Source organism: Cryptomeria japonica, chromosome 10 (genome assembly GCF_030272615.1).
Source record: "Cryptomeria japonica chromosome 10, Sugi_1.0, whole genome shotgun sequence".
Lineage (NCBI taxonomy): Eukaryota > Viridiplantae > Streptophyta > Pinopsida > Cupressales > Cupressaceae > Cryptomeria > Cryptomeria japonica.
Window position 1 is genome coordinate 23060713 of NC_081414.1, and position 72089 is coordinate 23132801.

Sequence of the window (72089 nt, forward strand, 5' to 3'; positions counted from 1 at the left end):
TAAGATCAGAGTGCAGAGAGAGAAAATAGTAGTCAACAGTCAACAACGATGGCATTGGTGCAAAGATTTGATCGCATTCGCCGATATCAGAGGCCAATAGATGCAAGAGAGCCAATGAGTACCAAAAAACCTCCTTGTACTTTGTTGCATTAAATGTTGTCATAAATGCATGCTAGGTAGAGCAATAAATGCACATTAGGTATGTCACAAAAAATGTCAAGCGGGTCAAAAGATGGGAAGGTGCATTTGTGTTGGTGTTAGGCACGTCTGGGTAGGTTAGGCACGTCTACATAGAATGTAACTGCGTCTATAATTTCAAAAGCATCTATGTCAGATGCGAGTGCTTCTATGAAGTGCAGGTGTGTCTATGAAGGGCAGGTGTGTCTAGCAGAACAGAGGCATGTCTGTGTGTTTCAGGCACGTCTGTGAAATGCAGAAACATTTGTGTATTATTTAAGCATGTTTGTGTCATGAATATGTGTTTATGTCTTCAAGGTTGAATCGACAGTTCTGAGATAAACATACGCTGTCGATTGGATAAGTTGCTGAGAGGATACACTCAAACAGGTCTTCTAGAGAAGACTAGGATAGAAGATAGGGCTAGGATTGATAATTTTGTGATAGAACATATGCTGCCAATCAGGAAACTAATCAAGTGGATACACTCAAGAAGAGGCCCTAGGATAGGATAGAGCGAGACACTTTGTGATGAATAGGGAGTACCATAGAAATTGACAATTCTTTGATATAACATACGTTGTCAATTGGATAAGATGAAATTGACAATTCTATGATAGAACCTACGTTGTCAGTTGGATAACCTACTCAAGAGGATACACTCAAGTAGGTTCCCTAAAAGATAAAAGCAGCACTTTGTGATGAATAGAGAGCACTACTAGGATAGAGTTCCATATGATAGTTATAGTCACTAAGATAAAAAACAACACTTTGTGATGAACAATGAGTACCACTATGATAGAGTTCCATATGATAGATATAAGCACTAGGATAAAAAGAAGCACTTTGTAGTGAACAGTGAGTACCACTAGGATAGAGTGCCATATGATAGATATAAGCACTAAGATAAAAGAGAAGCACTTTGTGATGAATAGGGAGTACTACTAGGATTGAAACAGTTGATTTTATTGACTACAGGAGGACCTACCTATACTGGAGTCACGGGAGAGATTCCCTTTGACTTAGAGTTTTCGAGTAGAGCTGGCATTTGAGGATAGAGAAATAGTTGAGGCCATGGGCTTGCAATATATTATGTATATGCTTGAGTTTCATGCAAACATGGGTTTGCTGACTGCATTAGCTGAGAGATGGCACTCAGAGACATGTACATTTCATTTGCCAATGGGTGAGATGAAAGTCACCTTAGAGGATGTATATAGGATACAAAGGATACCAATCATTGGGGGGTTAGTGCCTTACGATGGAGAGGGAGACAGGAATACACTAAGACAAGAGTTTCAGGATCAAGGACTAGAGATGAGGGCGGGACATGTGGCTTGGGAAAATTTAGAGGCAGAGGACACGGGTGTAGTTATGTGCATCTATATGTGCTGGTAAATAGATTTGTCTCTCACAATTTATTTAACTTTTATACTCTTTAGCCCAAGAAATGAAAGACGAATTTCACCATACAGTTGGAAACTCATCGTATTGATTAACCTCTATATTAAGGTATAACTCCCTTTAATATATATTTAATCAACTCCAAATTACATACAACCAATATTATACTTTTCACCAAAAAGTACAAAAAGGTAATTGTATTCACCATTCAATATCAAATGAACACAAGCATTGATTCAAATATAATTCTTTGTGTAAAGCCGACAGACTTCACATGTACGCTAAAACAAATTGAAAACCTTAAAACATGAATCTCATTGATATTTTCTACACATATAGAAAGCTATGACAGATTCTTTCTTGAAATAGATTCTCACATAAATCAAATTTCAAACACCAAACACATAGATTTGAAGCCAAAGATAAACTGTCATTTGGTTTTCATTCATAAATGATCATTAACTTCCAACACATGCTTAAAGTATCCAGCCAAAATTAAAGAGAAATTTTTTCAAAAACTTAGCGGACCCACATAAAGTCATTACAAAGCTTATAAATAGGCCCTCAGACCAATAGTTCAACCAAAGGTAAAATTAACTCAAAATGAGTTAATGAGAAATTGTCCTAACTGCATAACTGAAAATAAAAAGAAAGCTAGACACGTTGGCATACAACTGCCAGCTGTGCTAGTCATGTGGTCGATTTTGTTTCAATCGGATTCCTTGGATTGCTATTCTGGGTGGACACCATAACCACTTTCACTGCACTCCACTCTCGATGAACCCTCGAGAATTCTTGGATTACCGCTACATGTGGCAGGCTGATATGAATTACCCTTTGCTTCCAGAGTTCTTTCTTTCTTTTCACTAGCTGCACTTTATTTCTATGAGAGTCCAAGTGATCTAGACATACTATAAGCATCGACTCCACTTTAGCAATCTTTGTAAAATCTTCCACGACTAAGGAATATTCCACCTTAATCTATTTAATGCAACTACTGAATAGATTGACTATTTCTGTTGTATCTTCCAGAGTCTGGCCATCCCCTTTAAGCAACTGAACATCTACACAGCGTAGATCCTTTTGCATGGTTGTTCTCAGGGTTGTTAGTTCACCTCACAGACTGACTGACTCACTGTGACATTGCTCTTTGATTTGGTTATGCCACTCTATACTTTCTTTGCATATGAACATTATATCTTCATCTAATCTTGGCTCTTGTCTTTCAGTAAGAAAATTCATTAAGCCATAGTGTTGAATATCGCGCATTTGGCTTGAAATCACTGCCCATTTAGTCTTTTCATTTTGTCATGCGATTAAGTCAGTGTCAAATTCTTTAGTAACATCATTGGCATCTTTGAAAATTTGAACTAAATTTGATATATAATTAGTTCCTTGACGCACAATTGATGTAAGCCACTCAGAGAAAATCTCTGTGATCATCTCGTTCCTTTGAACTTCATCCAAGAACTTCTGATTATCAGGGGATTTTAGATTAAAGGGAATAGAGCTTTGTGACAATGACAACAGACTATTCTACAGAGCATGGATGTATTGAGCCATTTGCATTAAACTTTGTTTCAACTCTTCTTTATCCTTTTCATCCTTCCAATTGTAGGAGATAATCCTTTTGGATGAAGTTTCTAAATGTTTCACATCATCCTCTCTAGTTCCTACCCTAGATCAACTCACTCAATAGTATAATCGGCCTCTAAGGCAATGGCAGCATCCTTATCGGATGTAGGCCTAACAATATCTACAGTCCAATGTTTTGTGCCCTCATCAAAACCGATCATGGTTTCCACTTTTACTCGCTTAGGCTTTATGGCTCTTCCTAGACATTTACTCACGACATCTTCCATTGACACAGAACTAGGCACAGCATTCCTCTTCTTGGTAATTGAATCACTCAACCATTTAGGAGCCATAGTTAGATCTTTGGATTGCATGGGCGGAGGCCCTCCTAAAGTCAGCAACATAGCATTATCTGTAATAGACAGAATATCAAGCACCTATGAATCTTGGACATTAGCATTAGCATCGATTACAACCTTGTTAGCATTAGAAACACGGGTTGTCATATTTCCTTATACTTCCTTAGCATCCAAATCAAGAATAAGATGAGCGGCGGGTGGCTGAAAATTCTTCTTGTATCTTGATCTAGTAACTCAGCCACCAATGGAATGTGCAGCTTCAAAGTCAAGTTTTTCCTCTTTAATTTTAGCTTGCTTCTTTCCTGCAACAGAAATAGGAATATTAGTTAAAACAGTGGTTTTGCTTACAATCTCCTTTTTTCCACCCTTATTTCTTGAACTGGTTGCCTTTCCCGGATGAAATCTATAGTTCCTTAGCCAATTCAACGTTTTGTGAATTATACTGAAGGTGCATGCTTGTACATTATCCTCCATCCTTCTACTCCAATCAACCTCTGGAAGAGATTCATTATGTACCCATTTCATGAATTCTAGATCTAGTACATCTTCATTATCAATAGTCACACCAAAGGTTTCCATTTACAACTTCATGTCGAGAATTTGCTTCAAAGTTAACCTAGACCAATTTCTTTTTCTTACTTCAAATTCATCTGAGCAATCTTCCCAGTATTCTTCCAACTATGGCACATGTTGATCAGGAATTGTCATTTTCACATAATGAGCAATAAAACCTTTGTTGTCAAAATTATCTCTCTTCACGAAAGTTTTCAAATGAAATGTTTGAAATTACAATTCAAGATTCAGTGCATCAGAAACAGACTTGCAACTGTAATGGCCTAAATCAATAGGAAATATTCCACTTGTGCCAGAATCTTCACCAGAATCATTTACAACATAGGCTAACTACCTAGAAACTTCAATCAAAACACAGCAATCTGAAACATATCTAGGTAACCTAAAGGGATCACCTTTAAAGCCTCCAACCCTTATATAAGTCAAGTGATTAAACTGAATAAAGAAGCTACCATAGTTGCCGATTAGTTCAACAACTTCAACCGACATTCTTCTGTGCAAATTACTTTGTAACTCAAAAGTTAACCTCCAGGCAAATATATCATTCCAGCGAAGGTAATAGTCAACATGTCTTTTTTGGGTCAAATTGGGGTGGTATTCTTAGATTTTTATACCTTGAACCCATTTTGTATGGAATAGTCCAGGCCACTCTCTCACACAGGCTAACATGTAGAACAGATATGAAGACATGTAAAAATTTCAAACTGCAGCGCGATTTCTCAAACATTCATGCAACCTTTCTACAATTATTATGCTGCAATCAATGAACCAGTTTTGTCGAGAGTGACTTAGATGAAGAAATACATCCAGTCCTCCCAATAAAAGGAGTGTGAATTTCCCCTAATTCTACTCAACATTATCACCAAATCCCTGATTTTAGGATTCAAATGCTCTCGGGTTAATGGCCTTGGCAGCCTTGAGCCACCCTTTTGATACTTTAGAAGCCAATTTCATGCAATAATGGTTCTATAATACTAATTCTTCTCAGAATAAATCCCATAAGACTTTCCAATAGTCCAATCCTAATAGGGTTCCCGATGTGGGATACCCATGGCTGTCATTACTGTCTCTCTATCAATAGACAATAGAATTTCACCATTATTTCGCCTAATGCACTTGTTAACCTTGTCATAGTGATTCATGCACTCTAAAACCAACTCAAGACGAGGGGCAGTTGTGTGAAATGTCACCGCTTCCAATAAACCACTTTGTGCAATATCTTTTAGCATAGAATCAACAACTGGGTTCCTCACTCTTTTTAAGAAAACATTTAAATCTAATTGAACTAGAGTTGTATCAGCTAGCTCTGGTAAGGAACTCACAAGAGAAGAAGAGCTCTCTAATTTAGGCAAAGTCGGCCTCATGCTTAACCCATAACTTTTCCCAATCAACTCAGAAAAAGAAGAAAATAGGTAAAATAGAAACAAGCAGCTAAACAATATACCTAGATCTTTTAAAAATTGTAGCAATTAGGAAAGTCGTTGAACATACCTTCCTATGTCATCTGCAAAGCCCCTGTCGCAGTCTATTTTTCTTTCGCTCCAAAAACTTTCCTTAAAACTTATGTTTCACAAATGACAATCTCAACAAGACAACTGCTCAATTTAAAACATCCAAGAAAATCTTACTCATGATTTCCATAAGTTATCATCATTACTCTTCACTCGTGCGACATTACTCTGAAATGATCACAAATGATCATGCATTTAATAACAAGTTACTTCATATCTGAAAACATGGATTCCCACACCATACTTGCTATAAATGACAACTTTTAAATTATTAAGAAAGAATATTCCCTTTTCCTGCCGTCACTAGCCATTCCTTAAAACGCGCCGCCACCTTATGAAAAGTCATATGATTTCCAAGAAATCAAACATTGAACTTTGAACCTTGAAGAACAACAGCAACACAAAAACATATACACGACAAATATTGAACTTTGAACCTTGAACCCAAAAGGTTCAAGTTCAAGGTTCAACCAATGCTAAACACCAAAAAACACTGAAATAGACTTATAAAGCCGTGTGGGGAAATAAACTTTAACATGACGCTCATTGAACTTTGAACCTTGAACCCCAAAGGTTCAAGTTCAGCACAGTGAAACTTAAATAAAGAAGACTGTGAAGACTGAATTGCACAGAAAATTCAAGAAACACAACCTGACCAAAGGACCAGTTAGGGACATGACTCAATAAGGTGATATAAAAATGGAAATTTATATGTACCACCAACAGTGGCTCTGCATGGGGACTAGAACTATAAAGTACCAAGAAATGAAACCCAGAATCCCTGGTTTCACAAATGACTTATAAGTAAGGCCCGACTCACACCAAAACTCACACACCTAAGCTAAACACAACAAAAATTGTATGCACAAACTACAGGGGACTCCTGCTTACAATTGATAGAATTTTAAGTCCTGCCCGTTATAGGACAGGGGTAGTTCAAAGCCATCTTCATAAGCAAGTTTAAAAGAATTGGGACCTTTTACCTCATGAATTACATAAGGTCCTTTCCACAGTGACTCTAATTTTCTATGGGCACCTTTGGGCTCCCTCCTTTTATCCCATAATAACACCAGATCACCTTTCATGAACTTCCTGGGTCTTGCCTTCTAATCAAAAATCTTTTTCACCCTCATCAGATGTTCCATAATCCTGTCGACTAGCTTTTCCCTTTCTTCCTCGATCTTAATTAAGTACATAATTCTCTTCTCAAAAGACCTTTGAAAGAATGTGTCTTCTACTACAGTCTGCAATTTGGAAGCTACTAATTCTAGAAAAAGAGTGATTTGGGCACCAATGCCATATACCAACTCAAAAGGAGACATCCCTATAGCTCGCTTAGGTGAGGTTCGATCTGCCCACAGTGTTTCATACAACTTCTTATGCCAATCTCTGAAATCTTTGCTAACCAACTTCCTCATGATGTTAATCAAGTTTTTGTTACTTGATTTGGCTTGGTCATTACCCTGTGGATAATAATCAGAAGCATGCGCCAAAGAAATTCCATGATCATAGCAAAATAAAACTAATTCAGATGAAGAGAAATTTGATGCATTATCTGTGACTATTTTTTGAGGAACCCCGAACGTGACAAGAATATTGTCCTTAAGGAACGCACACACAACCTCTAAAGTGGTCTTTTTCACAGGGATAACTTCCACCCACTTAGTGAAATAATTTGTTGTTGTTAATATGTGAGTGTGTCCTGCGCTGGAGGTTAGGTTCAAAGGACCAATGAAATATAATCCCCATTGTTTAAAGGGTTCCTCAATTACTATAGGTCTTAAAGGCAAGGCAGCCAACTGGGGTTTACCTGTACACAATTTGCACTTTTCACACTTCGTCACCCAAGCATACACATCTCTGAACATTCCTGGCCAATAGTAACAGTTCCTCAAGATTTTATATGCAGTCACCGTAGAAGAGAAATGACCACCCCACGCCTCATCATGATAAGTTTTTAGTAAAGCTTCTTGACGCGGCTATCTACACACCTGAGAAAGGTACCATCCAAACCCTTCTTGTATAGTATATCATCAAAGATAATGTACTTTGCATCTTTTAGCTTCAAATTTTGTTTCTCCCTAGGAAAAGATGATCTGGACAGTCTCCATAAGTGAGATAATAGGCAACATCGATGAACCAAGAATCCTAATGACTAACAAATAAAGTTAAGGGAAGATTCTCCTCCTTTTCAAACTTGCTCTGTGCCATTAGTTTACAAAGGCCTTGTCCTCTGACCAGCTTAGTGGGCTTAATGTCTAAATTGAACTCTTGAATCTTAGAGACCCAAGATGCTCTATTATTGATACCAACATCCTGCTGTGTTAAAATACTTTTCACTGTAGAGTTCAGAACAAAGATAGTTGCATGTGAATGAAGTATATAGTACCTGAATTGTTTTACAACTTTCACTACTGCATAAGCCTTCTTTTCTATCTGTGAGTACTTTAACTCGTTCTTCTTCAGAGGTACACTCATGAAGGAGATTGGGACTTCCCCATTATCTTCACCTTTCTGCACTAAAATTCCAGACATAGTATGCTCTGACATATAGCAATAAATAATAAAATCTTTACTAAAATCCGGATTAACCAGAGTAGGTGCATGTGAATTGCTCTTTTTATTTCTTCAAAATCCCTTTTACCTTCCTCATTCCACTTAAAAACTACTTTCTCAATCATCATATTTACAATATATTTAGTAGTCTCAGCAAAATCGAGAATAAAACGTCTTAGAAAGTTCACCTATCCAAAGAAGGACCTCACTCCATTTCTGTTGGAAGAAAGGGTGAGTTGTTGTATTGCTTTTACTCTCTCTGGATCCACCTTTACTCCCTCCTCTGAAACTATATGCCCAAGAATTTTTCCTTCTGTGATGCCAAAAACAAACTTTTTAGGATTTAATGAAACTCTATGCTCTTTGCATCTCATCAAAACTTTCCTCAAATCTTGCAGATGATGTTTTCTTTTTCTAGAGAACATAGTCAAATCGTCTAAATTTATTACAATGATCTTATCCCTCAAATTCCCAAAGGAAAGATCCATCACCCTCTGAAACGTTGCCCCTGCAGTAATCAATCTGAAAGGCATCCAATTATATGCAAAGGTGCCCCAGGGAGTTATAAAGGCTGTCCTATGTTGATCTTGCTTCGAGACACTGATCTAGTTATATCTAGAGAAGCCATCCAACATGGACATCATCTCTGATCCTGAAACAGTTTGTAAAATATGATCCATTGTTGGCAGAGGATAATTATCCTTCAGGCTTGCTAGGTTCAAGTTCTTGAAATCAACACATTCATATCTCACCATTTTTCTTCCGAACTAGGACAATATTAGCAATCCAAGTAGAATGATGTATAGGATAAATAATTTGGGCCTTCAACATCTTGTCTACCTCATGAAATATTGCTTCTGCTACCTTTGGATTAAAGCTCCTTAACTTTAGTTGGAAAGGATTGACACCAGATTTCAAAGGAATGTGATGTTGGAACTTACCATCTCTGAAATTCTTTAAATCATCGTAGCACCATGTGAAAACATCTTTGAACTCAATCAATGGGCTGATGAACCTCCTCTTCTCCTCTTCAGAACAACATTTTCCCAAATTAACAAATTTAGGATCCTCCTCAATACCAATGTTGATTCGCTCATACTCACCAGAGTTTTGAATTACAGGAGTCTTTTTCTCCCCTTGTTTAACATACCCATCCTTTCTATCAAAAAGACGTTCAAGAGAAACCAAGCCTTTTGGGATTTTATTTCCTTTCAACTGTAACACCCCATCATGCAGTTCCTCTAATGAATCGGGAGAAAACTCTTTACAACTTACTTATGATCCTTCATAAAACAAGGATGTGAAAATCTCAGCACACCGTAAAAAATTCTGAATCTGCTTATTATTTTCAAACACCTACCAGGATTTTGAATTGTCAGGCACGCTCGATCTATAAACCAATTCTACCCTATAGGTATCAGTTGTGAAATCAAGATGAGGCACTAATAAAGTTGTAGATACTGCCAAAGAATCAGCCTTTGAGTTGAACTCCCTTGGTACTGCTTCGATTGAGAAAGCATCGAATGCTTCAATCTCATCCCAAACATGGTTTTTGTAATGTCTCGGTCTCTCATTTTTAACAACGAATAAACCTCTCACTTTCTTCACAATAAGTTTAGCATCACCTTTAACTTTCAACATTTTGATGTACAATTTCTTCACTTTAGCAAGACCTAATAATAGAGCTTCATATTTAGTAGTATTATCAGTGTTTTGAAACTCCAATTTGAAAGCATAAGGAATAACTTTACCTTCAGGAGGTATTAATACTACCCTAGCCCTTGAACTAGAAGATGAACAATTCCCATCAAATTCCATAGACCACAATTCATCAGATATACCTGAATCAAAGGAACTATTAGATGAATCAGAACTTGAAGAAGCAACTTCTTGAACAACTTTTGAAACACTTCCAGGACGAGTTGGAATTTCCTTACCTTTTACAGTGCTATGGACAGGTATTACAACATCTTGAGGCTTCAAATTTTGTTGAGTTCTAGTAAGAATTGCATATGAGGAATCCTCCAAAGTCACCAACATGTTTTCTCCCCTTTCTGAGTCAAATACATATTCCATATAATGAATTTCAGAGTCGTCAGGCATACTTTGGGAACCTCCTTCATCAACTTCTAAGATTGTTTCTCCTTTACTAATCATTTGAGAAAAATGAACCATCTCTGGACATGAAGAACCATCATGTTCATCAATTAAATGAAACACACATGTGTTTGTCTTAGGAGGTGGCGCTTCAATAGCAAGTCTTTGTTGCATAGGAGGTAATTGTAATTGTCTTCCTTCATTTCCTCCTTGTTGATTGGGATATTTTCTAGGAATGTCTTGGTACGGTTGAGAATATGAAGTACTTGCTTTAGGAGCCTGTCTTTTTAGGGCAATCACATCATTCATTAACCATTTAATCATAGGGTCAGATGAAGTAGAGGCACTTGTAACTTGAGAAGCAGAAGTTTGCACTTCTCTTTTCCACTTGCTTGTCGTGATTAAATCATCTTCTAGACTCACAACTGAAACTTTTATAGCATCAAGGGTTTGTAACTGCTCACACCTCATCAAGAAACTTATTTCTGCAGGCATGGAGTTCATGAAGAAACATTTCATTTTTTCATCAGAGGGTTTTTGTGTTGTTGGAATCTTATGGAAAAGTTTATCAAAACGGGAAACAAAGTCCCTCATAGGCTCTGTTATTTATTTCTTCAATTGAGCCAACTAAGCAATGAGTGAATGCTCATCCTCAGCCAATTTGAATCTTGCCTCAAAAATATCTGTTAAAACCTACCAATTTGTAATAACTCCATCAGGCAGATGGTAGAACCAATCAATGGCAATGTCAGTAAAATTTTGAACAAATAACCTCACTGCCACATCTTCATGTTGTACTGCCAACACTCCACATGCAACTTTGAAAGCATTTAAGTGTTCAATGGTGGTTACTTTTCCATCACCACTGAACTTAGGCAGATGATCTTTTTCTTTCTAAGGGAGGTTATGAATTGCCCCCAAAGCTAAAGGTCTGATAGCAGCACCCCAAGGATTATTTTCCATTGCTCTAGTAGTATTCAAAGGGGTAAGGTTTTTAACAATTGGAGGTACAACACCGTGTAAACTTAAGGCTTGACAGATAGGTGAAGCAGTTGCTCTTGGTGGAGATACGAATCTACTTCTAGCCCTTCTAGGTGTAGCCTAAGAAACAAAATCAAGGTCTAAGAGTTCTTGGAAGGTGTGATCAACAGTTTCCTCCCTCTGTTGTGACCAGGTATAAGGCTTAGGCTCCAGTGTGAAAAGAAATCAGGGTAACAAGCATTTGGGATTCTGTGGTTCATTATAAGGGATTCTAATAAAAAAGACTCTAGGAACAATGACCCTCTCAAAAACAAACACAGGATGATCTGCTTGCCTTTCTACTTGGTCGAGGAATGCACTTATTCTATTGTATTCAACTTGACTTCTTCAATGTCTCCAGGCTAGAGTATCCAACTCAGAGATAATGTTACTTTTGCTCTTCTTGCACCTAGCTTAGATTTGGTTGTAAAATAGGTAAAAACCCTTCATGAGGTAGCACCATTTATAAAGAACAAAGCATCACCATAAAGGCAGTTGTATTTTTAAAAACCAATTATCTCATTCGTCCCCAGAAGAGTCGCCAAAAAAAACTGTTGGTAAACAGATTTGTCTCTCACAATTTATTTAACTTTTATACTCTTTAGCCCAAGAAATGAAAGAAAAATTTCACCATACAGTTGGAAAATCATCGTATTGATTAACCTCTGAATTAAGGTGAATCTCCCTTTAACAGATATTCAATCAACTCCAAATTACATACAACCAATATTATACTTTTCACCAGAAAGTACAAAAAGGTAATTGTATTCACCAGTCAATACCAAATGAACACAAGCATTGATTCATATATAATTCTTTGTGTAAAGCTGACAGACTTCACATGTACACTAAAACAAAATGAAAACCTTAAAAGATGAATCTCACTGATATTTTTTGCACATATAGAAAGCTATGACAGATTCTTTCTTGAAATAGATTCTCACAAAAATCAAATTTCAAACACCAAACACACAGATTTGAAGCCAAAGATAAACTGTCATTTGATTTTCATTCATAAATGATCATCAACTTCCAACACATATATAAAGTATTCAGCCAAAATTAAAGAGAAAGTTTTTCAAAAACTTAGCGAACCCGCATAAAGTCATTACAAAGCTTATAAATAGGCCCTCAGACCAATAGTTCAACCAAAGGTAAAATAACATGAAATGAGTTAATGAGAAACTGTCCTAATTGTATAACTAAAAATAAAAAGAAAGCTAGACACGCTGGCATACAACTACCAGTAGTGCTAGTCATGTGGTCGATTATGTTTTAGTCATATTGTCAGGATTGCTATTATGGGCGGACACCATAACCACTTTCGCTACACTCCACTCCCGATGAACCCTTGAGAATTCCTGGATTACCTCTACATGTGGCAGGCTGATATGAATTACCCTTTGCTTTCAAAGTTCCTTCTTTCTTTTCACCAGCTGCACTTTATCTCTGTGAGAGTCCAAGTGATCTAGACATACTGTAAGCGTCGACTCCACATTAGCAATCTTCGTAAAATCTTCCACGGCTAAGGACTTTTCCACCTTAATCTGTTTAATGTGACTACTGAATAGATTGACCATTTTTGTTGTATCTTCCAGAGTCTGGCCATCCCCTTTAAGCAACTGAACATCTACACATCACAGATCCTTTTGCATGGTTGTTCTCAGGGTTGTTAGCTCACCTCATAGACTAACCGACTCACTATAACCTTGCTCAATGATTTGGTTACGCCACTCTATACTTTCTTTGCATAGGAACATTATATCTTCATCTAATCCTGGTACTTGTCTTTCGGAAAGAAAATTCATCAAGCCATAGCACTGAATATCGCGCATTTGCCTTGAAATCACCGCACATTTAGTCTTTTCGTTCTGCCCTACGATTAAGTCAGTGTCCAATTCCTTGGTAACATCATTGGCATGTTTGAAAATTTGAACTAAATCCGATATATAATTAGTTCCTTGATGCAAAACTGATGTAAGCCACTCAGAGAAAATCTTTGTGATCATCTTGTTCCTTTGAACTTCATCCAAGAACTTCTGATTATCAGGAGATTTTAGATTAAAGGGAACAGAGCTTTGGGACAATGGCAGTGGACTATTCTGCAGAGCATGGATGTATTGAGCCATTTGCATTAAACTCTGTATCAACTCTACTTTATCCTTTTCATCCTTCCAACTGCAGGAGATAATCCTTTTGATTGAAGTTTCTAAATGTTTCACATCAACCGCTCTAGTTCCTACCCCTAGATCAACTCGCTCAATAGTATAATTAGCCTCTAAGGCAGTGGCAACATCCTTATCGGATGCAGGCCTAGCAATATCCGCAGTCCAATTTTTTGTACCCTCATCAAAACCGATCATGGTTTCCACTTTTAGTCACTTAGCCTTTATGGCTCTTCCTAGACATTTACTCATGGCATATTCCATTGACACAAAAATAGGCACAACATTCCTCTTCTTGGTAATTGAATCACTCAACCATTTAGGAGCCACAGTTAGATATTTGGATTGAATGGGCGAAGGCCCTCCTGAAGTCAGCAGCATAGCATTATCTGTATTAGAGAGAACATCAAGCACCTGTGAATCCTGGACATTAGCATCAACATCGGTTACAACCTTGTTAGCATCAGAAACAACGGTTATCATATTGCCTTGTACTTCATCACCGTCCAAATCAAGAATGAGATGAGTGGCAGGTGGCTGAAAATTCTTCTTGTATCTTGATCCAGTAACTCGGCCATCAATGGAATGTGCAGCTTCAAAGTCAAGTTTTTCCCCTTTAATCTTAGCTTGCTTCTTTCCTGCAACATAAATAGGAATAATAGTTAAAATAGTGGTTTTGCTTACAATCTCCATTTTTCCACCCTTATTTCTTGAACTGGTTGCCTTTCCCAGATGAAATCTGCAGTTCCTTAGCCAATTCTTCATTCGGAAAATTATACTGAAGGTTTGTGCCTATACATTATCCTCCATCCTTCTACTCCAATCAACCTTTGGAAGAGGTTCATTGTGTACCCATTTCATGAATTATGGATCTAGTACATCTTCATTATCAATAGTCACACTAGAGGTATCCATTTGCAACTCCATGTCAAGAATCTGCTTCAGAGTTAACCTGGACCAATTTCTTTTTCTTACTTTAAATTCATCTGAGCAGTCTTCCCAATAATCTTCAAACTGTGGCACATGTTGATCAAGCATTGTCATTTTCACATAATGAGCAATAAATCCTTTGCTGTCAAAATTATCTCTCTTCATGAAAGTTTTCAAATGAAATGTTTGAAATTACAATTCAAGATTCAGTGCATCAGAAACAGACTTGCAACTGTAATGGCCTAAATCAATAGGAAAAATTCCACTTGTGCCAAAATCTTCACCAGAGTCCTTTACAACATAGGCTAACAACCTGGAAACTTCAATCAAAACAAAGCAATCTGAAACATATCTAGGTAACCTAAAGGGTTCACCTTTAAAGCCTCCAACCCTTATATAAGTGAAGTGATTAAACTAAATAAAGAAGCTACCATAGTTGTCGATTAGTTCAACAGCTTCAACCGACATTCTCCTATGCAAATTACCTTGTAACTCAAAAGTTAACCTCCAGGCAAATATATCATTTCAGCGAAGGTAATTATCAACATGTCCTTTTTGTGTCAAATGGGCTGGTATTCATAGATTTTTATACCCTGAACCCATTTTGTATGGAACAGTCCAGGCCACTCTCTCACACAGGCTAACATGTAGAACATATATGAAGACATAAAAATTTGAAACCCCAGCGCGATTACTCAAACCCTCATGCAACCTTTCTGCAATTACTATACCCCAATCAATGAACCATTTTTTGTCGAGAGCGACTTGGATGAAGAAATACATCTAGTCCTCCCAGTAAAAGGATTGTGAATTTCCCCTAATTCTGCTCAACATTATTACCAAATCCCTAATTTCAAAAATCAAATGCTCTCGGGTTAATGGCCTTGGCAGCCTTGAGCCGCCCTTTTGATACTTCAGAAGCCAATTTCGTGCAATAATGGTTCTATAATACTTATTCTTCTCGGAATAAATCCCATAAAACTTTCCAATAGTCCAATCTCCATAGGGTTCCCGATGTGGAATACCCATGGCTGCCATTATTGTCTCTCTATCAATAGACAACATAATTTCACCATTATTTCTCCTAATGCACTTGTTAACCTTGTCATAGTGATTCATGCACTCTAAAACCAACTCAGGACAAGGGGCAGCTGTGGGAAATGTCGTCGCTTCTAATAAACCACTTTTTGCAATATCTTTTAGCATAGAATCAACAGCTGGGTTCGTCACTCTTTTTAATAAAACATCTAAATCTAATTTAACTAGAGTCGTATCAGCTAGCTTTGGTAAGGAACTCAGAAAAAGCATAAAACAGGTAAAACAGAAACAAGCAGCTAAACAATATACCCAGATCTTTTAAAAACTGTAGCAATTAGGAAAGTCGTTGAACATACCTTCCTCTGTCATCTGTAAAACCCCTATCGCAGTCTATTTTTCTTTCGCTCCAAAAAAATTCCTTAAAACTTATGTTTCACAAATGACAATCTCGACAAGACAACTGCTTAATTTAAAACGGTTGAGAAAATATTACTCATGATTTCCATAAGTTATCATCATTACTCTTCACTCATGTGACATTACTCTGAAATGATTGCAAATGATCATGCATTTAATAACAAGTCACTTCATATCTAAAAATATGGATTCCCACGCCATACTTGCTATAAATGACAACTTTTTAATCATTAAGAAAGAATATTCCCTTTTCCTATCGCCGTTAGCCATTCCTTAAAATCCGCACTGCCACCTTATGAAAAGTGATATGATTTCCAAGAAATCAAACATTGAACTTTGAACCTTGAAGAACAACACCAACGCAAAAACATATACATGACAAATATTGAACTTTGAACCTTGAACCCAAAAAGCTCAAGTTCAAGGTTCAACCAATGCTAAACACCAACAAACACTAAAACAAACTTATAAAGTTATGCGATGAAATAAACTTTAACATGACACCCATTGAACTTTGAACCTTTAAGTTCAAGGTTCAAGTTCAGCACAGTGAAACTTAAATAAAGAAGACTGCGAAGACTGAATTGCACAGAAAATTTGAGAAACACAACCTGACCAAAGGACCAGTTAGGGACATGACTCAATAAGGCAATATAAAAATTAAAATTTATATGTACCGCCAATAGTATGATATGATTACTTCAAAGCCAAGGATTGGGAGGCTAGAGTATTAGTGTTGGGTTATTGATGAGATAGACGGTGTGGTATGGAGGCCTTACTGGGATTGTGAGTAGTGGGAGGATGATGCAGTGCAGCTTCCATATGTTTTCAGGAGTAGGTATCTGATAGGGAGGACACCATATATTATTGAGAGCCAGTTGATTGATAGGGTATGCAAGTAGTTTGGTAGGATACAATGAATGCCTCGATGGTCAGGGATGTATGCACGGACAGTGAGGGATTAGGTTCATTTAGGGCCATTATTGTCTTATGATCAGGCAGTGACATAGATGTTGGAGATGGTTCCCATGCCTTGGGACATTTGGATAGATGTGGAGGACGTAGGGATGGATGTAGAGTATACTACATATTGGACAGAGCATCTATTTCCATGCCTAACAGATCCGGGGGAGCCGATAGAGGGAGACGGTGGAGGTGATGGAGATGATAGTGGAGATGGCAGAGGTAGAGGTTGATGATGGAGGTGGGGCGTAGTGGTAGAGAGGAAAGTGGCTCAGAGGAGAGAGGGCAGAGAGGAGAGATAGATGTATGTAGTGAGGGGTAGAGGTGGATTGCCATTACAGGTGCCAGAAGCACAGGTTCCCAGACAGGTACAGGGACGGGGACAGAGACAAGAGCAGCCACAAGAACAGGGTGAGGAGGATGAGCTACTATCCTTGAGGGAGATCTTCCAAGGACATGCACATGAGATCCAATATCTGGATAGGGATATAGATCTAGATAGGGATACGACTAGGCTTAGGAGACAGGTGAGGGAAATTGAGCGTCAGAGGGATCAGGTGATTCAGTGCTACATAGAGGCTGAGACAGCACTGAGGGCAGGCAGATAGGCAGTAGAGAACACAGGAGCCAGTTATGCCTATGTTTTGTGGGCATGGGAGGAGATAGCCTACTAGAGAGACATGTACTATGGAGTGGTGCCACTAGATCAGTAGGCTAGGAGCTTTCGGAGACCATTGTGGATGATGACAACCACTAGAGGGAGAGACAAGCAACAAACATCTAGTGGTCAGGTCATGGGTCCTCCACCACCACCAGATAGAGGGGGTAGGAGAGATGATCCTAGGGTGGGTCCTTCTAGGGCTCAGACTCTATCAAGGGCAACTGGCTTCAAGGGAGAGAGTTCATCATAGCCTTAGAGGGCTCCCTATGTACCAATTTTTGTATCATTTTTGTATGATGATGAAGACACCTTCGGGTGATTTTGTAGCCATATGTATTTTGACATCATTGTATCTTGACAAATAATTTTTGAGATATATATATGAGATGATTCATCCTTGTGGTAGCTATATGCATGTGTACCTATGTGATGTTGCTTCTATGTGATGCATGTTTCTATATGATGCTTATGATATGAATGCAAATATGTACATGGTGAAATGTAATATTTTTGTTCTTTTATGTTTTTTGATATGTCATGCATGAAATGCAGATGAATATGATAATGCAAATGATTATTTACATGATGAGAATGTAAAATGTGTTAACATGTGTTGTGTGTAGGATAGGGTGCAATTGTGATATTTATATGTATGAAATACTTATATGTGGTAATGTAGGTGCAAACTATATGAAATGCAAATATTTTTGGCGTGTCATTATACTCAGTCATGTGATAATGGGCTACACGGACTCAAGAAGGACAATGGAGGTAAATCAAGAAAGGGGGATGAAAGATAGAAGATATGGAAGTGAAAGAGCTTCTTGTGTGTTATCATCATTGAGCTTTATTATGGCAAATAGGCTGTGACAATCCAGACATATGATCGACCCAGAAAGTCATTGTACATGTTTGCATGGAGATCAGACAGTCACAAACAAGGAATGCCCTAGTTCACACTAGACTCTCAGTGTCCTCATATCCTTGGACAAGTCATAGCATTATTAAGAGAAAATCCACAGATAACAAAACAATAGGTGAATATATCCCATCATCATCTTTCTAGTCAAAGGCATACTGGAGATATAATCTCTAGTTAGAGACATCCCGGAAAAGCTAAAAGACATGTCACCAAAAGATAAAATCAAAAGAAAACCAAGACTCAACACCAACATCCACCGTAGTCCTCAAGTTTAGTGTCTCTTGTCACTTGTATAAGTCTATTTGATTGTGGTCACAATGTTTTCATTCACAAAAGGATAGATAGCACTGAACCATATTGTTGTCTAAGTCTATTGAAAGATTTGTTTTTCTGAAGCCAATTATTGTTGCATTGTCTCATCTGAAACTGACTGAATCCATGAAACTGGTACTTTATTGCAGAGATGATGGAACTTTATTGTGGATTTGCGATGCAAGTGTTTCTTTATTGTGGATTGTGTGCGGATAGACTAAAGAAAACTAGAAGAAATTGTACTCCTCAGAATGTGTGATTCTCTTAGTTTCACGCCCATCACTAGACTTAGGATTTGCCTTAGCCACAGATAGGAGCTGATTTATTATGGATGGCAGGGGGTGAAAAGGAGGGATTATTGTGAATGGTTAACCAATCTTAGGTAGATCAATACAAGCCATGATGGGAATGGGTAAGTTTATTATGGATGGATAGGTTGTGAGTGTTTGCAAAGTGAAGGATGAGATTGGATCCTAAAGGAGGGAGGAGCAATGTCTCTACACATGGCACCAGTAACTCATTTTTCACCATGGTATTTGCCCAGGGCACCACCGAAGTGGTTTTTGCCATTGGATGAATTTATTTCTCTTTAATTTTTTTGATTTTTTAATTTTTTTTGTGTCACAAGGCACCTGTTTGAAAGGTTTTCACCAAGTAACAATTTTTTATTTTATGATTTTTTTTTTTGTATTTTTGAATTAGGATACTCTGAAGAGCTATGTGTAAAATCTGCAAAGGTACATGTTGTTGAGTGGATCCTCCAAAGGTTCTCCATCTGGTGTCAAAAGCTAATATGCACTGATCTATAGACTATGGCGATGTAAGGACCAAGCCAATTTGGTTCAAACGTTCCCTTCTTCTCTCTGTCTTGTTGATTCTTAGGATTTTCTCTAAGAACTAGGTCACCCACCTCAAATGTGTGAGGCTTTACCTTATGATTGTAGTTGCATTTTTCCTTGACTGAATGATGTGTAGCTCGAATGACTGTCTTCCTTGATAAAGGAAATGAGATAGAATTACTAGTGTGTGGACTAGACAGTCCCATATGCGTGTCACCTAAATAAGTTTGGGCATCCCTGATAACAAAGTCCTTCAAGGAAGCTCTATTAAAGGTCCATGATGTATCACCAGAAGGGAATGGATGTGTGAAACAAGTGGATGAGTTATGAAGGTTTATGATTGTGAAAATAAGTGAAAGTATCATGACATGATGGACTCTTGGGATCAACAAGTATGCTTTTTGACTTGAAATTGTAAAACTTTTGCCCCCAGTTATTTTGGTATTAGGGGAGATCATATCTTGCTCTTTTTTCTTCATAGTATTTTTATTATTGACCTTGATTTTGTCAAAGTCCAATAGATTTTGATTTTGATTTGGACTAAAGGACTTTTCTTTATTTTTGACTTTTAGATTTTTCTTTTCAAGGCTTGATTTTTGATCCCCAATTAGTAAGGGCTTTTCTGATTCTTGTTGATCCAAGTCTAGGAGTAGAGTGGAAATGGAATGAGTGGATGAAATGGTAAGGCTATGTGAGTTCTCAAGAGGGCTGGCGATACGCTCAATAGATTCTTCGTTGGAACAAATCTTAGGATTATTGATATCAAAAGATGCTTGCACCACTAGAGGAGATTTGCATTCAAACTTTGTAGCCACAACACTAGGTGCTTCATACCCAATTCCTTGGCATTGCAAATTATTCATAGGTTGTTCCTATCAACTAAATACCTTAGGAGATAGTGGGAGTTGATCAACATGAAACATATACTCACCACATCCCATGTCTTTAACCTTGAACTTTTCTTTGATCTCTACTTATTTTGATGTAGAATTTTTCAAGGATTCTGGATCAACATATGATGATAAGGGAACAACCTCGCGATTGTTTGAGATTGTTATTTCTGATCTAGGTCACAGATTGTTGCAATATATGAATGGGTTTGTATTGTCTTTAATGGTCACTTCAACTCCAATGTGTGGGAACTTGATACATCGATGATATGTAGATGTGACTGCGCTCATCTCATGAATCCATGGACGTCCTAGAAATATGTTGTATGTGGGCTCTAGATCAAGGACTTGAAAAACCACACCCTTTGTAACCAGCCCTACTCTGAGAGGTAAGGTGACTGTGCCTTTGGATGGACTCTCTTCATCATTATATGCCTTGATGGTAATTTTATTTGTAGCATTCACAGCTTTATCTTAATATCCCAATTGCTTAATAGTGTTCAATGTACAAATGTTTAGACCTACTCCTCCATCTATCAAGACTTGTTTTATTCAATGTTTGTGTAGGAAGGCTTCAATGTGTAAAGGTGCATCATGTGGCTAGCTTATGGAGGTGTCGTCAGCTTCAGTTAATGTAAGGGAATGCAGAATGGAAAGGTATCCCACCATGGCTTGAAACTAGTCCACGTTCAGATCAGTGAGGATAGAGGTTTCTCTTAAGAATTTGTCAAGTATGGCTTTATGTGAAGGATAGATACGCAATAGTTCTAGGATTGAGATGAGCATGGGTGTCTTCCCTAACTATTTTACTAGGTCATACTCAAGTTTGGTCGATGAGGGAGTAGTGGTTTTAGCTAGAGCACCTTGTAGGGTGACCTTACCTCGACGAGTTGTGACATTACATTCAGAGGTAGATTCAGAAGAAGGTCCAATGCCTTTTGGGACAACTTTGGCTCTTTGAGTATAACTTTCAGACGTTTTGTCCTTTATGATAATAGTAGAAACATAGTTGTCCATCAAAATGTGATTAACAATTGAATCATAATTATAGGATGCTCTGGTCTAGTTGGCTTGCTCATCTGTGGCTTTGTCTTTTCCCTTGTCATGTTTAGGGAATGGTTCCTTAAACATCTCATGTTCTTGATTGGATGAAGGTCCTTCGATCTCAATGTCACCTCTATCAATAAGATCTTGTATAATGTTCTTCAGCCAATGGTAATTTCATGTTTTATGTCCCTTTCTCTTGTGATATTCACAGTACTCATTGTCATTCCACCAATTTGGTTTGACCTTTGCCTCATATGGACGATTGTCTGGAATTGTTATTATCTTTTTTACCACTAGCTTCTTGAAACCTAATTCAAGTGGTTCTCCCAATGGGGTGTATTTATTTCATGGTTTTGACGTTATTTAAGTATTCACTTGGTTGTTTGTAGAACTTGATCCAAAAAGAATGATTTTGGGTCTCACTGTGTTCTTGTTCTTGTTCCAAAATCTTGGTTTGTCTTTTCCTTTAAAGTCCTCTTTGTTTTCTTTGAATATCTTAATTACTCCTTGTTCAATTAGGACCTTCTCTGTTGCTAAGCCTTTTTCAATGACATCCTTGAAAGTGGACAAGCAATCTTTCCTTAGATCATAACCAATTTCTCTATAGACATTTTGTGTGAACATCTCTACCATTTGTTTTTGTGGAATTTCAAAAGAGCACCTACTAGATAAATTCATCCATCTTTGTAAGAATGATGAAAATGACTCCCCATCCTTTTGCTTGGTGTTGCACAAAGTGGTGACTGATATATCTGTCTCTATGTTGTATGAGAAATGTTGGATAAAATATTCTGCTAGATCACCCCAAGACTTAATTCCAGGTGGAAGTTGGGATAACCATTCCATAGCTTGATCACCTAAGCTTTGTGGGAACAGTCTCATCAAGTATGTTTCTTCTAATGCTACCTCAATGCAAGCTATGAAAAATTAACTTATATGTGCCTTACGGTCTCCTTTGCCTCTATACTTATCAAAATTCGGTGTCATGAAATGTGTGGGAAAAGGAGGCAATGGAATCCTTTTGTTAAATGGATAGGGACATATGTCTCTCATTGTGTAAGTTGGTTTCGGTGTATTTATTTCCTCCATTTTCTTTTGTAAGGCCTTAATTTTCTATTCCAAATTGTTCTTAGGTGGAGACCGACTTCTTGGACCATATCCCATGCCTAAGCCACTGGGTGGAGGAGGAGCATACTTCATATATGGATGGTATTGATCATAAATATGCTCATATGGAGGAGGTCTATAATGAGACTGTGTATAGGATCCACCTGGTATAGAATCATAATGAGGAATGGAATATCTTTTCTGTCCATGTATATCATATTCTACAAGCATGTCATGAGTTTTCTCTTATGTAGTGCCCCCAAATTTGACACGAGGTTTTCTTGTGTCCAAATTTTGAGCATGCCTCTGGTTATCCAATTTCTTTTGAGGTTGGTCCTTAGCATTGGTATGCAATTGATTGTATTTATTTGCATATGTTAGGATTAATGATAGTCCCAAAGATACTGAGAGGGGGGGTGAGTCAATATCTAACCGGTTAACAGAATATTTAACCTTATTAAGTATTTTGCATTCCAAAATAGTGTACCAATAAACAAGAATTAATGCAATAAATAGGAACAATAAAGACAACATAGAAAACACACCATAACACTAGATGTTTAATGAGGAAACCCGATGTGGGAAAAACCTCGGTGGGATTTGTGACCCACAATATTCACTCACTGGCCAATGAATGGATATTACTTACAATAAGGGGTCTGCACATGCAGGAAGGCCAACTGCCTAGAGATCACTGCTCAATCTACAAAATGGATTATGAAAATCCAATATAATTTACTGCTACAATTCAGCATCTGTTATGCCAGGTTCAGTACCATTTTAAGCTCATACTATAACCATAAACCTTATACAAAATCTGCCTTAGTATTCTCTCATAACTTCTACCATATCCATCACATGTCCATCCATACAAAATGATTTACAAGATCTCATACATATATGAGTCTATTACAATATGCCATGTCGGCTTTACAAAAAGATATTTACAATTAAATGATAACTCAATGATGAATAATAAGTACCGAACCAGTACTAAGAGGGGGGGGGGTGAATCAGTACAGTCACAAAAACTTTTCCCGAACCGATTTGACTACAAACACTGCAAATGTCTGACAGATAGTAAAGTCGGTCTGAAACAGGCTAGGAATGACTGTGACAAGCATTAATTGGTTAATCACTTAGTTTTTCACTCAACTTAATACTACACTTCCATTTCACCCTTATGCTTGAATAGGTAATCTATCATCAAAAATATAATAACAGCTAGCTCAGCATGATTTTCCTTTAGACACAAATCACATAAGTCATCACATGAAAAATACTACACATGGCACACTGATTTTTCACATGGAAACCCAACTGGGAAAAACCACGGTGGGGATGAATACCCACAAGTTGCTTTTGAACTCTTTAGAAGTCCACTCTGTTAGGAGCCTAGTCCAGTTAAAGACTGTTACAACAAGTTCTGCTAGGAACTGATCCTATTAGGGATCACCCGGTTAAGGGATGGCTAAATACCCAGTTAAGGGTTAAACCCTGTTAAAGGTTACCTTATTAGAGGATTTCAAGAACTCAATTAGTTTGAGTCGCCCTGTTAAAGGATTTACTGCAAGTTGATTAAAGCTACCCGGTTAAGGGATTTTCCAACTGTTGAAGTGGTTAAAGATCAACAGGTATTACAATGATCTGATAATAGAACTCAATGCCTAATGTAGATCTTCTTAAGTTCCTTCCTTCTACACACACACACTGCAGGAATCAATCCTCTTCTCTCATCTGGTCTGGCAAGAATCACGTATCTTTTCACTTAGATACACACACACCATTTGCCAACAACCTCAAAAAGAAACACAACATCGACCTTATAGGAAACAAATAGGTTGATAGCATAAACCCTAAACCCTAAACATTTATGTTAAGCAGTTCAGGTGGCTCAATCCTGGCCATTGAACACTTGTATTTGAATACAAAAGTCTTGAACATATCTCAAGACATTCTCCATCATTCATTCTTCACTATTTTCATGGTGGCTTGTAACCCATCACACTTTCTCCACCATTTACAGGGACTTCACACATTCCTGAGGTAGATACGATCAATCTCCTTCATGAAAGATCCTTCACACGCTCAAGCTAACGTGGCAACATGGTCAGATCTTCATTACAATGCTAACTCATCACACAATGTCATCGGTTGAGTCGCATAGGCTTGGAGCACTTCAACCAAAAACCCTTAAGCTAAGACTACCAACCGGTAGTCATATCATGTTAAGTCTTCATAAAGAAAATTCCATATGCTGGTTCACATTGCATCATACCAGTTCTCTTGGACAAACATACCACTTCACCTATTGCTCAATATACTGTTTTATACCACTATACCGGTTCACTTCACCACCTGTTTAGCTTCAATATACCTGTTCACTGCTTTGCACATATACTGGTTCACCACATTGTACCGGTTCACATTTCAGCATATTGTCGGTTCACTTCTTCAATATATTGACATCAATGACAACATAATATCATCATGTCAACATACTCAGCACAAATGTCAACATTAAATACAATAAACAAAAGTTTGTTCCTGTCGGCTGGGGTGTCGGTATACATTGTTGTTGCTATCAGTGAAGTGTCTGTCGATGTCGATGCCTGCCAGTGGTTTACCAGATGAATGTCGGGTGGCTTCCTGAAGGTATCCACAAGGTTGTCGGTACATTGCCATCAATGACAACACCATCATTTCTCACTAGAGTGTAGAATGCCAACAACATAAGACTTCCATAATGGTCTGCATAGACGGAGTTGTTCATGAGATGTTCTTTCGTGAGTATCATAAGCTTGATCATGTGTATTTGGGACCTCAGGTTTTTGAAACAAGGATGATGGTAACTCAGACATGAAACGTGGTCCTCTAGTACCTCCACTATTAGGTCTCCTTTGATCCATGTTGAGTTGACTTTCTTGAGTAGGTCGATTTTCCACTATTTGAGACATGTCAAAATCATGAGGTATCTTAGCTCCACTTTGTGCCATCACTTGTAGAAAATATTGTCTATCTCTTCTCATGATCTCTTCAACCAATCTATTAAAATGGGGATCCATAATAGAGTCTTCTACTTCTAATGAATGTATTGAAATCTTGTCCACATTGTCATTATGTGTATCATTGTTGTTTGTATTATTCAGGTTCTCAACCTTTTGAGTGTTTCTATAGATGTCCATGTTAGGTAATGTGGTATGATCAAAATTAAAGAAGATATCATTTTCATACTCATGGGCACTCATGTTCACGGACTCTTGAGCCTATTTAGCTTATCTCCTAGATTTTTGGGAAAGGGTTGCAATCATGAACTAGGTCTTGACCAAGATGTGTGAGACAAGATGAAAATGGAAAGAGTATGGAAGACCAAGAGTTGGATAGAATGTAAATGATTTTGAGGTTTACTTGCAATATCCAAAGTGTAAGACCAAGTATGTATGTAGTAGAGTAGGTGTGGCTTCCAAAGAGATGATAGTTTCTCTTGATGAGGTAAGTTGACCTTGACTCTAAGTAAGACCAAATAAGACCCAAAGGTGATAGACCTTGATGAGGGATCACTTAGCAAAATGTTGTTGTATGTAGTGTGTTGATAAAGTAAGATGGGGACAAGCAAGTGACCTTTTGACTCAAGTTTAGACAAATGTGAATATAATGCAAGGTGTAAAGAAATGATGAACTTTGTGAGACCCAAAATAGGTTGAATTCTAGATGAAAGCCTAAAGAGATAACCTAGGAAGCTCAATAAGTTTGGAACTGACTGCTCTTGTTTTTGCCAGACTACAAGTTTTTCCAATTCTAAACATAGACGTGCCTGTATACTTCACAGATGCGGTTAACCAACACAGACGTGATTGGACACTGCACAAATGCATTTCTGAGATTTTGTGAATGTAGTTTTGCTTATGATAACACTGACGCATTTCTGTCCTACACAGATGTAGTTAAATGACACAAACATGTTTTTGTTAGACACAGACGCGTTTCCAGAAACTAAGTGCAATTTTCCAATTTGTAAAGTTGTTGTTGTGACCAAATCTAAATTTTTTTTACTATTTTTCCATGACAAGAGGACACAATATTGACCAGGACTCAATGTTTGCAGGTGTTTAGACTCAAAATAAAGTGTGTTGTTTGATGTAAAAATGTTTTGCATACACTTGAAGACACAAAAGACACAACGTTTTGATGTTTGATCTTGAATGTTTGAATGTTTACAAGAAGACAAGCACAATTCTTATGGTTGGCCAGGACAATAGTTGTTGATCCTACATGGGGTTTCCTCCAAGGCTACGCTATTCAAAGTAGATACTTAGATGCTTAACCCAACTGGCTCCACCCTTGACACTCACTTCTCCAGGGAAGCCAAGCATCAGTCCCCATGAAAACTCCCCGTGGAAAAATTTGTATCTCTACTAAGAACCGTATGTGTGTGGGCCGCTCTAGAGGTCCAACCTCCTGCCCCAACAACTAGAGGGATTTTGGCTTTCTAAAACAAAAAGGTGCTAGTTAGGGCATCCGCTTGTGTGGCCATACATGCGGGACTCCCAGCCAGTAGGGGTTACTCCCTACAACTGATCAAATAAATTTGATCAAATGGGTTTATGGGGAGACATAGTGTCGATATGAACTAATCAACACACGTTACCCATGGCTTTCACCATGGATACAGTTATTTATAGTGGTTCGGAAGAGGTGGGTTTTCCTCGCTACCACTTGGGTCGTTCTCTCCTCACTAGTAGTCCCAATGACCACACAGGGAGACAGGCCCTCTAGAGATTAAACAGGAAGAGTCTATTGCTCAAGACACAAAAGACACTGGTTCAATTTTAGTGCACCAATTGAAGTGTTTGGTAATCTACGAAAATAAGGCACACAATAAAGATCAAAATAAAACCCTTGCCAAAATTCTATAACAAATATTTGTTAATAGTTTTTCAATAATACCCCTCCTGCAAGCACACAAGTTAGGTAAATTTAAGGTCCAAAAGACTTTGTGAAATAGGGCCCTTCGACAAGACATTTTTTGATAGATTCAAATATATGATTTTCCATCATAAAAATGAGACCACATGTAAAAATTCAATACATTTCTAGAAATGTAAGAAAATCAAAAAAAAAATTAATTTGCTCCAAAAATTATTTTTTTATGAAAAATCATAAAAAATTCATAGAAAATGCACATTTGATCCAAAAAATCTAATTTTTTTACTAGAAACTCCTGATCGAATTCCAAACCTGCATACAAAAATTCCTATAAAAAATCCACACAGTTTGTGAAATATGAGCAAAATAATGCAAAACCCTAATGTTCAAAGATCCAATTTTTAAGGAATTATTTTGCATCAAAATTAAAATCACAAAGAATAGATCATGTGTATAATTTTGAGAGATTTCCAAAAATGTAACAAAGTCTAAAAAATTCACTAATTTTCTCTCAAAATTATTTTTTTATGAAAATGCATAAACAATTCACAGAAAATTCCAATATGATCCCAAAAACCTAATTTTTTTATTGAGCATTTCTGATACTGTTCTTGACCTGAAAAAAATTGGATGTCAAAATTTAAAGTTGTTTGTGAGATCTGATCAAAATAATGAAAAACCCTAATTTTTAAAGATCCAATTTTTTAGGAAACATTATGCATCAAAATTAAAATCACAAAGAACAGATCATGTGTATAAATTGGATACATTTCCAAAAATATAAGAAAATCCAAAAAAATTTCTCATTTTCTCTCAAAATTATTTTTTTATGAAAATCATAGAAAATACAACTATGCTCCACAAATTTTGAATTTTGGATTAAGAGCTCCCGATACTGCCTTCAACCTGCCAACAAAGTCTGGTGCAAAATTTCCAATCAGTTTGTGAGATAGGATCAAATCTCTCCAAGATCTTGATTTTGTGTCCAAAACCCTAGCTGCACAAGGTTATTCTCCAAATTGTTTTACAAAACATCAATATAGGGTTAGAAAAACCTGCAAAAAACACAGATCTAACAAAAATCCATGTCCCACAGGGCGTGCCAAAATGTTTATGGTAAAAATGGAATAACAATATTCAAAGACTGAAATAGATTCAACCATGAAACCCTAGCCTAACAAGAACAAAGATCCACCATAACATATGAAGATTACCTAAGACAATGTAAATCAACAAAATCACAAAGATAATACCATCACATGTCCAATAGGGTTGGGATCTCCATTCTTCCTATCTCCATTGATCTTGCTTGATATATTTGCTCTCAGATTTTATGTGTGCACAAGAGCTCAACAAATAACGGAAATGTGGTTGCAAGTAGGTTTGATCACATATGAAAGTTTGAATGCTAGAATGCTTGAAGGATTTATTAGTTGATTAGGAGGGTTGATAATGAAGCAAGCATCTCCTTATATAGAAGACATTGTAAGAAATGAAGGGATAAGATTGAGAGGTGTAAAAGATAAATGGTCGGCTAGGATTAGAGGGTAGGTAGAGGAAATAAGAAAATAATGAGAGGGTAGGTAGTGTAGGAATTAAGAGATGAATGACATGTGTCATAGGTAGAAAAGGTTAATGAATTAATTAAATAAATAAAGATTTATTTAATTAATAGAGGAAGTGGGGTCAATTAAATAAATAAGATATTTATTTAATTTAGGAAAAGGATAATTTAAATAAATAAAATTATTTATTTAAATGAGAAATAAGGCTAGAAGAGGATAAATGAATTAATTAATTAAATGAGTAAAGATTCATTTAATTAATAGAAGAATTAGGCTAAAATAATTAAATAAATAAAATATTATTTAATTAGATAGGACAATTTTAGGTGTCTACACCTCTGATGATTTGGCAATTTTGAACAAGACCTATGTGAATTGATCAACTTGTTTCTTGAAGTTATCTTTCTTAACTGCTCTTCATTGAACATTGCCACAAGATGTCGGAAAGAAGTTTGAGCATTTTCAACTGCATCCTCATGTGTTTGTTTGCCCAAATTAATTATTTTAATAACATAATGAGTAGATTGCACCTTATCCAAGTCTGTATCTAGAGGAGGAATAGCCATTTCCACATACTTTTTCTTTGATTGATCTATTCTCAATCTAGAAAAAGTCTTGGCTTTCTTTGCAACCTTGGGCTTAACAAACACCAATTGATTAAAATCAAAATCATCCAGATATATGGCTTTATTTTTCCTCTTGGGAGTGTTAGACACTAACCAAGGTAGAAATGATGAATCTTCATCTACTCCAATAGTCAAGACTTGTGTAGCCAATTCTTGAGACTGAACACTAGTAGTAATAATGGGTGAAGTTGAGGTAACAATGGCAAGTGGACTTGAGATGGTAGAACCTATGAAGGAATTCGGGTTTCTGACATGAAATTTTAAAATTCTTCCAACATGGAAGAAGTAACCTCAGACAAATTGGGAAGAAAAATAGTATCAAGGTTGTCATGAGGTGTATCGAGGGCAGATTTACTTGTGGAAGTGGAAAGAATAACATTAATTTCAGGAGCTTGAGATGAAAATGACATAGTGGAACCCAAAGGAATGGCATCAGTAAAAGAGACTAATGTAGTACCTTTGATATCACATGATGTATAAGGAACACCTTCATGTGTCTCTTGAGACTGGAAAGTACTTGGGATTTGAAGTTATCCCTCCTCATAAAACTCTCCTTCCTCTTGTTCCTTCTCATTCTCTGGTTCATTTTCTTGTTGTTGTTGTTCAATTTCATTTTCTTCTTCTTCTCCTTCAACTTCATCATGGACTTGAGTCTCTTGAATTTAAGACTCACCTTTGGTTTTACCCTTTCCAACAGTGAACTTGAATGTAGGGCCTTTAGGAGCTATAGGATCCTGTCTATATTTGGTCCTCAATTCAGAAATTCTTCACTTGGGCCCTGCACCACTTCTTAAAATGATTTAGTTTTGAAAGGCTTCAGCTGAACACCATGTAGATTTAACCAAGTAGTGGTATTATCAAGAATCCTTTGGAAACTGGCCCTTATAGAAGTATTCTCCTTTTGAGACCATTGAATGAGATGTAGAGGTAATCCAACAACTTTGTTTCTCTCATATGCAGGATCTGGGATGTGTGTATACTCTTCAAGATCTTCACGAACCTCAGCAAGATCAAAATTCTCAATATGTTCTATAGTCAAATAGCAGTAATCAATTCTTTGAATGTCCCCTTTTGTTCTACAATCAATCCACACATCCTCAATTTGATGGAAATGAGTGTAACTCTTCTTGATTTTGTTCTTTATGCCTCTATAGTCAAAATATTTCCTGGCTTTGAATAATCTCATAGTTACTCTCCTCATCTCCCCCTCCATGGAATGAGCCTTGTAGATGGAATTGATGAAATATCACCCTATGGCAATAGAAAACTTCACACCTGTCTTATGAGCTCCAGATTGACACTCATAGATTTATATCATTTGGTGAGCCATCTCCATAAGGATGGTCTTGTCTGATGGATACCTTGGGAGCATGAAGGGTTCTCCATCAAAGCATCCAATCCTAATATATGTAAATGTGGGGAATTGTAAGAAAATACAACCATATTCACTCACCACTTTCCAAGCTTCATCTGGCACTCTTTTGTTCTAAGATCTTTGTCAAATAAGTACATGTAGTGAGAAAAGAAGGCATCATTACCCTCTTGAAATGGTGTAAACTCACCTTGAGAGTCAACTGAGTGAAGTACTTGTAAGCAAGAACCTGGATCCTGACACCTATGGTAGATAATCCTCAAAAATGCCTCATCGAGGGGGCTCCATAGACAAGGTAGGAAGTCATATAGAACTTCAAGGTGGTGGACACCTTGGTAAACTGCTCACATAAAGCATCTACAATATGCTTACCCTAGTAGATCTTCTTCTTACTCTGCCTGATAATGTGAGTGTACTGATACATCCACTTGTAGTAAGAATTGGAATTCGGGAGGCCTTTTACTCTGCTGAGAATAGTAATAAGATCATTGACCTCCTCAATGAAATCACTACAAGGAAGAGTCTCAAGTCATCTTGAAATTGCAGGCCTAGGTGTTTTTAGCTAAATATCATATATATTCTTTTTGCACTTATTTAAATTTTTATACAAATAAGCCACTGTTGATTGCATGTCAATATCAACATATTGATCTATAGGTGAACACTTGAAGATTGTATCAAAGAAATCCTCATCAAGCTTGATGACTGTCTTCTTTCCATCCGCATCCTTCACTGATTTGGTGGTAGGATCATATTTGTTGTCTAGGGCTAACACAAACTTTGGATTCTATGCAAACATAGAAAAGACCGCCACCAAATGAATTTCATTGTTGATGGTGGGTTCCATTTTATAAGACACTAGTGTCTCTTTTACTCTTTTCAAGAATTCATTGAGATTCACATGGCGAATCTCTGTATCTCTAATATTGTCAATATTGGATGATACTGTGTGGGGGAAAAAGTGACACTAAGCAAACATGCCCTAATCTCACTTTCAATCACACATTTGTGGAATACGAAAGAGCCTAGAGGTATCACACAATTGGCTACTTATTTCTGTGGAAGAGAGAGCCACGGGCTACCTATTAGGATTTCTATTCCTTTGTTGCAAATGATAGATAAAATGATGCCAGTTCAATCCCTAACCCCAAAGTGCAAGTATGAACTAATAACAAGATTGCAGAATTGAACTTAAACAATGGAAAGTTGTAAACACAAGGACAAGACAAGAATGTAAATGCATACCTGGTGTTAAAATCTGAGTGAAAATGTTCGGGACGGGGGAGTGGGCGCCACTGTCCTGATTCTGCACTTGAAACTGCTCCTGAAACTACTGTTTTGCAACCTGAAAAGCTGTCAAAAATGCTGAAACTTGTCTGACAGAAGGACCAGGGCACCCAGCGCCCCTGTCCTGGCAGGACCAGGGTGCCCCACGCCCTTGTCCTGGTCTTTTGATCTGCAATTTGGTGTGAAGTTCAGTCTCCGTCTACTTCCGTCGGATCTGCAACTTGCGGCGTCGTCCGAATCCCGAAACTTGCACTCATATCTGAAAAGGGTATGGTGGACGACTATATAGGGTTTTGCCTTAGTCAAACCCCTGCTTTGGTGATTTCCACCTCCACGAATAGCCAAGTTGTATTGTAAAAGTAGTGTGTGTGCAGACCTTGTGTGTGTGCAAGATCCTAAAATGCAAGTACGCAAACTAGAGCAACCTAGAAAGTAAACCCTAATTGCTTGCAAATGATAATGTAAATGCTCCAAATCAAGATGTAAAGAGATCTAAAGCATGAATACAAGTGATATAATGAAGATTATGAAAAGACATGAAATCATACCCAACCCCAAGGGAGGGGTACAAGCCAATCTTCAGTTGGTGATCCCTTATTGTTCTTCAATGCCTTCAAAACCCTAAATGGATGAATGAAATTGATAGATGCTTGATGGATGGATGTTGAATGTTGTTGAAGTCTTCAAAAATCTGCTCTTTCGCTGCATAGAAGGTCCCTTGAAAACCAAAATTCTTGATCCTTTCCAATGAAGAAAGAGAGCTCTTATATATGAAACCCTAGGTCTTAATTTCAACTTTTGGCCGACCTAGACATTGAATCTCCCGCCAATTTCTTGGGGTTAAGCTTAATTTTATGATTGGATCGCGCTCCTAAAATTTTGGGAAAAATGTCTGAGACCATGTGCACTCCGGGCGCCATGGTCCCGACAACTTTTCACCAAATTTTCAGGGCCGTCGGATATGATGATTTTAGAGAGAATCCCAAAGTTACAGGTGATTTCGAGATGTTTTGACCCCCGAAATCAAGCCCCCAAGTGCAAAATAGGACCTAATTAAGGTTTTTGATTAAATGATGTATTGGAGGAATAAAATGAAAGGGGTACAGTTTAATGAAAAGGGCCCAAATTTATGATATGGAAGATGATGAAATAGAACCCTAGACCTAATTAATTTAGTTAATTAAGTGCTAAAGGGGAAATGCAATGCAAAATGCAAAATGCGCCAAGGCGGGTGCTAAACTAGGTGTGAAATTGTACCACCCTAGCAAGTGTGTACAATTTATGACGCTACATTTAGCCCCCACTTTAGTGGTCATATGAACACTATGTGCATATGCAAGCTAAAGTACAGAAAAGTAAACATTATTTGAAAAAGGATATATCCATAAGTCTGTCGAACGAAGCCCCCAGCGGTATCTGCAGTACACAGTTAGGAACCGCACCCTACAAAACACACGTTAGATCAAAAAATCACCTAATTCTTACTAAGGAAGGTGATGAAAATTTGAGGGTACCTATATGCCCCCCCTGTTTCGACTTGCTAATTTTAGTGAGTTGAAACAGGGTATCATGTTTACTGCTTCGAATTGTTAAAGAATATTGATAACAAATGCTCACAAGAAGATTTGATATGAGATCAAAAACTAATGGAGAATCATTTGGTAAGAAAGAGGACTAAATCTCAATTCCAACACAACAAAGAGTGTGAGGATTTGAGAGTTCTCTAAAACAAGATGAAGGATGTAAATGGAAACAAAATGCAAAGAGAAGAAAACAAAGGAAAAAAGCATGAACACACACAGGGGTGATCCATGAAAAGAATAGCGAGAGAGAAAACATGGACTTCTCGCCCCTAGATCTTGTCTAGGTGATCCATGGGAAAAAGGACATGGAAAACTAGCCCCTAGAGCCTGTCTAGGTGATCCATGTAAGGGAGGAGAGTGAGAAAGTCTAGCCTTATGCCGCTAGTTCCACTCCACCTCGTGCATGTGTGTGTAAGTGAGGTTAGAAGCATCTCATAGGAGTCTATGCCCGAGTATGCTACAACCTGTATATGTATAGTACAAAAGCATGACATCTCACTCTAAGAGTCTATGCTCTAGTTCCGAGAATAATCACCTTGCATAAAAGAAAAAATGGAGACATCTCGCTCTAAGAGTCTGTGCTCTGATTCCGAGAATAATCACCTTGCATAAAAGAAAAATGGAGACATCTCGTTCTAAGAGTCTGTGCTCTGGTTCCGAGAATGACCCATTGCTCAAAAAGTGTAATGTTTATGTCATAAGTAAAGTAGAACAAGGATACCTACCTTCATCACAAAAGAAGATACCCCAAAAATGCAACAATGTCATAGATCCAAGCAAGAGAGTTTTGCACTCTTTAAGCAAGGATAAGATAGTTGAAAAGGGATATCTTGTAGTATGTGTAAAGGAGATCCTTAGAGGAGAGGAGATCTTTGTATAAAAGACACCTATCCCCGAGAGGAATTGTCTTAGACAAATATAACATCTTCTAGAATAAGACAAAGAAGAGAATAAGAATGCAATACTTCCTTCTTTTGCGAGGTGAAAATGATTCTTAATGAAGGATGATGCTCTTTTTAACCCAATTGGGAGAGTGAATTCATTATGGATGTATTTTACCAAGTGCAAAAGAGGTTGTAGTCAAGGACTTACACCTCTTGTAAGAGAGAATCCTTGAACAAACAACAACAAATGCATACAAGGAATAACATCAAGTAATAAAGTTCACACCATCCACTAAATAGGAAAAAGTGGATCCTTAGATAAAAATAAGGAAAGATCATTGCCTCCCAAGGATAGGGACAATGAGAAGGACTTACACAATCTTCTAGGGAGAGATTTAGACATAAGAAAAATGTACTACATACTCACATGAGTTCATGCAAGCAAGACATTAGTGTATGTAAAATTCTCCTCACAAGAAGTGGGCAGGATAAGAAAGGGAATACACATCTTCTCCCATATCTAGGAAAAGAGGATTCTAAAGCAAAGATGATCAATATTTCCACACTATTACCCCAAAGGGAAATTTTAACCATAAAAGGAAGAGATGTATGAAATCACTCTTGTCCCCATAGGAACAAGAGATAACATAAAAAAATTAGGCTATTATGTTGCTTCAAAAAATATGATTGCACTTGAAATTGTACCATCATGAATGACAATGAGCCCCCAGTAAATGAGCTACCAATGTCACATAATGATGAGCAACATAATAGCCATTAATGTTATTTAAAGACATGATGGATTGAATGAGGTATTTGAATATGACATGCTGAATGCTCAACTATAAGTGAGATCAAAAACATGTATAAAATGATAAAAATTGAAGAAGGAAAGTTACGAGAAATCTTAGAAGAGAGATGAGTGTAATTTATTAGAGCCTTATCCCTGGAAGAAAGGACTTTATGATGAATAGGAGATAAAGATTCATAAGTGGATTTAGAAATTTGAGGGGAGTCATAAAGAGATTTGTTCATCGCCAAGATTTCCTTATGAGGGGAATGAGAGTTGATAGAAGTAGAAGATGATTTAGTTGAAGTGAGACCATCATCACTACTAAATATAGCATTCACATTGAGAGATGGTCTTTTAGATGCTTTGGTGGGCTTAGAAAGATTATATCCAAGTCCAAATGAATGTTTATTCATGTTATGCTCTAAAGGAACTTTAATTCCTTGTTCATTTGTGCCACAACCATTTCCACTATAGCCACTCTTAGCCAGAATGTGAAAACCACGACCATAACGATTAGCCATTTCAGAAAGAAAAGGTGGTTTTTCATAAGACAAAGAATCAAATTCTTCAGAATTAGAGGTGTGAGGAGAAGAAGTTTGAGAAGCGGCCACAAAATTATTGCTCATAGGTTCAGGTAAGACTGATTAATCTCTAGTTTCTTCCTTCTTTTTAACTTTAAGCTCTCTAGGAGGAACCATATACTCACCTACAAAGGTGGGATTGAAATCAAGGGATCCCCAATCGTCTTCTGTGAGAACCTTCTCAGGATCAAAAGCCTTTTCATGTGTGGATTCAAGTTGAGAAGAATCTTCTTCAGGAACTTCAGACTCATCCAAAGAATTTTGATTATCAGAGGGTGATGATTCATCCATAGGTATCTTATTTAATGAGTCATCACTAGAAGAGGAAGGCTTAGAAGAACTCCCTTTGGAAGTAGATGTTTGCAAACAAGCTTGAAAATTAGTATCACCTATCAAGGTATATGTCTTATTATTATAAATAAATTTAACTTGTCTATGCAATGTAGAGGGGATAGCTTGCATACTGTGAATCCAAGGTCTCCCTAATAACAAGTTGTATGTTAGACTTCCCGACATAACATGGATAGGAGTAGGCAAAGTAACAGGTCCCACTGTGATGGGTAAGGTGATAATACCTAATGAAGACTTAGCCACATTATCAAAGCCTCGAATGGGATGAGAGTCAGGCTCAATAAGGGATGTATCCACATTCATCTTATGCAATAGATTAATGCTACACACATTAAGGCCAGAACCATTATCTACCAGTGTTCGTCTTATAGCAGTGTCATTTATGATAACCACAATCATCAAGGAATCATATTGATGTTGAATTTCACTAGTAGGCAACTCATCTTGAGTAAACACAATTTGAGCTTTAGGATTCATCACAGAGTTAACCAAAGACACTATATTACTAGATGTATTAGGTGGAGGAACATTCAAATCTTTCAAGGCATCTTGTAACGTTCCATGATGAGCGGAAGAAGTTTGGATCAAATCCCAAAGGGATATCTTAGCAGGGGTAGCTTTAAGTTGTTCAATAAGATCATATTCCTTACCAAGAACTTGTGAAATACGAGGAGCTTGAGGAAGAATAGGTTGGGAAGGAGGAAGTGAAGTTGGGATAACTGGAGGAGGATTAGGTTGCCTATTGTTTCTTGTGTTATAGGTATGAGCAACCGCATTATAACTCTCTCTAGTCATTTTCTTAGCATACTCATAAGGGCTCTTAGTAGAATAACCTCCTTGCACAGTAATAATAGGTTTCTTAGGAGTGCAAAAAGAATCATTAGCATAACCACCTTGAACCACTAAGATAGGCTTATTTAAAGGTTGAGCACCTTGGACAGTGAAGAGAGGTTTGTTAGGTGTCTCATTCACATGTATCAAATTGATTGAGGATGGTTTAGGGGAATGAACAAAAGTGTTGGAAGAATTGTTGATAGTCTTCTCTTGCACTAAAATCTCATCACGGATTAAATCAATTTTAGGAGAGAGACAAGGGGTAGGCATTGATGTTCTAGTAGGCAGAGTAATACTAGGAAAGGTCATATCATCCTCTATCATCAAAGGATCTACATTAATCTCTAAAGTCTCACTCTTGAGAAGGAGATCTTCGAAAGAGATGTTAACCATCTTGCCTTGAACTAGGGTTTCCTTATGAGTAGAACCAAGTTGAGGAGAGGGAGATGCTTTATTTTTAGAGGGAGAATGATTGAGATTCAAGGAAGGTGAGAAACTATCAAGGGAGTTTTCAATCTTTATTTCATCCCCTTTGGCTAGGGGTAGAGAATAATCTACACCTTCTGCTAATGGTTCATCCCAAATAGTGAAGTTGTTGAAAGGAATGTTTGAAGTATTGTTAATTTTGGGAGAGGAGCTAACATTGTTTATTAATTCCTCATCCTTAGGAGGGAGAACATCAATAGATGTGTTAAAATCATCCTCTTTCCTCAAAATATGTTCAATATGATCTTTAGGGGAGAAAGATTTAAGGAATTGCTTATTATTTCATCTTCTTTCTCTAAGGGATGCTTATGGGTAAGACAAAGTTTAGGAGAAGGGTAAGCATTTATCATTAATTCATCATCTCTAGTGGGAATTTTGTTGGAAAAGGAAATGCCATCACTAGGAAATGTAGGGATAATGTCATCTTCTTGCACAAAAGGATCCTCATGAAGGGAGTTTTTTTTAGGAGGAACATGAACATATTTCTCCAAAGATTCATGCTTAGGAAGGAGATCTTTGAAAGAAGTGTTCATAACCTCTTGTTGCACTAACATGCCCCCATTGGAAGGACCAACTTTAGGAGAAAATAAGTCAATGTCCATCAATACCTTTTCACTTAGAGAGGCATCATGTAGGGAAGGTGAAGTAAAATTAAGAAAGGTGTTTATGATATCATTCTCTTCCTCTAGGATAGCTAAATAGGAAGGGCACATTTTAGGAGAATTGTCAAGATCACTCTTAAAGTCTTCATCCTTAGAGCATGGGAGAGTCTCAAAGGGATTGAAAGAAATTCTTTTAGGCACTAAAATGTTGTTATAGATGGGGGGAGGTTCTTTAGGAGAAGGAAAAATTGAAACAAGGGAAGCTAACCCATTATCACATCTATGAAATGAATGCATCATGACAACAATTTTCCCCTTTCAAATGATAACACATGCAAAATAGAAGGAAATGTTTAATTTTAACCAATGAAAGCACTTAGAATGTAGATTTAGAAAATGAAATTTATGATTCAAATGAGTTCCTAAATCAGATTTGAAATTATTGATCCCAATTAAGCTATCCACAAGTTCAACTTTGAATTGAAAAATTAAGGTTTTAGCAAAAATTTCCTCTAGATTTTTGAATCTTGCAAGAAATTAAAACTTGTAAATACAAATTTGATTTTGAAATAGCATAAACACTCAAATTTGAAAACATAAATCAGAATTAGAGAAGATTTGAATTCACCTCAGGTTCACCAAAATGTGTGGGGGAAAAAGTGACACTAAGCAAACATGCCCTAATCTCACTTTAAATCACACATTTGTGGAATACGAAAGAGCCTAGAGGTATCACACAATTGGCTACTTCTTTCTGTGGAAGAGAGAGCCATGGGCTACGTATTAGGATTTCTATTCCTTTGTTGCAAATGATAGATAAAATGATGCCAGTTCAATCCCTAACCCCAAAGTGCAAGTATGAACTAATAACAAGATTGCAGAATTGAACTTAAACAATGGAAAGTTGTAAACACAAGGACAAGACAAGAATGTAAATGCGTACCTAGTGTTAAAATCTGAGTGAAAATGTTCGGGACGGGGGCATGGGCGCCACTGTCCTGATTCTGTACCTGAAACTGCTCCTGAAACTATTGTTTTGCAACCTGAAAAGCTGTCAAAAATGTTGAAACTTGTTGTCTGACAGAAGGACCAGGGCACCCAGCGCCCCTGTCCTGCTCTTTTGATCTGCAATTTGGTGTGAAGTTCAGTCTTCGTCTGCTTCCGTCGGATCTGCAACTTGCGGCATCGTCCGAATCCCGAAACTTGCACTTATATCTGAAAAGGGTATGGTGGGCGGCTATATAGGGTTTTGCCTTAGTCAAACCCCCGCTTTGGTGATTTCCACCTCCAAGAATAGCCAAGTTGTATTGTAAAAGTAGTGTGTGTGCAGACCTTGTGTGTGTGCAAGATCCTAAAATGCAAGTAAGCAAACTAGAGCAACCTAGAAAGTAAACCCTAATTGCTTGCAAATGATAATGTAAATGCTCCAAATCAAGATGTAAAGAGATCTAAAGCATGAATAAAATTGATATAATTAAGATTATGCAAAGACATGAAAACAACATGAAATCATACCCAACCCCAAGGGAGGGGTACAAGCCAATCTTCAGTCGGTGATCCCTTATTGTTCTTCAATGCCTTCAAAACCCTAAATGGATGAATGAAATTGATAGATGCTTGATGGATGGATGTTGAATGTTGTTGAAGTCTTCAAAGATCTGCTCTTTCGTTGCATAGAAGGTCCCTTGAAAACCAAAATTCTTGATCCTTTCCAATGAAGAAAGAGAGCTCTTATATATGAAACCCTAGGTCTTAATTTCAACTTTTGGCTGACCTAGAGATTGAATCTCCCGCCAATTTCTTGGGGTTAAGCTTTATTTTATGATTGGATCGCGCTCCTAAAATTTTGGGAAAAATGTCCGGGACCATGTGCACTCCGGGCGCCATGGTCCCGACAACTTTTCACCAAATTTTCAGGGTCGTCGGATATGATGATTTTAGAGAGAATCCCAAAGTTATAGGTGATTTTGAGATGTTTTGATCCCCGAAATCAAGCCCCCAAGTTCAAAATAGGACCTAATTAGGGTTTTTGATTAAATGATATATTGGAGGAATAAAATGAAAGGGGCACACTTTAATGAAAAGGGCCCAACTTTATGATATGGAAGATGATGAAATAGAACCCTAGACCTAATTAATTTAATTAATTAAGTGCTAAAGGGGAAATGCAATGCAAAATGCAAAATGTGCCAAGGTGGGTGCTAAACTAGGTGTGAAATTGTACCACCCTAGCAAGTGCGTACAATTTACGACGCTACAAATACGAATGGAGGAAAAATTGGATATATCTCTTTCTTCTTGAACTTCATTGATTTATTTCTAGGTGAAGGCTCTATCATTTGCAATAAATGCACTACAACATGAGAAGATCATCATTTGAGACAATTAGTCTCCATAGAAATTTCATTTGATAGGATAAAACTATCGATCAATCACAAATTGGTAAAAAACTACCAATTTGCAAGTGTGTTTATTAGGTGCAAATAGGACTTATAAGTCTGATTTGCACTTAATATAAGTGTAAAATCATCAACTGGTGCATATAAGACTTAGAAGTTCAATTTACACTTCAAATAAGGAAAAAAACCAAAATAGGTGTATATTGAATTTATATCCCTGAAATACACCAAGGGAAAAAAACATATAGTGGTGTAATTCAGAGATATACCTCTGATTTACACCTATTTTGATGCAAAACAAAATATAGGTTAAGTGTATGTCAAATTTATAACTCCTATTTACACTTGCTAATGGGAGAGTCAAGAATGGTGATGTCGGGTGAGGTTATACTCCCAACTGACACTTAATAAAAGCACTATGAAGATATAATGCTAGTGTCAGGAGAGGTTGTATCCATGATTGACACCTCTTAGGAATGACTTCAAACAAAACCCATACAACCTGATGGTAGGGGTCGGGGTTGTAACCCTCATCACCACGATCACTTCAAACGAATGGTAATAAAAAATGTATGGCGGGACTATGTCCCCGCCACACACCACAGAGAATTAGCTCTAGTGTATGATGGGGCCATATCCATGCTACACAATGTAGGGCATTAAACAATAAAACAAAATAAGAAGAGGGTGAGTCAAGATTTAAATCCGACTCACATCCTAGACAAAACTATGGTGTGAACCGGGTTTATAATCCCACCTCACACCCGATTCTAGGTTTTTTCAAAAATCAATTTAAAACAATATCAAAAATTTATAATTAACCTATTCATTGAAGAAGAACTTCAATGAATACAATTAATGGTAAAGATCAATTGAGATAAAGCCCAAAACAAACAAGAGATAAAGGGAAAAGATGGTGCATACCACAAATTCTGCAAATCCGGCTTTGAAAGAAATCGGGCTCCTTCTAAATCTTCATGAAAAAGAATAATGAAGAAAAATAGGGCACTAAATAAATGGGTAAATAAATTGTTGGTATTATGGATGTGTTGGATTGGTTTTTTTATTGATGTCAACACTTGTCAACACTTATCAGCATTGAAGATCTTTGGTTATGTTCACCGGCATGTTCAGTGACTTATGCATAGTCATCGATATTTGGTTCACCGACAGGTTATATTGTTCACCGACACAGAGGATGATCTATTATCATTTGGAGATTACTTGGTTATGTCAAAGACATGGTTTGGACACTTGGTTTTGGTGATTTGGTTATTGGTCTAATCGAGTTTGCATTTTTTGTTGTTACTAGCAAATTGGTCTAGGTTATGGACCGGCAAGCATTATCTATTCCAGATCAACACAACACATTATGGAGATGATTTATTGATTGGTTATTATTGTAAATGCATTAAGCCGACATGATGCATCGCATATTGATTCATTTTTAATTGATTTAATTGTAATATTCTTAGTGAGCCGACCTACACATTTGGTCTTAGGTTTTGGTATATATGTAAGATCTCATTTGTGAGATTATGTAGAAGGTGTGGAAAAGGATTGTAATAAGGTATATGCGAATATAAGTAGAGTTATACACATAGACATCATTTGAAGATTAAAGGAAGGTATGAAGAAGACAATCAGAGCTTAACCGGTACTGAATCCAGCATATGAAGATGTTATTTTGAGCAGTACATTATCATTGGATTTAACCATCCAATTGTAGTCAGTGTGAATCTCATTTTGTGATTGAGCAGTGAGCTCTAGGCAATTGGTTTTTCTGCATGTGCAGACCCCATTTGTACACACATACTATCTGCAGTAGTATCATCTAATTGTGGGTAAGGTTTCCCATCATGGTTTTTCCCCTTGTAGGGTTTCCACGTATAAATATATGTGTTATATGTTGTTGATGTTATTTGTCTTTCTGTTTCATGCATTAAACTTTACCGGTACTGTTATTAACTGTTAAACTGTCAACCGACATTAAGTTTGGTTTACCGGTATTATGCATCAAGTTTGATTAAGATATATTTGGGTTGAAATTAATAGTTAACTGATTCACCCCCCCCCCCCCCCTCTCAGTTGCCTCTTGGTCCTAACAATCGGTATCAGAGCCAAGTCCTCTTTTTGTAGAAGTTTAATAGCTTGAGGATATTCTATAGCAACTAACTATTTAAGGAAGGATAATCTGAAGCTTGATGGAACTAACTATGGTATATGGAAGATCAGAATGGAGACATATCTAAATTGCATTGGAAGAGGCATATGGGATTTTACAAAGAATGGCTATGTTGGTCCTACACAGAGTCAACCTAATCCACCAACCTTGGCTAAAGATCAGGTTAATGATTGCAAAGCAAGAGAAGCACATTTGAGCTCATTGTTAGATCAGAAAATCAAGGGATTATCAGATCGATCTACTGCTAAAGCTATTTGGGATAAATTGGAAACATTGAATGAAGGTGATACCACTGTCACAATTGCAAAAATGGAATGCTTCTGGGTCAGGTATGAAAATCTAAAAATGGAAGAAGATGAAAGGATTTTTGCTTTTATGGAAAGAGTCAATAAAATTGTTTTGGGTATACAATTTAGTGGAGGATCCTTAAGTGAAGATGAAATTGTTTCTAAAGTTTTAAGAGCATTGCCACCAGAATACAATATGAAAGTAACTGCTATTAACGAATTGAGAACAATGCCTAATACATCAGTATCTAGAGATACCTTCATTGGAAAACTTTCAGCTTTTGAACTTGAGGAATTTGGTCCTGTTGCTACAATTAAAACAGATTTATCTTTCAAAGCATCATCATCTAAGAAATCTGATTGGAAAACACTTTATGTAAGAGAACTTGAAGATATCAAAAGAGAGAATGAAGAACTTGAAGAGCTTGAAGCACTATTTGCAAGGAAAATGCCTAAAGGTCCAGTTGGAAGTAAGTATGAATGTAAAGCACCATTTAAATGTTTCAATTGCAATAAAATTGGTCATATGGCATCTAGGTGTCCTGATAGACATGCAAGATTGAAAGAAGAAGCTAAAAGAACATACAAGCCTAACCCTCAATATCAAAGATACAGATTTAAGAAGAATAGAGACAAATTATTTTACTATGCTGATGAAGGAGTCACTGATGATTCTGATGAGGAACCTACAGACAATGGATGGGATTTTGTTGTAATGATAGAAGATCAACCGACACCTACCATACAACTGGTTGAATAGGCCCTGGCAGCTAAAATTGAAGAAAATGATGAATGGATCATTGATTCCAGATGTTCACATCATATGACTAATGATAAAAGTAAATTATTAACCTTTTAGGAACACAATGGAGGTCTAGTAAGATTTGGGGATGATAAATCTTGTTTGCTCAGAGGAAAAGGCACTATATCTTTTGATGGTAAGCACAATACTGACAACGTTTATTATGTTGAAGGTTTGAAGCATAATCTTTTGAGTGTTGGTCAATTAGTTGAAAAGGGATTTTAGTTACAATTCAAGAATAGTAAATGCAAAATCATGAATAGAACTGGTTTGGAAACTGCAACTGGTAATCAGACTAGAGGTAATATCTTTCACTTGAATAACAATGAGAAGACATTCTTGATTGCACATATTGATGAAAGTTGGTTACGGCATAAGAGATTTTGTCATGTAAATTTTAATTGCATTGTGAAGATCAGTGCAACTAAGGTAGTAAGGGATTTACCTAAGATTGTAAAACCTCACAATCTGGTATGTAACGAATGTCAATTTCGAAAGCAAGTTAGAGCAACTTTTAAGAGTATTCCAGAAAAATCCAATAATGTTCTTGATTTAATTCATACTGATTTATGTGGTCCATCAAAAACTAGAAGTTTACAAGGAGAGATATTTTATGCTAATCATTGATGATTATTCTAGAATGTGTTGGGTTACTTTTCTCAAGGAGAAATCAGAAGCTTTTGGGAAATTCAAACTATTCAAGGAAATGGTAGAGAATGAAACCAGTAAGAAAATCAAATGTTTGGGATTAGATCAAGGAGGTGAATTCACATCTAAGGAATTTAATACATTCTGTGAAGTGAATGGAATCAGAAGATGGTTATCAGCACCTCGGACACCCCAGCAAAATGGAGTTGTGGAAAGAAAGAACATAACTATTTTGGATGCAGCTAGAAGTATGATATCAGAAGCAAACCTACCTCATGTGTATTGGAGAGAAGCAGTAAATACATCAGTTTACACATTCAACAGAGTTCACATCAAAGCTGAAACTGGCAAGACCCCTCATGAACTATGGTTTGGTAATACTCCTACTCTTAAACATTTCAAAATATCTGGAAGCAAATGTTATATTAGGAGAGATGATTATATTGGTAAATTTGATCCTAGAAGTGATGAAGGAATGTTTCTTGGTTATTCATCTAAGAGAAAGGCATGTGGATGTTTTAATAAGAGATTTCAGAAAATCATTGAGAGTGCAAATGTAAAGATTGATAAGCAGTTTAGAGGTAATTCAAGGTCTATGGACTCTGAACTAGTAGTTGAGATAATTCTTGGTATTTTGGTATGGTTTTGTCATTGATGTCAACACCTAATATCACTTATCAACTCTGGCACTTTGAAGAATTGGCAATATTCACCGGCAAGCAAGTGACTTATGCACAGTCACCGGTATCTGGTACACTAGCAGGATATAATGTTCACCGACACCTGGAATGGCATGAAAAACACATGGTTATGTCGAAGACATCATTTGGACACTTTGTCTTGGAGATTTTTCATTGGCATATTCGTATTTGCATATTTGTTGTTATCGGTAAATAGGTCCAGATCATTCACCAACAGGCTTATCTATTCCAGATCAGCATGGCACGCTGTGGAGATGTTTTTATTAATGTTGTAATTGCATTGAATCAACATGTTGAATCGGTTATTGCACCGGACATAGTTTCATTTGTAAAATTATTTTATTGTAATATCCTTTAGAGCCGACCTACTAAAATTGGTCTTAAGTTATGATATAAATGTAAGATCTAATGTGGAATGCAAAAAAGAAATTGTGTGAAGGTATATGCAAGAATAAGTAGAGATATACACACAGACATCATTTGAAGGTTGAAGGAGGGTTTTTGTGAAAACAATAAGAACTACACTGGTACTAGGACCTAACAATTGGTATCAGAGCCTAATCATCTTTTTGCAGAAGTTTAACAGCTTGAGGAGATCCAATGTCTACTAACTATTTCAGGAAGGAAATTCCTAAGCTTGATGGAACCAACTATGAAATATGGAAGATCAGAATGGAGACACATCTAAATTACATTGGAAAGGACATCTAGGATGTTACAAAGAATGGCTATACAACTCCTACAACCAGTCAACCTAATCCACCAAACTTGGCTAAAGATGAGGAAAATGATTGCAAAGCAAGAGAAGCACTTTTGAGTGCATTAACAGATCAGTAAATCATGAGATTATCAGATAGATCAACTGCTAAAGCTATTTGGGATCATCTAGAAACATTGAAAGAAGGAGATTCCACATTCAAAATTGCAAAACTTGAAAGATTTCGGGTCAGGTATGAAAATCTGAAAATGGAAGAAGATGAAAGGATTTCTACTTTTATGGAAAGAGCAAATGAAATTTTTTTGGGTATTAAATGTTGTGGAGGAACCTTAAGTAAAGATGAAATTGTTTCAAAAGTTTTAAGAGGATTTCCACCGGCATATAAAATGAAGGTTACTGCTATAAATGAGTTAAGAACAATGCTTAATACATCAGTAACTAGGGATACTTTGATTGGAAAACTTTCAGCTTTTGAAATTGAGGAATTTGGTCATGTTGCTACTATAAAGACAGATTTAGCTTTTAAGGCATCAACATCATCTGCACCATCATTTAAAAACTCTGATTGGAAAGCCTTTTATGCAAGAGAACTTGAGGAAAGTAGGAGGGAAAATGAAGAACTTGAAGAACTTGAAGCACTATTTGCAAGGAAAATGCCTAAACGTCTAGTTGGAAGTAAGTATGAAGATAAAGCACCCTTTAAATGATTTAACTATAATAAGATTGGTCATATGGCTTCTAGATGCTATGATAGACATGCTAGACTAAGAGAAGAAGTAAGAAGAACATGCAAGCCTAACCCTGAATATAAGAGATACAGATTTAAGAAGAATAAAGATAAATCTTGTTATCTTGCTGATGAAGGAGTCATTGATGATTCTGATGAAGATCCAGCAGACAATGGATGGGTTTTTGTTGATATAACTGAAGATCAACTGGCACCTACTATTTAACCAGTAGAGTAGGCCCTGGCAGCTAAAGTACAAGTTAAGGATGAATGGATCATTGATTCAGGATGTTCACATCACATGAATGGTGATAATGGTAAATTCTTGAACTTTCAGGAATATAATGGAGGTCTAGTAAGATTTGGAGATGATAAAGCTTGCTTGATCAAAGGTAAAGGTACAATATCTCTTGATGGTAAGCATAATACAGACAATTTTTACTATGTGGAAGATTTAAAGCATAATCTTTTGAGTGTTCCTCAATTAGTTGAGAAAGGATTTCAGTTACAATTCAAGAATGGTAAATGCAAAATTATGAGCAGAACTGGCTTGGAAATTGCAACCGGTAATCAAACTAGAGGTAACATCTTTCATTTGAATAACAGTGAAAAGACATGCTTGATTGCACATATTGATGAAAGTTGGCTATGGCATAAGAGACTCTGTCATGTAAATTTTGATTGCATGGTAAAAATCAGGACTACTAAGGCAGTTAGAGATTTATCTAAGATTTTCAAACCTCACAATCCGGTATGTAAGGAATGTCAATTTGGAAAACAAGTTCGAGCATCTTTTAAAAGTATTCCAGAAAAATTCAATAATGCTCTTGACCTAATTCATACTGATTTATGTGGTCTAGCTAGAACTAAAAGTTTACAAGGTGATAGATATTTCATGCTAATCATTGATGACTATTCTAGAATGTGTTGGGTTACTTTTCTCAGAGAAAAATCAGAAGCACTTGGGAAGTTCAAACTATTCAAAGCAATGGTAGAGAATGAAACCGGTAAGAAAATCAAATGTCTGAGATCATATCAAGGAGGAGAATTTACATCTAAGTAATTTAATGTATTATGTGAAGTGAATGGAATCAGAAGACAGTTATCAGCACCCCGGACACCACAGCAGAATGGAGTTGTTGAAAGGAAAAACAGAGCTATCTTGGATGCAGCTAGAAGTATGTTATCTGAAGCAAATCTACCACATGTATATTGGAGAGAGGCAGTAAGCACAGCAATCTACATATTCAACAAATTTCACATCAAAGGAGAAACAGGTAAGACCCCTCATGAACTATGGTTTGGTATTACTCCTACTCTTAAGTATTTCAAAATATTTGGAAGTAAATGCTATATTAGAAGAGATGGGTATATTGGAAAATTTGAACCTAGAAGTGATGAAGGAATATTTCTTGGTTATTCATCTAAGAGAAAGGCATATAGATGTTTTAACAAAAGATTACAGAAAATTGTTGAGAGTACAAATGTGAAGATTGATGAACAATTCAGAGGAACTTCAAGGTATATAGACTCTGAACCGGCAATAGAGATTCTAACAAATGAACCTACATTGAACCCACCATTACAAAATGAAGATCCAGTTACACCGATATCATCTTAAAAATCCATAGTAACTGAGGAACAACAGCAAACGAAGACACCTCGATATGTAAGACTTAATCACTCTGAAGATCAGATAATTGGGAAAAAGTATAAAGGAGTTATGACAAGAGGAAGACTGGGAAATGAAAAGGTATGTCTTATTTCTCAAATTGAACCATCATCAATTAATGAGGCATGTGAAGATAAACACTGGATTAAAGCTATGGAAGAGGAACTAGAACAAATTGACATTAGTTCCCCGGCCTAAAGACAAAAATGTGATTGGAACAAAATGGGTATTCAAAAACAAACTTAATGAAGATGGTAAGGTAATCAGGAATAAAGCAAGACTAGTGTGTAAGGGATATTCTCATAAAGAAGGAATTGGTTATAATGAAACCTTTGCACCAGTAGCTAGAATTGAGGCAGTCAGATTATTCTTGGCTTTTGCAGCACACAAGAACTACAAAGTATATCAAATGGATATTAAATGTGCATTTTTGAATGGAGATCTTGAAGAAGAAGTTTACATTGAACAAACTGATGGATTTTCTTTAACAGATAACAAAGATATGGTTTGCAGGTTAAGGAAAGCATTGTATGGAATGAAACAAGCTCCAAGAGCTTGGTATGCAAGATTGGATAAGTATCTTTTGAAGATTGGTATTTCTAAAGGTAATGCTGACAGCAACTTATACTACAAAGTGACTATGATGACATCCTGGTCATAGAAATTTTTGTTGATGATATAATCTTTGGAGGAGAAGATGGATTATGTAAAGACTTTTCTATTGAAATGCAACAAGAATTTGAAATGTCTATGATTGGAGAGATAAAATTCTTTTTAGGATTGTAGATTTCACAGACCGATAAAGGTATATTCTTGAGTCAATCCAAGTACTTGAAGGAGTTACTAAAGAAATTTGGGATGGAGAACTCTAAACTAGTAAGCACACCTATGACTACAAATGACAAATTATCACTAACGGATGAATCTACACCGATTAATCCGACTAGGTACAAATCTATGATAGGAGGCCTACTGTATTTAACACAAACAAGACCTGATATTATGAATGCAGTATGTATTGTTTCAATATTTCAGAGTAATCCTAGAGAAAATCATGAATCAATAGTAAAAAGGATTTTCCGGTACTTACAAGGCACTACAAATCTTGGATTATGGTATCTTAGAGATGAAAACTTTGAATTATGTGCATACACAGATGCAAATTGGGCAGGAGATATGGATGATAGAAAAAGCACCACCGGAGGAGCATTTTTTCTTGGCAGCAGATTAATTTCTTGGTTGAGTAAGAAACAAAGTTATACATCTTTATTAACAGCTGAATCAGAATATGTTGCAGTAGCAACTAACTGTACATGGGTATTATAGCTTAAGCAAATGTTGAAGGGCATAAAGGTAAAATGCAAGGAACCCATAAATATCTATTGTGACAACACTACAGCAATTGATATATCTAAGAATCTGGTATTACATTCTAAAACCAAACATGTTTTTATAAAACTAAATTTTCTAAGGGAGAATGTTGAAACAAAAGAAGTAAAACTGGTTTATGTGAATACTAAAGAGCAGATTGCAGATATTTTCACTAAACCTCTGCCTAAGGAGACCTTTGAATATCTCAGAGACCAGCTTGAGGTCATACCCCCATCGATAGAGACTTAGACAGTTGATGTTTGTCATCAACCGACAGAATTAACAGAGAAATCTTTTATTCCGGCTTTGATGAGGAAGCTACTTCTCAGAGGGAATAGTTGGTATACAGAATTGGTTGGTATTTTTTATTTACATTTGGTTTTGCATTGGCTTTGGCATTTGATGTCAAAGGGGGGGAGATTGGTATGGAAAAACACAAGAAAAACACATTTCACTCCCATGGGGAGAGAATGTTACTTTGGGGAGAGATTGTTTATATCTGTATTTTGATTTCTGGTTATGATCTCTTTTTGGGAGATTGTTGGTTTTTGGTATTTGGCATTTCTGTCTTGGCACTTTGATGGTTTTTCCATCTTGTGTTGCCATCAATGCCTAAGGGGGAGATTGTTGGTATTTTGGTATGGTTTTTTCATTGATGTCAACACCTACTATCACTTATCAACTCTAGCACTTTGAAGAATTGGCAATGTTCACCGGTAAGCAGCTGACTTATGCACAGTCACCGGCATCTAGTACACTGGCAGGATATAATGTTCACTGACACCTGGAATGGCATGGAAAACACCTGGTTATGTCGAAGACATCCTTTGGACACTTTGTCTTAGAGATTTGTTCATTCGCATATTCGTATTTGCATATTTGTTGTTGTAGACATATAAAAATGACCATATTCCTAAATGAATATTTTATGTTCATTTCTATGTTTAATTAAATCCAATTTAATTAAATTATCCGCATTCCTCTATTTATTTCAGTAAATTACTCAATTAAATTCACTATACCATTTAATAGGATAATTCATTTTATTCAATTAAAGCCCCTATCCACTTTTTAATTAAATTCAAATTTAATTAAAATAGTTATCATAAATTAAATAAATCTAATTTATTTAATTGCAACCAAATTGAAATAAAGCAATTTATTTTAATAAAACCTATTTTCCCTCACCCACTTGCAAAATCCTACACCTCCCACTTGCATCCTAAATCTTATTCCTAATTCTTCTAGAATCCATCTAATCCTAATCAATTAAACCAAAACCCATCCATTATCCCTTTCCCCTAAATTTGAGGAGGTCACTTCTCAAATTTGGAGTAAAGTCTTCAAGATGCATTAAAGAATGCCCCCAAATTTGGAAGGACTCTTACAAAGTTATCCACAAAGTCTTCATAACCATCAATGGTTAACTCAAACCCTCTTACATGGTTAAAGAATTTTCATAAACTCAACCTCCATCTAACCCAAGGGTCTCATCAAGCATTTATTGGTTTGACCATAGTTATCTCTTTAACCTTTTCACAAGAGTTTATCCTTTGGGTAAAAGCTTTATCCAATGGATAACCTTAGCCTAACCTTAACCCTTAACCCCTAGGGTAACCATGAGGTCTTCTCAAGCATTTAATGCTTCTTATACCTCCTCTCAACCAACCTTATGGTGACAATTGTCACCATTTCATTGGTGCCAATTACAAACATGGATTCCCAACTTTCAAACTTGGCCCTTGATTAAACCTTTCAATCCTAGCCATCCATTCCCCTATTTTTGTTATAAATAGAGCTCTCATTCCTTCATTTTAGAGGATCCAAGACTTTAGCATCTCACTTATACTCAAATCCATTCAAGCTTTCATATTTTATATGTTCATCCTTTAGCTTCTCTTTTAAATCAAGAATTAATCTAAATATGCTAATTTAGAGTATATTCCTTATCATATAGCTTAAATCATGAACTAATATAGTATGCTAGTATGGTTTTGTTTACTAACCTTGTCATCTTATAGTTAGTTTATTGCATTTGTAGCATCATGCATAGCTTAGGATGCATCTCATATTAAATCAACAAAAAGCATCCCTCGTTCTTGCATTTGTCATCCCTAAACCATTTTGCTCAGTGATCTGAGAGCAAAAACATTGGTTTGAGGGACCGTGTAAGATAGAGAACCATTGAACCAACCTTAGGAAGCTGACCCATACTTCATGACTCCATAGCTTGCACCAAGAAGTCTTGTGGGTGTGTGAGCAAGGCTCCATAGAGCTCCGTTTTCCACATTTTGAGTTCTATCGACCTGCTTTTCCCGCATACATTTCTGGCGCCCACCATGGGGCATTACCCCATATATCTAATTAGTTTTGAAATATAACCACTTTTGCAGGTCCACGGAAAATGAGAATCAGTGCGTGAATCATTCCCTAGCGCATCTGGTTCACTGTTCAGCGCATGGGGTCCATCATCTAGCGCGTAAAGTCCATATATTAGCACATAAGAATATTATTTTTTTCCTGTAGGTCTCAGCGTAGGAGAAAAACAAAGCAGCGCTTTCGGCACACAGAGTAGTGCATCCCAAAAATAGTGTAGCGCGTCGCCACTTTTTTTTAGCGTATCATAGCTATTGTGTAGCGCGTACAGTTTGTTCTGTAGCGCATCAAAAATAGACAGAAATCAAAGTTTCAAAATCTGTAACCAGGAATTAGAAAATAGACTTGTTGAAGTCCACAAACCATCTAACATTTTCAACTTGTTTTTTTGCAGAATTCAAACAAATCTGTTGCAGATGGGAGCTTAAATTTTAAAAATATTAAGATAGTTAGGATTTTCACTAACTTAGTTAAGTTAGTTTAAATTTTTAAACTTCTTCTATTCTTAAAAAATTGAACTCACTTATTCCCTTTGGGCTATAAAAAGAACCACTAAACAAAACATTTCTTGCTTTCATAGGAGAAAACCTATTTTTGGGCTCTAAAAAGAACAAGACAAACATTCCTTTTTTTGCAAAAATAGCTACAAAAAGAACCTCACCATCCTTTGGTGTATAAAAGGATTCATTTTCAATTTTTTTTGCAAAGGAAAGGACCTCACCTAAAAGATTTTTCACAATCAAAGAGGGAAGTTATTCCCCTTTTTTTAATGATTTTTCTTTTGTTGACCAAATCGAACCTTTTGCTTTGTTGACTCGGTTATTTCCTTAGATTAAATAATCACTAATTTGGGGAAGTAAAATTAACACCATTTTTTTTGTAGCAACATCTCCCAATAGAGGTTAGCAAATCATTTATCTTGAAAGGCTAAAAAAAGAAAAATTTGTTTGCATTGTCTCAAAAGTGGAAGGAATATGCTCTCCCCTTAACTGGGTGATCAAAAATCCAGACCACTCTTAAAAGCTTTCTATACTTCAAGCAGTAAATCCTTTAGCAGGTCTGCCTTCCTGAGGAGTTGGAATCAACTCTTAAAGCCATTTATGGCTGGTGTGAAGGGAATGACCTAAGTAGAAAATGGCTTTGATGTCAAGTGTTCCAACCCACTATAATCAAAAGTGGAAAGTGACTAAAGTCCTTTTCAACGGTTGCGCGCAGCAATTAGCCTTCCCCCAGTATGGTGCAAGAGCACCTGAGCACCTGAATGCTCAAATCCTAGCAGGTAAAACATTTTATTACAAATTAAGCATGTGTGTTTATTTTATGCTTCTAGTAGGTTTAATAGGTTTTTTTTATGGTGTAATAAGGCTTGGAACTCATTTGTGTTTAAGAGTTTCCAAGATTTTTGTTTTTTTGCTCGGCAGGCTAAAAATTGTCAATTTTGGGTCCAAATGAGCATTTTTGAATTTTTGATGTTGGAAAGCCTTGAAAGGCATTGGAGCATGTTTATTTAGTGTTTATAGATGATTTTGAGTCATTGGTTTGAGTGCCAAGTCACCGGAAGTCAAAATGCAATTTTTGAGCAACAAAAGTTGTCAAAAAAGTGGTTTTTGGTGGTTTTGGTTAGTTCCAGCCTGTACCTGTCCATACAAGGGCTTCAAAAAGTTGGCACATGTATATAAACTATGTTCCAATCATTGTATGGGTTGTTCATTTTGGAAAATTAAGAGAAATACTTATTTTGCTCTCATTTTTGTGAGTTTTTAACTAATTTTCTGCACTTTTGAGAGTACAGTCCGTACCATGGCTCCATGAGTCTGTACTACTCCTTTTTTTCATTGATGTGATCTCTCTTGATGTTTTATTAGTGATCTCTGATCTTTTCTTGGGGTTTGGAACAAGTTTTGTTTGAAGTGCTCTTGAGAAAGGCATTGTTTTGTGGTTCCAATAGAAGACCATTCATGGTCCAACTAATTTCTTCAAAGTCTCTTCACCCATGGCTTTGAGGGAATTTGTTGGATCTGTACATACTATACCATACAACCATTTTTCTTTTCTAGCAATGCACAAGTGTTTGTAAGCCCATGGCAAGTGTGTGGAGTGAGCAACTTGGCTTGGGTATCCTTAAAGTTGTTTGAATGGTACTTTGTTGTTCATAGCACTGTACTTTGATAGTTTGATGAAGAATTAAGTTGGAAAAAGTCTTCATTGTATTCCACCATCCTTGTCTCTCTCATGACTTGGTTGGTTACAAGAAGCAAAGGTGTAATCAGATTGTAAAAACAGTGTGTCACTGTTTCATGGATAAAACCTCATTACCAACCTCCCAAATGGATAGCATGGAATGATGGATTTCTCTTTATGTATAATGGGAATGTATTTGTAAGTTTTTTCAACGTTAAGAAGATAGGGTACACCATTTGATTGTAAAGGACCTAAATAAGGATCCTAGAAAGGTGTATTTCTTTGTCACGGTCTCATAATGCTGTCATGTTTGGAGGCATCTTCTTAAGTGTTCAAATTTACAAGATCCTTGAAGAGGATATATATATTGTTTTACCTTGCCATTAACACCTTTTTGCAGGCCAGGGATAGAGTGAAGAAGTGAATTAAAATAAAGAAAGCAAGTGTAACAGTGTTAATACTATCAAAGTGCAGTGATGGCGGTTTAGGAACAGCAGTTATAAAGATCCCTTCTTATTTGCTTTGCAGGGTGTTCACACTCATTTTAAGTCTTTTTTGCATCCATATATGACATAATTTCATTGTATATGGTTTACAAATGTTCAAAATAAATGCAAAACCTTAAAAACATTGCTGTCCCAGGCCTCTAGACTGTTATTTCTGTGTAAGGGCAGCAGTATGGCATTTATTTGTCATAATGTCAGTGTTCTAAGATAAGATTTTAATCATTGGGATTGTTTGGTATATATCATAGCAAGTTTTGAGACCTTTAATTTGGGTCTAGCATCATGGAGGAAACCTTTAATTCGCAAACCCTCACCAAAACTCTTAAAAACCCTTGAAAAGTGCCTATTTTGTGGGGCAGCACTAAAACAGTCCGTACAGTACTTGCCATAGAAAAAATCATTGAGCTTTCAACATCAAATGACCACATCTCCAAGGGTTTGTCATGAAGTTTAGCAGGTTGAGCAGGGTGAACAAATTTCACTAAAAACTAGGGCTAATTCTAGTAGCCTTTTTGGAGCAAATTTGACCAATTCATGAAATCGGTAAGGAAGGGGAAGAAATTGGTTGTTTCAAATCATCAAAATTGATGAGTAGAGACCTAAGACACCCTACTAAAATATCCAAAGCATTGTATTGAGCCATTTGATCAAATTGACCTTTTGCACCTAGAAAGTTGCTTTGAGTAACCCTACGTTCCTTGTCTCAAATTGAGAAATTTCCATTCTTGAGAAGTGAAGGACAGTCATCATACCTTGTAGACCTATCCAGATGTTCAATCAATAGATTAATATGATTTAAATCCTTAAAGGAGCAAATAAGATTAGGTAAACCATGGTTCTCCAACAGTTGCCCATTCCGGGAAGAGAGGAGATTCAGCCAGTTAGACAACCAAACTTGTTCATTTTTTATGACACTCAAGAGGACCTCATTTCAGACTTGAATTCCTTAGCATGGAAGGTATTGAGGAGTTATTTCCAATACAATAGGGTGCAAGTAGTGTTGAATAGAGAGGAGGAGATAGGAGAAAGGTTTAGAAGAATCCCATTTGTGCCTAGGGATTGATTTGGGAAGAACATTGAGAACAAAAGCCCACCAACCTCAAAGAAGACTAACCTTCTATCATCCCTCCTCATCATAGTATCCTCGAGATACGTAAATCCTTTGTTCTAAAGGTTGGGAAGCCTCCTGAGGGAGTTTATCACTGACGGCCGAACAGGAAGCCTGATTACGAGCCATAGAAATAGAAACTTTGAACCGAGTTAGTAACCAGACATTTATAACATCATAGTGCAAGGGTGGGGAAGAATCCGCCCCCAAGATTACTCACCATATATATCCCAAGATAACTACCCAATTGTGAAGCAATTCACTTTGAGTTAATTTCTGGCAAAAGGCAAAAAAACGGGCGCCCTCTAGAGGGTGACATGGTTGTTTGAGCTGATGGAGTATCGAGACTAGTGGGCTATGATGTTATTTATGACCTTTGAATAAAGAGTCTTTCTGAAGTGTATTTTTCGTATCCAAACCCGTTAAAACATTGAGGATTTGAAAAAATCCTCGCAGAACATACACTTTTTGTTAGATTAGGCAAAAATGGTTGTCTTCTTTGTGCTGTGCTTACATTTACTACTTTAGAAAATCATCCATCAAGGCTGAAAAACTCACAATCAAATCCGAGAATTGCAGAAAAATGAACCAAAGGAAAAATCAGGGCAGATTAGCATGTGGGAACAACTCCTTAGCGCGTGGGGTATATCTATTAGCGCATCCAAGCATCAAGTTAGCGTGTCTGATCCAAACAATAGTGTCTTATCCAAATTCCAAAACAGGGTTAAACAATTAGCGCATCGGGAAAACAGTCTAGCATGTTGAAGCATCAGCTTAGCATGTGAAAGCCAAACTTTAGCGCGTAGGGTTTAACAGTTAGCGTATCACAGACCCATACTAGCGCATAGCCTTTCAAAGTAGACAGAAAATAAAATTTTAAACAGTCAAAACTTTAGCACATGTGGTCATTCTTTTAGCGCGTGAAGTAAATTTAGTAGCGCATCTTTTCTTTGTTTTAGCGCGTGACCAAAAGCAAAAACACAGGGGGCAAAACAGTGGGGAATTTTAAAAATTTTGAAAACATCTTCAAAACCCTTTTTCCATCAGCATCATTCTTCATCAAAGCAGAGTAGCGAAAACAAAACTTTAAAAGCTATTTCTTGAGCAAAGTTTGTGTCAAAACAACCGTTGTAAAAATCTGAAACTGATCGCACGGTAAAACATATCTATCCTATCATAATCTGGAAACCCCATCACAAGTATCAAAATAATCCTTTACCATCTCATGGATTTTCATCTCAAAAACACTTGTTTAAAATTTTCAAGTTGTCAAATCAAGTTTCCATATCGGGAGACTTTTATCCATATCATTTGACACACTTTGTCGTGAAGGGGCATCTAAACCTTCACTTTGATAGAGTAAAACTTGAATTTTCAAAACAAGATCAACTAAATCCAAAAAAAATCGAAGGAAACCATTGATCACTTATGCATGATTAATCCCCATATTCTGAGAAGAAAGAATCTTTATCGTAACATCACATTGAAGAAACAACAACCTAGTTTTTCCAAATTCATCAAGAGAAACAAGTTTTTATACATCAATCATCAACTCTTCAAATCTCATCGAGTATTCCTTCATCACGTCAAATTTTATATCCAAAACAAATCCAACGACTTTGACAAAGAGCCTTTAAAGACTAGGGCATATTATCAAAAATCTGCTTTTAATCAGATCATAAACCATGGAGGAAGGATCAATCCGGCATTCTTGCCCGATGAGTGTATCACTTATAACACACCTCGACTTGAACCACCAACCCCCAAGCAACATATCGAAGAGGATTTTGTCCCCTTCATCACTGAAAGTTTCTACTAAAATGTCTGTTACTCGCTCTCAACAAAACCAACAAAGCAAGGCACAAGTAGAGTTCAGTATGAATCGACGATTGTTGAATCCTTTTGAAGGTCCACACCTAGAGGATACTGAAATTTCTGAAGAGCTTCTTAAGGAATGTCAGGAAAGTGCTTCATTCCAAGAGCTTGTAGAAAGGCTCATGGAAAATGACAAAGAAAAATATTTGCTCATTCTCACAAGTAAAGGAGCAAAACTCCCTCAAAACCTTGACGCAAATATGTTAAGAACATGACCTCAACATTGCGAATATCAAGAACTGATAGTTCTGATACTTAATATAAGTACAGATCCAATAGCCAACAAGATGAGAGGGGTGGGTGAATCATACAAACTTAATCATCCATAAAAATATCAGATTCAACCTCAGTAACATATATATCAGTCATATAACAAAAAACTGTCAAACATGCAAACTCAAAAGCATATGAACAATATAAACCTCATAACACCAGATTTAACGTGGAAACCCAAATAGGGAAAAACCACTATGGGATTTCGGACCCCCTAAGAAATATACTCTTCTAGAGTATGCACGGTTAAAAGCAAATCATGTTAAAGATTACAAACACATTGCTAGATGTGACCCGGTTAAGGGATTTCCCTCATATTTGTTAGGATCTTCACTTTGTTAGAAGTGACCTTGTCAAAGGATTTCAAACACTCAATCAAAAGTCACCTTGTTAGAGGATTTACATATAAGACTGTTAAGTCCACTCGGTTAAGAGATTTCCTATCACTTTCACAAAATAACTCTAATACAATCTATCTGCAACTTCACATCTAAAATGCTAAAGCAGATTCCTATTTGTTCAATACAATCTAGACATAGAACTAATCTTGTCTATCTGTTGTGCATCAATACTCTATTATTCTAATAGGTCTTCAAGCTTCTATGCTCGGTAATCACTATGTAGCATCCCTGTGCATACACTTGCCCGTATACATTGTCTATCAACAGTTTCCTATTTATAAACAATCTTCTAACCACTTAATCTCCTTGATCACATTTCCCATGATCAATCATAGCCATCAGATCTTCAATCTTGTCCAGGTTCATTGTATCTTTTGATCTGAAAATGTTTTACCCCACCTTGGAACTTGCACATTCACCTTGGAACTTGTGTTAGGGTAATGCGATTCAATCTAAGCTGTAGATCTTCTTGTCGACATTCCATTGTCTTAGATTCATTTAACAAACTTCTTCCACAGCTTCCCAATCATTGATCCGCTTCAGCTCATCAGCTTCTTTCATTAAATATCACATGTAAATATTTAATGCATTCTGTTATAGCTCGGTTACAACTCGGTGAATACTAAACTTCACTCGGTAGACATTCTGTCTTCATTAACTGACTGCGATAACCTTGGGGTTTACCGACTAGGTTCCTTAGGGTTTACCGACTAGGTTCTTTGCTTGATAACATAGTATAGTATTAACCTTTACTTTTTACAACATATGTATGATGTTAAAACAATCTAAAACATCAAGATCTCATCAATGTCTGGCTCAGTAGAGTTGTCCATTGAATAACTTATCCCCTTATTCATCATATTCTTTCCTGTGTCTTTACCAACTCCTTTATAATCTTCATATCGTATTTCTCAAGATATGGCAACATCATACTGAATTAGAAAATCAATTTCTTGACATCAATGACAAAATAATAATATCAAGATAGTAAAACATCTTTAATCAGTTATGTCCATAATCATCAACAACCTTCTCAATATCCCTATAATGTAATATTGCCAACAAGAATGACAACAGGAAAGGGAAGCATGTGACCCTGAACAAGATATTCCTGATCAAAACATACCAGAACAACATACTCCAAGACAAAACATCTCGGATCAAAACATACTAGAGCAACATACACCAAGACAATACATTCCTGAACCAAACATACCGTTCCATACACCGTTTCAACCCAGGATCAATACAAGGGAAGAACCTTTCCTCTAGCAAAACAATGCGCCTTTGGTTGCTCTTACTTAACAAATGTAAATGTTACAAAGACAAACGCATGACATGCAACAAGGGACAACAGTGAGGTACTCATTAGACGAAATCTGTCCTTATCCTTTTGACAGAAGATTGCACATGATCCCTTTTCCTCCAAACTCAGACGTACCTAAATTTGACAAGTACGATGGAAAAAGTGATCCCTGTGATCATTTCGGAAAATTCTATACCATGAGTCTTGAGTTTTCTCATGATGACACCTATCTGATGAGGTTATTTCCAAGAAGCTTGGGAGGGCAAACAATGGAATGGTTATCCAAAATTACGTCGCCTGTCGGATCATTTGATGAATTGGTTAACAAGTTCATAACACAATACTCCTATAACATTCAACATGCTATAACCATGCTAGATGTCTGCAACACCAAACAAAAGAACAACGAAACATTCATGATATTCCTTGAACACTGGTGACGTATTGTATCACGATATCCTCGAGATATTCCTAAAAAGGAGAAAATGGAAATCTTCATCGACAACTTGAATGGTGAGATGAGTTACAGGCTCAAACTCCAATGCATACCATCTTTCGCCAAATTGATTGAAAATGGCATTCAAGTAGAGGAAGCATGTGTCAAAAAGGGAATGCTCAAATTCTTCAAAGAAGGAACAAATTCATCAAACTACAATAACCAAAACAACATCAACTTGGACAAATCTTGATTCTGGACTCGAAACAAAAACGAAGGCAACAATGAATCGCATGATCCAAAATCTAAGCAGCCAATGCTTGCATTATTCGGAAATCCTCAGGCTACAAAAAATCATAAAGGTGCTAATCCAAATGCTAACACATATGCACCAAACACCAATCAAGGTCAACCCAATGCAAGCAACACAAACAATACTCAAAACAAAACCACGAATCAAGGACCTAATAACAATTCACGCGACAACACTAAAAATTTCCAAAAATGCGTCTTCACACCACTGGGGCAATCACTAGAATCAGCATTTAGAGAGCTTCTGGCAAACAAGATTCTCTCTTTGCTTGCAATCAGCAACTATGAATCCCAAATCAAACCACCTTGGTGGAATGATTCACGCTATTGTGATTTTCATCATAACAAGGGTCATCAGACGAACGATTGCATGAGATTGAAAAACATTGTTCAAGACATGATTGATCGAGGTGACTTAACAGTAGATGGTCTCAAAACAAATGGTGACCATGGAGCCTTTAAAAATCCTCTTCCAAATTACAAAGATGGAGCTTCATCATCGAACGATACACGTGGAGCTCATATCAACCACATTTACAATAACACCATTAATCACATATCAACTGAAGATCATCAGGTAAACGTCATCACCATCCGAGACCAGCATGATCATGAATCTGTCAATGTAACAACCTAAACTCAGAAATATGTCTTGAAAGGACATACAGCACTGACAACCACTACACCAAAGATCCAATATGATTTAGTCAACCAACTACACAAAACTCCGGCTCAGATATCTATACTAGAATTGCTGAAATTGTCACCCAAACACAAAAATATATTGGAACAAGTGCTCTTGGAAACAAATGTACCTCAAGATCTGGATGCAGATAGATTTCAAGCCATGGTCACCCATATGACAGGGCCTCATAATCTCACCTTCTTAGAGAATGATAATACTTCCTTGAGTCATCCGCATAACACTCCTCTCCATATTGAAGTCATCATTTATAAACATCAAGTAAAAAGAGTCTTAATAGATGGAGGGGCTAGACTTAATATATGTAATTTAAAGCTTATCCGTGCATTAGGCTTCTCGGAGGAGTCTATTGATCCCCGTACAAAGATTACCATAAAGGCCTATGATGATGAGGAAAGGTCATCTAAAGGAACCATGATGTTACCCATTCAAGTTGCACCAATGCAAAAAGATACCATGTGTCAGGTCTTAGATATAGACCTCACCTACAATATTTTGTTAGGTCGACCCTAGATACATGAAATGTAAGCAGTGCCTTCTACATATCACCAGTGTGTCAAATTTCCTTATAACGGACAAGAGGTCTCTATATCTGCTGATCACAATCCATTTCAACATTGTAATGCAATGAGGGTAGCCCAGGACAGTTTGGTTCCTCATAATAGGGAAAAGCAGAGATCTTCAACATCAGATCTATAGAAGGGAAGGCCCGAATCATTATCTGGAGAGTTCAAGCAGAAAATGCAAATCAAAGACCAAGGTATGGGAGAATACTCTTTGGAACCCATGTGTTTGGCCAGATTACCAACATCACCCAGATCTCATGGATTTCCCACTCTATCGACACATCAGGTAACTCAGCCCATCAACAAATTTGATGGTACCTTCATCCAATTAGGCACTCTAGCACATGAATCAGAAGAGAAAGACATTCTTAGCTGGTTATACAAAGATGAGGAAGAAGATAATAGAGTCACTGCTCTGGACATAGTTCTACCGACACACCTATATGGAAAGGGCTACTTAATCATGCAACAAATGGGATATGATGGTAAAGGACCTATTGGAAAATGCAAAGGAGGAGTCACTGAACCCATAGATCTCCCTTCACAGCCCAATAGAGACAAAATAGGATTGGGTTGTAAACTCACTTTCCTATTAAGAAAGACACCACGCATAACTCCAAAACCTCAATGGAAAGCAAAGAAGAAGTACAAAGAAGAATCCTGGCAGGAAGCACTATTTGAGTTAGCAGAAACAATCCGCAAGGCACGTGAACATTAAGAGAAAAAGCTACATCAGGAAAAGCTTCTAAGCCACAAGAAGGCCATATCTGCAGTAGTAGCTCATATTCAAACACCAATATCTCAAGAACTGATAATATCATCTCTTGATTCCATTATTCCTCCCCCAGGAGGCACAATCTATGAACAAATACAAAAAGTAGAAGCAAGATCTGACACCAAATCAACAAAAACTATCAAACTGGTATCCATCATCAAAGATCTATTCTCACCCTACAACATACCTGTTTACAACACTGATAGAATCTGGGATGATGCCTCAGAAACTAATTCCAATGAATATGAATGGGGTACCTGCTCAAATGCTACTTCAGATATCACTAACAATATTGGTACCATATCCCTTTCTCAAGAAGAACATAATGCAAACGATAGACCTCTTGAATTTGGACCATAGAATATCTATGACGCCAAGGAAAGCAAACAAAAACATTATGAACAAGTCTATACGGAAGATAATACCATCGAAGACCTCGATGAAATCCTTGGCTTCTTTAACAAAACCAATCACGATGAAACCTCTATCTTGACACTTACAGTGGTAGAACTTGATCCACCGAATGATTCCTTACCGCTTGTCTTTCCCGACCTCATTGACTAGGACGAACCCGAAATACATGATATACCCATTTTCCCAGATGATGAATCTATCATCCATTACCTATGTACCATCAACCCGGAAATAGGCTCTACCAGCGAATAAAGTAACGATGTCTGCAAACTAGGGAGTGCCAAGTCTCTCAGTCGCAAAAATGAACCAAATAAAAGATCTGATGCTAAAAACCAGTCAATGGCAGCTCTAGAGATGGGAGACTTGACACTCTTCTAGAACACATCTAAAGGACGCATCTGAGGGTGAAAACCTTTTTAAGGCACCTAGAGATGGGAGACCTAACACTCTTCCAGAACACTTTCATGACCGATCACCCATATTGATTGAACCCACTCAATCAATCAACATTGGTACCACAGAAGTAGTCAAAACCATACACCTTGCAGAATCTCTGACAGAGGAGGAAAGATCAACATTTATCATCTTTTTTAAAGAAAAGCAAATTAACTTTGCTTGGTCATATGCCGATATGCCCGAAGTTGATCCACACTTAATCATGCATCACTTATCCATCTCTCCAGGAGTGAAGCCCGTCAAACAAAAGCTACAAAAGATGAATCCACAGGTGGCACTCATGGTCAAGGCTGAACTAAAGAAATTATTAGATGTCGGATTCATCCGACCCATCGACTATGTAGAATGGGTCTCCAACATAGTGCCAGTATCAAAACCAAACAACAATATCAGAATCTACACTGATTTCAAAGATGTCAACAAAGCCTATCCAAAGGATGACTTTCCTTTACCCAGCATCGACATAATTGTAGACCTCATAGCGGACCATGCAATGCTCTCACTAATGGACGATTTCTCAGGCTATAATCAGATCAAAATAGCCCCAGAAGCTCAAGATAAAATAGCATTCACTTGTCCTTGGGGAACGTACTATTGGCTTAAAGAATGCGGGGGCTACTTATCAAAGAGCAATGACAACAATCTTTCATGACATGATGGACACATTCATGGAAGACTAAGTGGATGATCTGCTAGCTAAATCATTCACCAGACCCGAACATCTCGGCATCCTAACAAAAATATTTGATCGATTTGAGAAATTCCAAGTTCAGCTCAACCCTAAGAAGTGTGTCTTTGGGGTTACATCAGGAAAGTTACTAGGTTACATTGTCTCAGCTAAAGGTATTGAAGTGGATCTAGCAAAGGTACAAGCCATTATGGAAATGCCACCACCAAAGAATATCAGTCAACTCAGATCTCTACAAGGACGACTTCAATCAATCAGGCGGTTCATCGCTCAACTAGCTGATAAAAGTCTACCATTCAATCATTTGCTCCATAAGAATGTACCTTTCAGATGGGAGACCAAGTGTGCAGAATCTTTTTATCAAATCAAACAATATTTGATGAACCCACCAGTTCTAGTACCACCAGTGGCAGGAAAGCCCCTTATTCTATACATTTCAACAACAGAAATATCACTAGGGGAACTGTTAGCACAAGAAGATCAACAAGGAAATGAACGAGCCATCTACTACATCAGCAGGACATTGAATGGCTATGAACTCAACTACACATTCATTGAGAAGGATTGTCTAATAGTAGTCTTCGCCTCTCAAAAGTTCTGACATTATATGCTAGCACACACAATTAAGCTAGTAGCAAAAATTGATCCTCTCAAATATCTACTCAGCAAGGCAGCTCTTACTGGCCGATTGGCTAAATGGGTCATGATTCTCAGTGAATTTGACATCCAATACACAGAACGAAGAGCCATCAAAGGACAAGCAATTGCAGATCAACTAGATGAAGCACCACTACTAGGAAAACAAACTATAGAGATTGAATTTCCGGACAGGGACATTCTTGCTATTTCTACCACATAATGGACTCTACACTTTGATGGATCCTACACTCAACATGGTTCAAGTGCTGGCATTCTATTCATCACTCCTTAAGGACACACTATACCAAGATCATATAGGCTTATGTTCCCATGCACAAATAATGTGGCTGAATATGAGGCATTGGTTATAGGCATCAAAATGGTAGTAGAATGGAAAATCACAAAGTTAATGGTCTATGGATATTCACAACTAGTCCTCAATCAAATCAACAACGACTATCAGACAAAGGATGACAAGCTACTACCCTACAAACGAATGGTGGATGACTTCAAACAGTATTTTGTACACATCACCTTCGAGCAGATACCAAGGTTGAACAACAAAGCAGCCGATGCCATGGCTACTATCGCTTCATTACTACGAATTCCAGAGCAACAAAGTCGTTACGAGTTCCTGGTAGAGCAACTGTTCTCCCCAGCCTATGACCACTCTGAATCCCATGTCATCTATGTCTTAACTGGTTCAGATTCTCCTTTATATGGACCGATATATGATTATCTAAAGAACAACATCTTATCCATTGACCAATCCCATAACCAAAAACATAATTTTATCTGACAAGCCGCCCGGTATACCCTTACTGCTGATACTTTGTACAGTCGAGGTCTAGATGGTACTCTTCTTTGTTGCCTTGATCGAAATGAATCTGATTCCGCTTTACACGAGCTTCATGAAGGTATTTGTGGAACACATTCAAGTGTGACTACTCTTGCTAAAAAGCTTCTAAGGATGGGATACTACTGGCCTACAATGGAGAAATATTCTTACCACTTCACCAAGAAGTGTTCTAAATGCCAGATCCATGGCAATCTGATACATGTGCCAGCACAGGAACTGCAGCCATTTACAACATCCTGGCCCTTTTGTCAGTGGGGGCTAGACTTGGTTGGCAAAATTCATCCCTCATCTTCAAATGGACACAAGTTCATTATAACTACAATAGAATACTTTACCAAGTGGATAGAAGCAGTCCCAATGACCACAGTAACTAGAAAGAAAATTGTGTCTTTTATCCTAAACTATCTGATCTGCAGATATGGTATTCCAAGTTTCATCATTACCGATAATGGACGACCATTCAAAAACCAAGATGTCCAAGAACTATGTGAACAATTCAAAATACAACATCGGTTCTCTACACCATACTACCCCCAGGGGAATGGTCAAGCAGAAGCATCCAACAAAACAATACTGAAGATTCTCAAGAAAATAGTAAATGATGCAAGCAAAGATTGGCATATCCAACTCAATCCAGCACTTTGGGCATATACAGAACCAACATCTGTACACCTACAGGAGCAACACCTTTCTCATTGGTCTATGGATCCAAAGCTATTTTACCACTGGAGGTAGAAATTCTGTCTCTCAGAGTCTCTCTAAAAGGCGTAATCCTAGATGAAGAGTATCGGGTCAACCGACTGCAAGAACTGGAACTATTAGATGAAAGACGTCAGCATGCTTACACTCATCTCAAAGCATATCAGCAACGCATGTGCAGGAGCTACAATCACAAGGTCATCCCTCGCAACTTCAAAGCTGGTGACCTAGTCCTCAAAGAAAAACCAAGAAATCAACAAGATCGAGAAAAGAAAGGGAAGTTTGAACCTAACTAGTTGGGTCCCTATGTCATCATATCAGTCTATGGATCAGGTGCTTATCAGCTCACAACCTCAGAAGGAGATGTGCTTGACGAGCCAACTAACAGAATTCATCTGAAGAAATACTACACTTGAGTAGTCCAAATGCACGGAAAAAGAAAAAAAAAAATCCAGAAAAAGCAAATAAAAAGGTATAATAAAAGCAACTGGTAAAAACCTGGTAATAGGCGCTATTGTGAAAGGACAGCTCCTCTATCTATATCCACATCCTTATCTTCACAGTAAAGCACTATTGGCCATCGCCCGACACTTAGCAAATATCCATTCAGGACATACTTAGCGTAGTCACTATCCTAGTCTATCCATATATATCCTCTTACCACATTCCACCATGGCTTGGAAATCACTGTACATATTCACGTCAAGAGACACACTCAGCTAGGGGCAATAAATCGTCAAAACTTGCAACACATTCAAGACATCAACACTATTTACAAAACTCAGAAACATCACATCCAATGACCAAAACTAAACTTCATCGCAAAAACAAAACAAAGCATCACAAAAATACCAAAGATGGATGATTTTCTGAAGTACTAAATGTTACATTATAGCATAAAATCTTGACTATTTTTGCATTTTGAACTTTTTAAATTATTGGATTCTCTGCATTTTCTCACTAAAGGCTTCAAAGCTAGAGATCATGGGGCAACTCCAATATTTTCTTAGTCTTCTGTTGGGGAGGCGATCATTTGTACTGTGTAAATACTTGTCTCGAGACGTGATACATCGAGTATCACTGAAGACATGATTCCACTTTACGCATACAAATGGTTTAATCTTGTCTGTTTATATGCAATCCACACTCTGGTCATCCTGGTTCAATTATACCTTGACGCTTGTGCTATCTTGCAAAAATCAAACATCATGTAAATTTTTCTCAGGTCATTATGGTTCAATTATACCATTATGCTTGTATAAATTTTCAACATATCCCAAACAAATCAATGCTCAATGATGATACTTATCTCGAAAGCAAATAACATATGGTTATATCAGGATGGCAAATGCAGAATGAGGATGCTTCAAAAACATAGTTGCATATCATTTTAACATATCATTTTAAAAGTAGTTGCATATAATTATCATACATCTCATTTTCAAGATACATCTCACATCATTATCATTATCATACATCTCATTTTCAAGATACATCTCACATCATTATCATTATCATACATCTCATTTTTAAGATACATCTCACAGCATATCAAAGCATACATCATACATATACATCATGCATCATATCATCTATCTAAGCATTGCATCATCATAAAGAAAAGAAAGAGCACATAGAACATACATCCATATAACACATCACATGATCAAACAAAATGGTGCCATATGTATATATCACAAAAATTATCAAAATGTACAAAATTTGTCTTGTCTGTGCCCAGTACAAGCAAAACAATGATCTAAAAATACAATAGAGACATCGTCTCTCAGGTATGACTATCTCCTAAGGGGGATGGTCTCGCAGCTGATGTCCCAGCTCCTGGATCTCCAAGAGGATCCTGTCTCGAAGGCCCCGTCATGCCTCTGCTCTCTGACTACGTCCCCATCTCTCGAGATCGACTCGATCTTGCCTACGTGAAGCTCTATACTCTGTGCTCTTTAGGCACGACATCCTCTTAATGGCATCTATAATACTCCACCTCCCTCACTCTTGAGGACAGCTCCCTCATGATATCCTTCATTGGGCCCCCTGCTACAGCTCTCTGAATGCTCGCTACTAGCTCCTCTGCCCGACTGTGCCGCTGCATCTCTGTATCTTGCTCTAGCGTCAACTGAGCAATCTGATGTTGTTGCGCCAGTACGTGTGCCTGTAGCTGCTGAACTGTCAACTGTAGGGTCCTGATCTACGCATCCTCCACATGCGTCAGGACTCAAACCTGTAGGGGCACCTATGGAGGGGTACCCCTATCCCTCTGCCTGTCCTAGGTGCTGCAGGAGGTAACTCATCAGTCCTCCTCCTCTGTACTGGCCACCTCCACTCATCTGTCCCTCCCACCACTGCCATCACCTCTACCACTCTCCTCCCCTACTCCTATGTCCAGCCCTCCTCTCCCCCTATCCATCACAGCTCACCAAACTACTCTCTTCCCTCGCCCTCCATCATCCCTACCCCTGTCTCCTCTCCTCCCCAGATATACTCTCCCCCATCGTCTGCCTTCACCTCCATCATCCCCATCATCGCCATCTCCCCCAATATCCTCCTCATCATCATCAAAAGTCGGTCGCATCTCCTCAGGATCTGATATCCTGGCAATAGCACACGCTGCGAACAAACCCGCAAACTCATGAGACATCCCTGCATCTAGTACCTCAGGAGCATAGTCCCATATCTGAGCTGCTAAGCTCATGAACTCCTCTACGGCTGCCCCACTGTCAATAGTGGGACCCCAATCAGATACATCATGTCTACGCCATGCATACAAACAGGTCCCCTGCGGTATACCCTATTGCCGACCATACTGCCTCAGCACCCTACCCACCTGGAATCTCTCTATCACAAAGGGCATCCGCCCTATCAGAAACCAGCTCATAAATACAAACAGCATCTCCAACCCATCCTCTGCCTAGACCTCACAGCCTATATACGATCGCCAAACGACCATATCTATGTCATCCAAGACCCTCCTCCAATGTTCCAGTTTGCCCAGCTTACACTGGACAACTAGACCCCTATAACCATAAGCATATGCCTGCCCAGCAGGCCTGTCTCTGTCTACCAGTGGTCTCGTTGCTGGAATGTGCTCCCAGCACCATACCTGTAAAAGTGTCACACCAGCCGACAAACTGTCGTAACCCAGATACACCACCTCATGTAGGTCCCTGTATAGGTGGGCTAACATGGCTGATCCCCAAGTAAACCTTCGGCTATGGGTCACCATCTCCTTCAAAACCAATCCCCAACCCACAGAGAATCCCTTTGACCTACGATCAAGACAAAGGAATCCACCGATAAACCCAGCTAGTACTGACGGGAGGGGGCATAATCTAAATCCAGGAACTCTTGCCATGGGATCTCATACCCACATACCATCTCATCATGGAAAATGTGCCACAGCGCCTCAGTACCACCCTCCTCTGTCTGCTCATAGGGAAATAAATCACTTGCTACTGGAATTCGTAAGATCCTATAACAGTCCTCTAGAGTGACTGTCATCTCGCTCGTAGAAAAGTGAAAGGTGTTTGTGTCACTATGCCACCTCTCAGCAAGCGCTATCAATAGACCCCGGTTCATAGTGAACCGCGGCATATCTAGCAAGGATGATAGGCCACATCTATCAATCACATCTAGTTCAGCCTGTGCCAATCGTGGTATCAGTGCCCAAGGTCTGGGAAACCACTCCCGTGAATGCAACACTCCCAATCGCTCCTGTCCAAATGCAAAACGAGTCCAATATCAGTTTCCACATACAAACAAAGATATCAAAAATCAAAATCACATCAAAAACATGAAACAATTTGCTCATTTACATCAAGTTCAACATCATAATCATTCCATATCAACTTGTAAAACAACTCAAGTTATCAAAAACCATATCAAAACTTGTAAAACAACTCAAGTCTCCACATCACATAAACTTGTAAAACACCTCAAGTTTCCCACCCATACCAGCTTGTAAAACACCTCTAGTTTCAAACCCATATCAGCTTGTAAAACAACTCAAGTTTCCAACCCATATTAGCTTGTAACACAAATTAGGCTCCACACATTGAACTTGAAACACAATGCAAAAACAAATCATGCTTCGATCAAAACAACACATTCATATCTATATCAGTAACTTGAAACAAATCACAACTTAAATCAAGTTATATCAATGCTCATATTGGACACATTTTCAAAAAACCAAGCAAGTACCAAAAATCCATCCCCCAGGCGAAATGACCTTATCCTATGTAATTTTCCACCTTCAAAAAAATTACTAACTCTGGCAAAACCCGGCCCATGTGCTACAAAAATTTGGTTGTGCACTAAAATGCACCCAATTAAGCGCTATGTTGTTTTCTCCATGTGCTATTGTGTCCACCCTATGCACTAGAGTGACTCTATGTTTTATTCTTTTTCCTCCATGCACCACCCAACCTACCCTAGGCGCTAAAACTGACCTATGCGCTAACTTATCCCATGCTAGTGCTACCCTTTTGACCCTATGCGCTAGGTCTAACCTACATGCTAAATCCCCCTACCCATGCGACCTCCTGCATACCCTATGCACTAGGTTTAACCTATGCGCTACCCTTTTAGCCTAACGCGCTACCCTATGTTCATCATGCACTACTCTCGGGCCATGCGATAGCCTAAAATTTGTATGCGCTACCCTATTAAATTTTGGATGCTAACTTAAAATTTATACCCTATGTGCTACCTAATTTATCGCATGCACTAAAATACGCCTTCTATGTGCTAAACAGTTAAACCGAATTTTATAAATAAAAAATGGACCAAAAATGATCAAATGAAAAATCAAACATGGGTCAAAAACGTTGACTTACTGGTGGTTCGTATGCGGTAGGTCTCTGATACCTCCGAACGCACTCAAAACGATGCCTAGAATAAGGAATGGGCATTTTGACTTCTCTCCAAAATCTCTTTCTCAAAAGTCAACAATGCACAAATAAATCAAATCAAAGCACTTTTTCCCTTTCATAGGAGAAAAATGAAATTAGGGTTAGGGAAATGGGCATGTAATTTCCTTGCGGTCTCCCTCTTACCCTAAAGCGCGTCAATTATCGAGAGATGAATCAATTTAAATGTTTCACCTAGCCAAAATCATACACACCAAACACAAATCATTAAATCAAATCAAATTTTTTAAAATATTGATTCACCTCCCGAGGGGGCATTATCACCATCATTTATCAAATCTGGGGCATCATGCATCAAATCTGGGACACGACTTAAAAATCATAAAAATCATAAAAACGTCATCGATCATAAAATTGCAACGACACATCATTTTCTTTGAAATAACATGTGCACACACGTCATTTCAAAGGGGCAAAATGTAGACGTATAAAAATGAAAAATATTCCTAAATGAATATTTTATGTTCATTTCTATGTTTAATTAAATCCAATTTAATTAAATTATCCGCATTCCTCTATTTAATTAAGTAAATTACTCAATTAAATTCACTATACCATTTAATAGGATAATTCATTTTATTCAATTAAATCCCCTATCCACTTTTTAATT